At 37.7% G+C, this 71,038-nt stretch overlaps 1 protein-coding gene and 2 long non-coding RNA genes across 7 annotated transcripts in view; 2 read left to right on the forward strand and 1 right to left on the reverse strand.

Moving 5' to 3' along the window:
• The window catches only part of LOC122134376, a 23,260-nt gene extending 7,615 nt beyond the window's left edge, over positions 1-15,645 (forward strand). For both annotated transcript variants that reach the window (XR_006159564.1, XR_006159565.1), the window contains one exon: positions 15,507-15,645. This is a non-coding gene — a long non-coding RNA (uncharacterized LOC122134376). The remainder of the gene's footprint in view (positions 1-15,506) is intronic.
• A 6,566-nt stretch (positions 15,646-22,211) lies between these two features.
• On the forward strand, positions 22,212-60,534 carry LOC122144141. 3 transcript variants are annotated; one of them, XR_006159557.1, is made up of 4 exons: positions 22,212-22,462; positions 23,685-23,744; positions 23,838-24,020; positions 24,155-24,390. XR_006159557.1 is itself a non-coding variant. In XM_042754840.1 (3 exons), the coding sequence occupies exon 3, from the start codon at positions 57,939-57,941 to the stop codon at positions 58,812-58,814; it is 876 nt and encodes a 291-aa protein (XP_042610774.1). In that variant the 5' UTR covers positions 23,365-23,744; positions 23,838-24,020; positions 57,754-57,938; the 3' UTR covers positions 58,815-60,534. The 3 variants fall into 3 exon arrangements, 1 of the variants encoding a protein (XP_042610774.1); XR_006159556.1 differs by having other exon boundaries at positions 23,838-24,390; XM_042754840.1 differs by lacking the exons at positions 22,212-22,462; positions 24,155-24,390 and adding an exon at positions 57,754-60,534 and having other exon boundaries at positions 23,365-23,744.
• LOC109048584 lies at positions 42,860-47,066 on the reverse strand. 2 transcript variants are annotated; one of them, XR_006159558.1, is made up of 5 exons: positions 46,920-47,066; positions 45,992-46,071; positions 45,002-45,095; positions 43,926-44,034; positions 42,860-43,031 (listed from the first exon to the last, which is right to left on the reverse strand). It is a non-coding gene; the product is annotated as an uncharacterized LOC109048584 (long non-coding RNA). The 2 variants fall into 2 exon arrangements; XR_006159559.1 differs by having other exon boundaries at positions 45,992-46,088.
• Positions 60,535-71,038: the final 10,504 nt, after the last annotated feature.

A 71,038-nucleotide genomic window follows, 5' to 3' on the forward strand; every position in this document is an offset into this window, starting at 1 on the left:
TGGATTGTAGCGTGGTAGAAGACTAGTTAGGTACACAGGAGCTAAACCATTAAGGGCCTTATAAGTAAGTAATAATATTTTGTAACTGATACAGAAATTAATAGGTAGCCAGTGCAAAGACTGTAAGATTGGGGTAATACGATCATATTTTCTTGACCTGGTAAGGACTCTAGCTGCTGCATTTTGGACTACCTGTAGCTTGTTTATTGAAGATGCAGGACAACCACCTAGAACTGCATTACAGTAGTCCAGTCTAGAGGTCATGAATTGCATGAACTAGCTTTTCTGCATCAGAAACAGGTAACATGTTTCGTAGCTTGGCAATGTTTCTAAGATGGAAGAATGCTGTTTTTGTAACATGGGAAATATGATTTTCAAAATACAAGTTACTGTCTAATATAACACCCAGATTTTTGACTGTAGAGGAAGTAACAGTACATCAGTCTAGTTGTAATCTACTAGATTCTGTGTAATGTTTTTTGGTCCAATAAGTAATATCTCGGTCTTATCTGAATTTAATAGGAGAAAATTATTGGTCATCCAATCTTTTACGTTTTTAACACACTCTGTTAGCTTAGATAATTTAGAAGTTTAATCTGGTCTTGTTGAGATATATAGTTGAGTATCATCAGCATAACAGTGGAAACTAATCCTGTATTTTCTAATAATATTACCAAAGGGCAACATGTATATTGAAAATAGCAGAGGACCTTGGAGAGATCCTTGTGGCACTCCATATTCTACTGGTGATAAATGAGATGACTCCACATTTAGATAAACAAAGTGGTAGCGATCGGACAGGTAAGATCTAAACCATCTTAAAGGACCTCGCAGCCCAGATGAATACCTGTATAGTTTTGTCATCAATCTAGGGAGTATGTCGTGATCTATGGTGGTCGGAACGCAGCACTAAGATCAAGTAAAACTAGCAATGAGATGTAGCCTTGGTCTGATGCAAGAAGCAAGTCATTGTCATTGTTTTAACAAGTTGCAGGTTCTGTGCTATGGTGGGGCCTGAAACCAGACATGAAATTCGTTCATAGAGATAATTTTTTGCCAGGAAGGAGCACAACTGAGCAGACACAACTTTTCTAAAGTTTTAGACATAAATGGAAGATCTGAAATGGGCTGAATGTGCCAGTTCACTAGGATCTCGTTGTGGTTTCTTAATAAGAGGCTTAATAACCGCCAGCTTGAATGGTTTTGGGACGTGACCTAAAGATAACGACGAGTTAATAATATTGAGAAGCGGTTCTTCTGCTACAGGTAACAACACTTTCAGTAATTTAGTGAATTACTAAACGAGTTTCATGTGTAAACAAACCTGCGTGAGCATAGCAACACGGGATTGTCAGAGTTGGATTCATAATGTTTTAGTTTGAATTAAGAATTATTATAGCTATTTATTATAGAAATTATTCATTATTAAATTATTATATTAACCATAGGCCGTTGGGTACCGGGCTGTATGCGTTCGTCAGCATTCAAATGAAGTTTATCATGAATACATGTTACATAAAGTGCCTAATATAAAATAGGCCTACAAGAAAATATTTTATCATGGGCCCGTATATGGTGACAGAGCGGAAAAAGAAAAGAAGACCAACTATACCATGTCAACCTCCTCAAGCGATGGGTCGGGACTAGGGCCCAGCTGTCTGCTATGGCCACCACTGAACCCGTGGTTGTGGATGTTAATCCCCATCTGGCAACACCCTTCTAAGTCCCTGCCGAAAATAGGTTTTTTTTTTTTTTTGTTTTTTTTTTTTTTTTTTTCACACGTTATGTGTCTGATCGGTCAATTCTCCGATGTGTTCTCCCCTTCCACCGGGCGGACCACCCGTGCTCCAACATGACTTCTAGGGGTGTAAATCGGATGGTTTCGTCCCACGATACGATTCGATATCGATTCTCTTACCCCAGAGATATGATATTTTCCGATACCTCAAAAAACTTTTACGATACGATTACGATTCGATTCGATCAAGAGTCTATCGATCGATATAGATCAATATTTTTGATATATCTATTTTTACAACAACCATCTACATTTTTTTATTAACTCACAAAATGCAACCAAAATATATAACAAGAACATTTATCTGAAAATTTTTACTTCTGTACCTCAGTTGGGAACTTCACAACAAAAAAAATAGGCCTACACATTTTTTTTAATAATTAAAGAAAATAAAATAATTGGAAAAACAATTCTGGCTGCTACTATGGGTCAGTGATAATAATATTTTCTACGATAACCAAATTACAAGCAATAGCAGAAAAAATAACTACAATAAAAACAATACACAAGTTGAATAAACAGTTGCTTTTCAGGTTTTTCAGCTCAGTTCAAAAATAAATTTCAGGTACGCTACAGAAATGTAAGGCTAATCAAATGTCAAAATAAACTGCACCAGTCTTCACTCTATAAATTAAATATAGATGAATCATTCATTCTGATGTTATAACGGTTATTTAGTCAGGAGACAGTGAGCACTTGTATTTTTCTTTGACAGCATTAGATGTGTTATTAATGCGCATGTTGATTACATTTGTCTGTATTTATTCATCCATGCACAAAAAAGCAGAAGAGAGCGCTCGATTTAGTATTCACAACGGTTCTAGACCGGCTGTCTGTGGTGCGCGCGCTTCAGATGTGTGCTGAAAACTTCTCACACAGCAGCGGCTCGACCTGTTTCCACAACAATCACGAGCATCTTTTATGCTCACCTTGTGCCTTCGGGCAAGGGCAGGTCCTTATATCGAGTCCTGATACGTGAGTTTTGAGAGAGAATGCACGCGTTGGCGGTAATGCAATAGACTAGCGGGACATTATGTGGGGGGGGGGGGGGGGGAAAAATGGGACCAGTGCCCAAAAAGGTGCATATTACAGATATCGAGATCTTTTCCGTGTGGCATCGATGCATCGTATCGCAAGACCATCGTATCGATGTACGCTCCATATCGATGAATCGTTACACCCCTAGTGACTTCCGCACACAACCAGGAACGATCGGTCAGGCAGGGGCCCTACCCGTGTCCCGGGAGGCTCTGCGACACGCCATCGAGGAGGAAGTACAGGAGATTATCTGAGTTAGGGGTGATAGAACCATCACGCAGCCCTGGTCCAGTCCCATCGTCATGGTCCCCCCAAGCCGGGTGGCAACCATTCCGCTTTTGCAACGACTTCCGCCGCCTCAACGAGGTCTCCGAGTTTGACGGCTACCCGGAGCTGCAGCCGTGCGACGAGCTGCTGGATTGCCCAGGGAGAGCCACAGTTCATCTCCACCCTAGACCTCACTAAGGGATACTGGCAAGTGCCATGACAGAGGAGGCCATGCCGAAAAACGTGTTCTCAACCCCAGTGCCCACTGGCAAATACCAGGTTCTCCCCTGGGTTACTATCGCTGTTTCATCCCTAAAAACTTTCTCCTCCTTAGAGCTCACCTGACAGACCTGACCAGGAAGGGGCAGCCAGAGAAGACTCCCTGGGGCCCCACCGAAGACAAAGCATTCCAGCGAGTGAAGGAGGCGCTCGCCTCCAAGCTGGTCCTCTGAGCCCCAAACTTTAACAGCCCCTTCCTGTTGCAGACAGAGCCTCCAAAAACCGGGTTTGGGGAGCCGTCCTCTTCCCAGGTTTAGGATGGTGAGGAACACCCGGTGATCTACATCAGCCGAAAGCTGTCCCCCGCAGAATTCACCCACGGGGCCTTATTGAAGTCCTCTTGTTGTGTGATCTTCACCCGTACAAAGCCAATTCAGAAATTAAATTCGTTCCAAATCAGATAAATACAAACATTGATTTACTCAAGATTGAATCTAACGAGATTCTCACACACTGCATGGGGGTTTTTTCTGATAAAGAATCCCAAAGTAGGGTTTTGTCACTTCCCTTATATACTCAGACCAAAGAAATCTTTAAACTCTGTAAAACAAAAGACCTTTTGGTTGTTAAGATCCGCTGATCACGGGTCACACCTGGCTGGAAATAGATCAAAACATTCCCACAGAACCCACTCATCAGCAGAACATAATTCTACAAAGGTTTTCATGAGGAGATCAAGCCCATTGTTTTGTGGCATGGCATTTGCAATGTGACGTTCCGAGTTTTGACTTTATGAGGAGTTAAATTTCAATTCCTTGCATTTCCCTGTTATTTTAAAGTGCTATGTAATTTGAGAGGCCCTAGCATATATTCTGTTAAAAGACTAACTTTCTTTCCTTGACTTACCTATACAGTACACTTTAAATTATGGCTTACTTGTGGTTTATTCAACTGGGTAACCAAAGGAGCTGCCCTTTTCCCAAGTGTTCCACTTAACTTGCCCATTCCTTTTAAGTCACTTTTTAACCCCAAAAATAAAATTAAAACCTAATCTCTGATTTACTTAATGGAAACTTTGTACCTCGATCGTTTCTCTCTGTAAGCTTGCTTTGCTAATTTATCCCAAATTCTTCATTTCCCTCTGTATTTCCTATTGTGTTTGGGCACGCATATAAAACTGATTGATGTACATATCGTTTGCTAAGTGCATTTGTATATTTTAATAATAAAACAGCATATCTTGATGACCATGCATTTAAAAGAGTTCAAACTCTTTACGACTGAAAATGAGTCAGAACAAATTAAAAACATTCTCAGGTTTATGTTCCTAAAACACACTGCAATGCCAAGAGCATTTCTATCAATTTGTACAGTAATAACTTGCCAAATAATTTGAAGTTCACTGTTAGTCACTGGTGATCATCCTGCTATAAAAGCATGTGAAACTGACTAGACATTGTGGCCAGAGTATGCGTGACCCAACTCAGAATTTAGGGCTCTGCATTTTTTGATCCATCCAAAACTGCACACACAAACTTGTGTGAAACACATGGAGCAGCTGGCAGTCCATATTTTGCAGTGGCTCCTGGGGAGCCTTGCTCACGGCCACCTCCGTCGTGTAACTGAAGGTGGGAACGGAGGGCTGTAACGTTCACTTCCCCCCACCAAACATTCCCTGGCCGGTACGAGATTCGCACCCGCAACCTTTGGGTTATGATGCAGACTCTCTAACCATTAGGACACCAATTCCTCCCCACCGTAGCCCCAGTTATTTGGATCTTTTGAGCCATCTGTAACCACTTGTATATGTCAGGGGTATTGGACGCTGGACACTATTCTGAAAATGCAGAAGACAAGTCAGCTTCTCTTTCTGTTTTATTTTTTTTTTTTTTTTTTTTTAACCCTCCAACAAATGCAAATCTACTTGAGGCGTTACATAAAACCCATTGTTCATATTCCTGAATCAACACTGGCTTGCTCATCTTGCTGATTAGTTACATGTAGTCTTCTGCAGAGCATTTACCACTACACCCCAACTGGGTTCTACATCTTTCATTTTGGTCCCATCAGTTTCTGTAAGACCATTTTGGTAGGATGTTCATCTTTATTGCCACTGGAGGTTAGCCCAGTAATTGACCATTAATTGTTCCATTCTGATTTCTAGGGCATCTCTCCTCTAGTAAGACCTTGGAAAATCGGGAATGGCTGTAGTCTTTCTTTACTGCTCCATAACACTGTTTCATCGCTTGAGCTTGAAGTTTTACAAAGTTCTTCTAAGGCAGGTTTTTTGAGCCCCGAACCATATTCCCACAACAACCCATAATCAAACACGACCGGAGCAGTCTACATGATTGTTTTTAAATGAGAAAAAACTTGATCCCCAGTCCACTCCACTACAACCATCTCAATGATGTTTCCAACACCTTATGACCATTTCTGTAAACTATTGTATTTATATGTTCAGCCCAACTTCAGTTCAAGTTTGCATCAAAAATAAATACTAAACGCTAAAATCCTTCACCCCTTCAATCAATCCCTTTCTAACTTATTTCTTATACATCTTCAAACGCGCTTCTGGACTGAACCCTGTTCTTAGAGAAAATTACTGTTTTATTACTTTTGCTACACTGAGAATTTAAATACCCCAGTCATATGCCCCTTCTTCTAATTTACCAATTGCCTCTTGTATCCTCCGTATTAATCTATAACATAGTCTTCCCCTTTTTCAGAGAGGCCCTGTGCCTGGCAACCACGAGAACTACCTATATCTCTAGTTCTACTTGATTAAATTCACCATTTATCATTATTGAAAAAAACATAGTGGGACTTATCCACACGCCCACATTTTCTGTCCTGAATGTATTTGACACTTCAGTCCTCTATAATTACCATGGATGCTTCTGTTCACCAAAAAAAACTTTTATCCAATTGTATATTCTTCCACCTCTATTAACCTTGTCCGTTCTCAAGCCGTTCTATTATTTTAACAGACATGCGAAGTCAGAGCTATGCGTCGGTAAATTAGAGAGGTTTTGAAGGATCTTTTCCTGGCCTTTCTTAGAGGTATTATGTATTGCTTTTTTTCAAACTGTTCGGAAGTCTTCCCTTCTCCCATAATCTATTACAGGGGTTGGCAACCTACGGCAAACAACGTGTGCAACAGCAACCCAATAGGGAAAATGCAGGACTGTAATGAGGTAAAAACTTCTCATAGTCCACACAACAAGCCTGTTTGGAGCTATAGAATACTATTAACGTGTGAGAATTAACTTGCGCTAGTCTATGGATTCGCATGAGCAAAGCCCTCAGCAGTCTAATCTAGCGGCTCGTCAATGCCAAAATGACTGAGATGGCTAAACAAATCGGAAGTAATGTTGGGGTTTAACAATAACATTTTTATGATAGAAATGTGTACATTACCGACCAGCTATATCCATCTGAATGCAAAACTCACCTACTCAAAATTTGTTTTTTCCTCAAATATGGCCATTTTGATAGAGAGAGAGAGAGAGAGAGAGTAGAGAGGAGAGAGAGGTATGTGTAATTATCTGGCATCTGTCTCTCTCGACAAACAAAGAAGCTGAGTTTTAGTTAATAAAAAACCAGAGATGTTGGGGACTGCACCCACAAATGCCGGTTCCGTTGATGGTGTGTAACCACTTCAGGTACTCTGATCAGGGAGTGTGGAGTCGGAGTCATCTAAGTGGGTCTTGTCCACATTCTTTAGGTGCAAGCGGTTTCATACACACTACTATGCATGAAGGTATGCATTGAAGGTATGCACTGAGGTAGTAGTTTCTGGCAATAACAATAAACAGAAGAGTAAATAATAATTAAATATTAGCATACTGTTCAAATAAAACAGCGCATTTCAAATTAACAATATACACAACTTCTCTCTCAACATGTGTCAGGTAACTAATAATTACTGGAGTGTAAACATGATTGTAAAGGAGCATATAAACAACCTAAATACATTACTAACATTCATTCTCTTTACGATATTAAAGTATAACAAACCGTATAATGTATTGTATGGAATCCGAAACTTATTTAAACAAGATATTAAAAAACCATTAGCAAGATGACGCAGCGATGCTTGCAGCACTCCGACGTGCGTTTTCACTGATGAATTAATGATCATAAGGATCGCGAACCACCAACAACATTACACAGAGCTTAATGTAGAAACAGGATTCAGCAGTATCAAAATCCAGTATTACACAAAACTTCGTCAGTAACTTTGTCCTGGCATTAGCGATGCTGCACAGGTGGAACCCGCGTCACATTTGTGTCACGCTCTGCATGCGTAAAACAATGACGCGTCACTTGCGCCAAAACACGAATCACACTAACCGGGTTGCGTAGTGCATATTTACATAAAACAAGCTCTCACCAGCAGATATAAAAAAAGTATGATTAATAATAATAGAAATAGTATTAAAAGATATATAATATGAAGAATTCATTCAACAAGCGATTTAACTTCCCCTTTGTGGTGTTGGCACAGTAGTTAACCAGAAAAATATAAATGTCACGTCATGCCGAAAAGGTTGCCGACGCGACCCCTGCTCTATTATTCTAAAAAAATTCCCACAGCCCCATCTTTATGATGTCTTATCATTAAAAACCCCCCACTCTTTATCAATGCTTCTGTTTTTCCTCTCTTTGTTATATCTCTCCACCTCTTTCCTTCCTCACCTAAGATCCCTGACCCATGTATTTCTGCAAATGTTTTTACTAGCATTTCTGCTTTGCGCTTATCCTTTACAGCTATTTCTCTTTCTGACTCTAATACCAGATATTCCCCTCTTTTCTTTTTTTCCTTTTCTGACCTTTATCTTATCTGAAGTTCATCTCTGACTTCATCCCAGGTCAAGCCTGTCAATCAAAGATGACATATTGCTGCTATAACAACTAACCAAGTCTTCTGTGTTTTTGATTCAATCGCAGCTGTATTATTTATAACTCCTGCAATAAATGTTACTATTTTTTTCTTTTCAATCATCATAAATTCTTCCAGAACTTAATTGTTTCGTTCAACTGAAACCCCTGACTGACCTCTTTGCTCTTTAGTTTGTCCTTTTACCTGTTTTGCTGCCTCTGCATATGTTAGCTTCTTTTCCACCCTCCTTTTCTGAATCTCCATTTTCCATTTTTTGATACTACTTCAAATCCTCTGAATGCTGCACTGGGTGCCTCTCCACACTGTATAAAAAAGTAAACCATGAATCTACTTAAGAAAAAGCGAGTAAACATAACTGAGTTTTTTACAAATTTTCCCAGATCTATAAATTGAATTTAACTCATTAGTGTATTATTTTGTGAATATTGATGAACTTTTGGGCAATTTCATTTGTTTTTCCATGAAAATCTTGAGAAGGTTTTTATTAGGTTGAAACATAATCCTTTCATATTTGTGGGCAATACGCTTGAAGTCACACACAGACGTTTTAACATTCAGCACACAAATCACAACAATGGTAACATTCAGTTTCATTTAGTTTTATTATTGTCTAAAAACCATTTTAATTGCTCTTTTTGTTGTGCTACTACTGCAGCAAGGCAGCAAATAAAATTGGAAAATAAAAAACAACAAACTGTAAAACAAAGGCAATTGTATAAATTTAATTCATGCCGCAATGCACTCTGGGAAGTCAGTAATTCTGAGTAGTAATGTTCCTCAGATCACAGATTCAATTAAGTTAAGAAAACTTAAATGGCCTAAGTAAATTGAACTCAAAATAAGTAATTCAATTCAATTCAAGTTTATTTGTATAGCACTTTTTATGATACAAATCATTGCAAAGCAGCTTTACAGAAATAAAGTTTCTACAATATTTAGTAGTAGCTTATCAGTGATGACTGTCAGTTTATGTGCATATGGCGAAATGTTCGGAAAAATCATGAAAAAGACATAAACAAACGACGATTAACACTTTTAACAGCAATTATGCAATCGAACTTATAGCAAAATGTGGTAGTTTCTGTATGTTGTCTCTGGGTTTAGCATTATCTGAGGTCCTCTGAGGGGTTGGCATCAGCTCTTTTGTAAGGAATACTTTTAATATCTTAGTGGAGATTTAAATGACACTTAAACAATAAAGTTAAGATTACTTAATTGAATTAAGGCAACGAGTTTGCACAATTGAATCAAGTAAACTTTGGTTGTATGCCTTCCTCATACTTGCCCATATTCATGGTTTCCTCCAAAACAAGTATATCTACACTGTTTCCCTACATCTTGTAGCAATATGACCAAACCTTTGGCAATTTAAAAAAACTCATCTGGTCCTGGTATATACTCTCTTACAATGTAGCTCATCAAACCCATCATTAACTCTTTTTGGAATTTCTTGAAATTCTGTTACTACTGTTTCAGTGTCTCTTCTGTTTCCATATGCAGCTGATTTTATCCTTTGGCACATTACTATCTTCCCTCCCTTTAAGTTACCTTTAAACTCTTCCTACCCATATTAAGAGGAACCCAAAAATGATCCCCTTTCGGCCAACTCTGTTTGTGCTGACCAACTTTAATCTATAAACCACTAACCAGCTGTAAAAATCTATAAATATTATTGCCTATAATGCACAAGCCTGGTTTTCAAGATTATGCCTTTATTGTTTTTATATACAGTACTGAATCCATATTTTTCATGTTTTATATACTGTACCCACTTAAATTAAATTCTGACACCGTTTGAGATAAAGGTATCAAACAAACTGTAAAATATTCCTATATTATTTCCTATAATGCACAAGGCTTGGTTTTTTTTGACAGTACTGAACCCATTTATATCCAAGAAATATGAACACCATTTAAGATAAAATATATCACACCCAACTGTATATTTTCAGCTCATTATCTGATGTTTTTTTTATATAGAGTACTTAACTTTTGAATTTTTTTAGACAGTCCCTGAAACCCATTTCAATACATTTTAACCTGGAACACCATACAGACATGAATATAATGTGTGTGTGTGTGTGTATACATACATATACATACATATATGCATACTTACATGCATATTTATATGCATATACAGGTCCTTCTCAAAAAATTAGCATATTGTGAAAAAGTTCATTATTTTCCATAATGTAATGATAAAAATTAAACTTTCATATATTTTAGATTCATTGCACACCAACTGAAATATTTCAGGTCTTTTATTGTTTTAATACTGATGATTTTGGCATACAGCTCATGAAAACCCAAAATTCCTATCTCTAAAAAATTAGCATATCATGAAAAGGTTCTCTAAACGAGCTATTAACCTAATCATCTGAATCAACTAATTAACTCTAAACACCTGTAAAAGATTCCTGAGGCTTTTTAAAAAACTCCCAGCCTGGTTCATTACTCAAAACCGCAATCATGGGTAAAGGTAAGACTGCCGACCTGACTGCTGTCCAGAAGGCCATCATTGACACCCTCAAGTGAGAGGGTAAGACACAGAAAGAAATTTTCTGAACGAATAGGCTGTTCCCAGAGTGCTGTATCAAGGCACCTCAGTGGGAAGTTCTGTGGGAAGGAAAAAGTGTGGCAAAAAACGCTGCACAACGAGAAGAGGTGACCGGACCCTAAGGAAGATTGTGGAGAAGGACCGATTCCAGACCTTGGGGTACCTGCGGAAGCAGTGGGCTGAGTCTGGAGTAGAAACATCCAGAGCCACCGTGCACAGGCGTGTGCTTTTGAACCAGAAAAAACAGCGGCAGAAGCGCCTGACCTGGGCAACAGAGAAGCAGCACTGGACTGTTGCTCAGTGGTCCAAAGTACTTTTTTTTTTCGGATGAAGCAAATTTTGAATGTCATTCGGAAATCAAGGTGCCAGAGTCTGGAGGAAGACTGGGGAGAAGGAAATGGCAAAATGCCTGAAGTCCCAGTGTCAAGTACCCACAGTCAGTGAAGGTCTGGGGTGCCATGTCAGCTGCTGGTGTTGGTCCACTGTGTTTTATCAAGGGCAGGGTCAATGCAGCTAGCTATCAGGAGATTTTGGAGCACTTCATGCTTCCATCTGCTGAAAAGCTTTATGGAGATGAAGATTTTTGTTTTTCAGCACGACCTGGCACCTGCTCACAGTGCCAAAACCACTGGTAAATGGTTTACTGACCATGGTATTACTGTGCTCAAATTGGCCTGCCAACTCTCCTGACCTGAACCCCATAGAGAATCTGTGGGATATTGTGAAGAGAAAGTTGAGAGACGCAAGACCCCCAACACTCTGGATGAGCTTAAGGCCGCTATCGAAGCATCCTGGCCTCCATAACACCTCAGCAGTGCCACAGGCTGATTGCCTCCATGCCACGCCGCATTGAAGCAGTCATTTCTGCAAAAGGATTCCCGACCAAGTATTGAGTGCATAACTGAACATAATTATTTGAAGGTTGACTTTTTTTGTATTAAAAACACTTTTCTTTTATTGGTCGGATGAAATATGCTAATTTTTTGAGATAGGAATTTTGGGTTTTCATGATCTGTGTGCCAAAATCATCAGTATTAAAACAATAAAAGACCTGAAATATTTCAGTTGGTGTGCAATGAATCTAAAATATATGAAAGTTTAATTTTTATCATTACATTATGGAAAATAATGAACTTTTTCACAATATGCTAATTTCTGAGAAGGACCTGTATGTATGGTGTTCCAGATTAATGTATTGAAATGGGTTCCAGGACTGTTTAAAAATATTAAAAGTTAAGTACTCTATATAAAAAACATCAGATTAATGATCTGAAAAATAATCTGAAAAAAAAAGGGCATAATCTGAAAAACTAAGACTTGTGCATTTTAGGGAATAATATTCTGAATATTGTACAGTTGTTTTGATACCTTTATCCCAAATAGTGTCAGAGTTTAATTAAAGTGGGTTACAGTATATAAAACATATGAAAAATATGGTTTCAGTACTGTATGTAAAAACAATAAGGGAAAAAATCAAGCCTTGTGCATTATAGGGAATAATATTCTGAATATTTTACAGTTGGTTTGATAACTTTAGATCAAAATGGTGTGTTGTCGTTTAATGGATTTATATTATTGCATACATTAAAGTTGTAAAATTTTTATAAAACAGATAAAATGGTAATTCCAAAAAATGAGCTTTGTGCAATAACAGGGATGGTTTTCATTTTAGTATTGGTTTTATATTAAAATGCCACGTAGTTAAATTGTTTAATTCAGTAAATGGAAATGGAATTTTTGTTCCCCCTAGAAATTAAGCAATTGTGCAATGTAAAGGACATATATTTATGTCTGAGTTAGTTTGGTCTCAAAACATAACAGCCGCAAAGAGTTTAATTAGCAAAAAAAAAAAACTTGTCTAATGATTGTCAAACATCAAACTAAACTGTCGTCGTTTGAACTATAGTTTCGGGGGGAACACCGAATTGTTGACCATGTTGGTAACGACGGAACTTGCGTCCATAGTTGGCTAACGATGCTTTTGGGAAACACACCCCTTGTAGGTTCGGAGTTAATGAAAATGAGGAGTGAATTTGCACCCCTGAGGCAAAGCAAAATGTGGTACATCCTTTTATAAAACCTTTCATAGCGACTGTACTTACAAATTATGTAATTATTATCTTGATTACTTTTTATCATTTAAAACCAGTATGACAAAATATTCACACTGTTCTTTTCCAAAAACCTAATCCACAAAGTGACCAGGATAGTGGCTCCATAAAACACCTGAATGTATCCAAATAATAGTCCATGTAACTTATGCCTTACATTCAAATTATTCTGAAGTCACCTTACAGCTTTGTGTGATATAGTTTTTATTTGTTTATCTCAATGTTGCCACTAGGTTCACATGTTTCTGTAGTATAACTTAGAGAAAAAAGCTTCCATCAATCCCTCGTTGACAATTCTGAACAGTGATTCAGATGGGACATGTTATTTCTACACAACCCTGGAGTTTGTCTAAATAATTTCAGACTGAATGTTCTCCAGGACAAACACTGATGTTTTTGAACACCAATTACCATCCGAATAGGACCTTTGTAATCTTAAAAATGTAATAACCTCTTCCAAATGTGATAAAAATGTAATGATTCCTGCTGAAATCACAGACACTGCTTGGGCTACTCAAAAATGTAACAAACAGCTGAACTGCTATATATACTGTATATTTCATTAGCAAACTTGCATTCGGGTCTGTCTCCATTCTTGATTGGAGCATCCACCAACATCCCCCAATTAAATTCTAAAAGATAAAATGTCCTGTCTTTTTTCTCATTGAATATTATCCAAGTAGAATGTTTGCCATTTCATGTTTACTTGAATTACTGAAGATCAAGTGTTTGGGTCTTCAGGTGTCTTTTGAATATAATGTGTAATTCAGCTGGTCATGAAAGCTCAAACCATCATCCAGAGAAAGTGCTGAAAGGAGGTTTTGTGATGAGAACACAAAGCACTGCTTCACAGAGCTTCAAAGAGTGTAGATCGGAGGGTGTGGGATGCAGAACATCAGTGGCTTGAACCCGAGGAGAGCAGCTACTTTGACAGCAAGATATAAGCACCCACTTAGTTCCGTTTAATGCTACTGCTTTTTTGTCTTTAAAAGTCTATGCATGCTGGAAAGTAATGAGATGATAAAAGCCTGGGCAAGCAACTGTGCATCACGCTTAGACAGGAAATGCGAGGATGTTGTGCACTACATTACAGATGAAGTGACCTTTGCTTGAATGCTAGAACAATACTTGCAATGAAAGCAATTTTATACTCTCTGTATTTTCTCTCACACTCTGATGCTAGTCTGTAACTGTTATGTACAGTACTCATGCTCTCAGAGTTTAATGGAGAACAGCCATTCACACCTCTATGAACCTTAGCCTAGAGCTAAATAATGCAAACATAAAGCAGTGCTTGTCTGTGTTTTGACTATTAGGATCCATCCCTTACATATCTGTCTTTCATTTTATTTGAAAAGGCCTAATATATCTGTTATTCAGTTGAAAGACTATTCATTGGAGCTGTTTAAGCATGTAATAATGACTTAATAAATTTCTAATTCCTTGCCTAGATAAAATGTGAGTCATTCTACAGTTGTGATGGCATTTGTTCACAAACTGACACTCACACTAATTAAGTGCTTTTTTCAAATCAAATTTTCAATATTGTCAGTGGTCATACAAGATGTTACGCCTAATTGAACGTAACCTTGACAAGAAGGGTTTCAGATTTCATGATTAAGATGTAAATACATAAATAAATACAGAGATTAAAAACAGCTATTTTAAATTAGCTTTTTTTAAATTTAGTTTATCTTTATAAAATTTATAAAAAAAAAAAAAAAAAAAAACTTTTGCTCCTGGAGCTCAACTGGTAGAACAGTGAACTAAATGATTTCTTGATAATATTTTTTATATGAAAATAGAATAAGCTTGATAATATGGTGGTATAGAGCTGGACAATATGGCCAAAAAAGTATCATGATAAAAATGTTCATATCAGTTGATATAGATAATTATCACAATAAACTTCAAATCTTTGTTACCTTGTTTACATACTGTTTGAGTTTCATTAAAATGAACCACTGGTCTTCAATAGTAGCATACATTTAGATAATAATAACCACAGTTATAGTATCTCAATACCATGGTAAAAATGTATCTGTTCCTAGGTATTTTTATGAAATACAGTAGTCTAAATACATTTAGGCTAAATACATAAATGCACAAACAAACGCTATTGCTTAATCACAAAAAATACTGTAATAAATATTCCCTTACTCCTTTAATACATTTCTTATGATTATCCCACATTTCTGCCAAAATACCATGGTGCAGTTAGTGTTACTAAAGTAAATCCATGTTAAATGATGCTGATTGTAGATTGCGCACAGTGTTTCTCCTGTTTGTCAGCGCTGTTTCATCTGGCTGTAAACTGTTTAAGAGTCAGCAAAAATCCTATAGTTAAAAACATGTTTAAATTCATATTTTAGGACCTTTACAGTATATCAACAATAGATAAGTAGCATGGGAAAATGCACGTTCTTCCTGATTCAAACCCAAATACAACATTCTCAAGATTAAGATATCACTAAGATGTCTACAAGGAAGTTTTTCCTTATCGGTTAAAGTGCATGTTATCTGCGATGGTTCAGTAAAATGCTTTAATGAAAATGTTTTTGTTTTGTGTGGGTCTTTAACTGATTTTCTTTGACTCTGTCCTGTCAGGAAGCCCTGGGCTCAGATGAGGAAGCAGTTCTTTAGTTCTGGAGTGAACAAGCGCTCATTGGACTGCATTGAAAAAGTGGCCTTCTTTGTCACACTGGGTGATCACGAATAAGGCATGATGGGGGAAGATCCCCCATGAACTTGGGACCGCTATGCCAAATCCCTCCTTAACGGAAAATGCTATGATAGGTGGGAGAGCAGCATGATGTGTTTGCGTGTCCAGGACATTGCTTAACTTCTGTTCTCCTTCCCTCAGTTGGTTTTGATAAGTCATTTTCTGTCATGGTGTACAGGTGCTGGTCATTATAATTAGAATATCATCAAAAAGTTGATTTATTTCACTAATTACATTCAAAAAGTGAAACTTGTTTATTATATTCATTCATTTACACACAGACTGATATATTTCAAATATTTATTTCTTTTAACTTTTTATGATGATTATAAAAATCCCAAATTCAGTATCTCAGAAAATTAGAATATTGTGTAAAAGGTTCAATGTAGACACCTGGTGCCACACTCTAATCAGCTAATTAACTCAAAACACCTGCAAAGGCCTTTAAATGGTCTCTCAGTCTAGTTCTGTAGGCTACACAACTCATGGGGAAGACTGCTGACTTGACAGTTGTCCAAAAGACGACCACTGACACCTTGCACACAAGGAGGGCAAGACACAAAAGGTAATTGCAAAAGAGGCTGGCTGTTCACAGAGTGTCGAAGCACATTAATAGAGAGGCGAAGGGAAGGAAAAGATGTGGTAGAAAAAAAGTGTACAAGCAATAGGGATAACTGCACCCTAGAGAGGATTGTGAAACAAAACCAATTCAAAAATGTGGGGGAGATTCACAAAGAGTGGACTGCAGCTGGAGTCAGTGCTTCAAGAACCACTACTCACAGACGTATGCAAGACATGGGTTTTAGCTGTCACATTCCTTGTTCAACAGACAGTGTACTCTTGAACAACAGACAGCGTCAGAATGGGCTAAAGACAAAAAGGACTGGACTGCTGCTGAGTTGTCCAGAGTTATGTTCTCTAAAGAAAGTAAATTTTGCATTTCCTTTGGAAATCAGGTCCCAGAGTCTGGAGGAAGAGATGAGAGGCACACAATCCACGTTGCTTGAGGTCCAGTGTAAAGTTTCCACAGTCAGTGATGGTTTGGGGTGCCATGTCATCTGCTGGTGTTGGTCCACTGTGTTTTTCTGAGGTCCAAGGTCAATGCAGTCATATACCAGGAAGTTTTAGAGCACTTCATGCTTCCTGCTGATGACCAACTTTTTGGAGATGGCAGATTTCATTTTCCAACAGGACTTGGCACCTGCACACAGTTCCAAAGCTACCAGTACCTGGTTTAAGGACCATGGTATCCCTGTTCTTAATTGGCCAGCAAACTCGCCTGACCTTAACCCCATAGGAAATCTATGGGGTATTGTGAAGAGGAAGATGTGATATGCCAGACCCAAGAATGCAGAAGAGCTGAAGGCCACTATCAGAGCAACCTGGGATCTCATAACACCTGAGCAGTGCCACTGACTGATCGACTCCATGCCACGCTGCATTGCTGCAGTAATTCAGGCAAAAGGAGTCCCAACTAAGTATTGAGTGCTGTACATGCTCATACTTTTCATGTTCATACTTTTCTGTTGGCCAAGATTTCTAAAAATCCTTTCTTTGTATTGGTCTTAAGTAATATTCTAATTTTCTGAGATACTGAATTTGGGATTTTTCCTTAGTTGTCAGTTATAATCATCAAAATTAAAAGAAATAAACATTTGAAATATATCAGTCTGTGTGTAATGGATGAATATAATATACAAGTTTCACTTTTTGAATGGAATTAGTGAAATAAATCAACTTTTTGATGATATTCTAATTATATGACCAGCACCTGTATAAGAATGGAAAGAATGGGCTAAATGCAGAACATTCTTGAGCCGATGCTACGATAGTGGCCCACCTGTGGGAGGTAAGTGTGGGAGTCTCGGAGCAGTAATGAACTTGACATTCATCGTACATCAAATGTCAACGTTCAAGTTCCAATATTAGTCACCAACCCACTGCCTGTGTCATTTAAAACATTTACCACACTGATATTAGAATATGCAGTTAAAGTGTTCACGCCTTCACAGATACAAAGCATGTGCATCAAATGTGTGATGTTCTTTAATGAGAGTTTACAATTTTGTTTGGGTTGAATGTTTTTCAGATTGCATATTTCACTCTCTTCGTTCACTCTGGCCTTAGACACATTTCTTTTGGGTTACACAGTGGATGGAAACTGCAGGGGAGAGATTAAATACTCCTTACCGCCTACTCAGTGCTTGAGTTGGGACATACCGCTGGAGGCAAGATGAAAAGCTTTTCTCTTTTTTTGATGTATGCTTTCTGTGTTCCTCATCATACCTTGCCATGTTACTCGTGTCATGTCACACATCAGGTTCTTCATGCAATCTACAAAACATCTGATGATGATTGCAAACCATGCATGAATGCACATACACACATAAAATAACATCTTCCTTCTCCTCCCTCAACGTTCATGATGTTTTGAAGATTCATTGACAGATTCAATGCTATTCAACAGCAACATGTGTCTGGTTAAGGATGATAACATGAACATAATAACTCTAGTTCCTTATCATTATTAGTTTTAGGTGTGATTTTCTGACACTGCAAAACATGCAGTAAGTTTATGCATTACTGTTTTAATAATCATTTGCCCACTTTAGGCTCTGTTTGAACCATAAAAGCAGTGCTTTTTTCCTAAAGCAGCTATTATTTGAGAATGTCCATTCAAAATTTCCTACTAAATCTTGTCAGATAGTAGATACGTATATGGAGGCACTTATGGTGCATTGAAATTTTAAGTACAGTTGTGGTCAGGAGTTATTGGCACCTTTAGTGAATATTATCAAAGAAGGCTGTGAAAATAAATCTGTATTGTTTATCCTTTTGATCTTTCATTTTATAAAAAAAATCACAAAAATCTAATCGTTCAGCAAGTAAAACAATCAAAGTGGGGGAGGGGATCAGTTTATGAAATAAATGTTTATCTTTTATACATGATGGCAACAACTAATGGCACCCCCTAGAAACATAAAATTGAGTAAACATAAAATTTATAATCAATATATATATATATATTGTATGTATGTATATATATATATATATGTATGTGTATGTATATATATACTATATAATATATACACACACACATTTACACACACACACAGTGGTGTGTAAAAGTGTTGGCCCCCTTCCTGATTTCTCATTTTTTCTGCATGTTTGTCACACTTTAATGTTTCACATCATTAAACAAATTTAAATATTAGTCAAAGATAACACGAGTAAACACAACATGCAGTTTTTAAATGAAGGTTTTTATTATTAAGGGAAAACAAAATCCAAAACTACATGGCCCTGTGTGAAGAAGTGTTTGCCGCCCTGTTAAAACTGTGATTTATCACACCTGAGTTCAATTTCTCTAGCCAGAACCCAGGCCTGATTACTGCCACACCTGTTCACAATCAAGAAATGTCTTAATAGGACCTGTTGCCTGACAAAGTGAAGTAGACCAAAAGATCCTCAAAAGCTAGACATCATTCCGAGATCCAAAGAAATTCAGAAACAAATGAGAAAGAAAGTAATTGAGATCTGTCAGTCTGGAAAATGTCATAAAGCCATTTCTAAAGTTTTGGTCTGACAGCAAACCACAGTGAGAGCCATTATTCACAAAGGGCAAAAACATGGAACAGTGGAGAACCTTCCCAGGAGTGGCTGGCCGACCAAAATTACCCCAAGAGCACAGCGACGACTCATCCAAGAGGTCACAAAAGACCCCACAACAACATCCAAAGAACTGCAGGCCTCACTTGTCTCAGTTAAGGTCAGTGTTCATGACTCTACCATAAGAGCAAAAAGAACATAAAGGCTTGTCTCAGTTTTGCCAGAAAACATCTTGATGATCCCCAAGACTTTTGGGAAAATACTCTGTGGACTGACGAGACAAAAGGTAGAACTTTTTGGAAGGTGTGTGTCCCATTACGTCTGGCGTGAAAGTAACACCGCATTTCAGAAAAAGAAAACATCATATAAACAGTAAAATATGGTGGTGGTAGTGTGATGGTCTGGGGCTGTTTTGCTGCCTCAGGACCTGGAAGACTTGCTGTGATAAATGGAACCATGAATTCTGCTGTTTACCAAAAAATTCTGAAGGAGAATGTCCGGCCATCTGTTCGTGACCTCAAGCTGAAGCGAACTTGGGTTCTGCAGCATGACAATGATCCAAAACACACCACAAGTCCACCTCTGAATGGCTGAAGAAAAACAAAATGAAGACTTTGGAGTGGCCTAGTCAAAGTCCTGACCTGAATACTATTGAGATGCTGTGGCATGACCTTAAAAAGGCGGTTCATGCTCGAAAACCCTCCAATGTGGATGAATTACAACAATTCTGCATAGATGAGTGGACCAAAATTCCTCCACAGTGCTGTAACAGACTCATTGCAAGTTATCGCAAACGCTTGATTGCAGTTGTTGCTGCTAAGGGTGGCCCAACCAGTTATTAGGTTTAGGGGGCAAACACTTTTCACACAGGGCCATGTAGTTTTGGATTTTGCTTTCCCTTAATAATAAAAACCTTCATTTAAAAACTGCATGTTGTGTTCACTTGTGTTATCTTTTACTAATATTTTAATTTGTTTGATGATCTGAAACATTAAAGTGTGACAAACATGAAAAAAAAAAAAAAAAAAAGGAATCAGGAAGGGGGCCAACAATTTTTCACACCACTGTATATAAAGCCAACACCCTGATACTTTAGGTAATTTAGAAATCCTGGAAGGAATCAAAGGAACAGAAATGATGAAATATCAGTTGTGTTAATTAACAAATAATAATATAAATAAATTGACAAACAAATTGATTATTTATTTATGCTTAAATCTTAATTGAATACAACAAGAAAATATTGCATGAACTCATTTAAATTCTTTTAACATGCTACATTTAAATAGCATTTTTAATAAAGCATTTTCTAACTTTTTATGTCTGTTAATTAATTCATTATTATTAACTAGTAATTAATGTATTAATTTAATGTATAGTTATTAATTTAATTTTTTTATTAAAATGCAGTTAATTTTGTTTTTTTTATTTTATTTTAAAATGGTACACCTAGTGCACTTTAGAGTGATAAAGCTTTTAAAAATATTTGTTTAATGCAGTGGAGCACGTACAAGTTACACTTTTTGTACAGTTCACAGCCAGGCAATCTTATCTAAGTGTAATCTGATGTTCCCGTATTGAAGGGAAATCTTTACGAGTTTCATATCTTCAAGGTTCAGTAATGTTGCACTGGCTCATATATGTATGCAGGTTGTTTGCCTTTTTATTTAAAAATGTAATCATTAATCATTCTCTATATTTTATACAGTAATTTCTATAATAGCTATATTATGATTGCTATAGCAATATTTAACAAAACTCTGCATGTCACTGTCACTTCACTGCGGTACTTGGAAGGTCTGAAAATGTGTCCATTCAGTCAGGACTTTCATACCTTTTATGAACCTTGACAGTGTTATTTATTTGGCAGTCTATGGGACAGTCTCAAGCCTCCAGGTTTTCATCCAAAATATCTTAAATTTTTTTACAGTGTTATTTATTTGGCAGTCTATGGGACAGTCTCAAGCCTCCAGGTTTTTGTTTAATGACAAAATTTTCATTTTGGGGTGGAGTATCCCTTTAAGGCCGATTTTAAAAGTCCCCTGAAGTGCCTTGAAACATGCAGCATTATTCTATGTGGTGACGTAATTTCAACTGAAACAGGAAGAGAGGGTGGGACATATCGAGCAGCCCCGCCCCCTTTTTAGTAATTTCAACTGAACCCTTTTCACAAGACTTTGATGACACGTTTAACGGTCATCAGCATTATAAATCCTCGGAAGTTTTTCATATTTGTATTTTATTCTTTGTATTATATCTACTTTGCATCAAATTACAAAAAAAACTGTTAACGCTAATGCAAGGGTGTTTCTAATGCAGCGTCTATGGGAGGGATGGTAAATTTGACATTGTTCTCTCATCTGATTGCCCTTATCAGTCTCTGGTCAGAAGATTTGATGAGAAGATGAAGTACAATGTGACGTAAAAAAAAAAAAATCATTGAGCCATTTTAGCGGAAGTGATGAACTGCAGCTTTGAATGCTTTATATCTTCTAAATGTAAATTTTGTCACTATTTTGGAGCACACTGCCTTATAGATACCATTAAGACTAACATATTGATACTAACACCCAAAAAACTTTAATTTTGATTTCATGGGGACTTTAAGGCCGATTTGCTTTTGTTTTAGTTGGGGGTGTGTGGCCTGTTGGAACACTTGTCGCCAACGTTTTTTTGTCAAAAAAATCTCTGTATTGTGTGGTGTCATTACAATTATTTAACTGCTCCTGATTGAGACAGAGCATCGTCGGACTCAAAAATTTTAAACTCCGACTCTTGATCTGGCTGCCTCTGACGTGATACCCGCGATAGCCAATGAGAGCGAGCAAGCATCACTTACCGGATGTTGTGTGCTTCTATATCTAAAACTTGGCAGCCACAAAAATGCCAAGAAAGCAGAATACGTCGCCCATATTCTTTGTTATATTTTGTTTTTCACTGTATAACAGAACGCGTGCCGAGAGAGCCAGCTGACAAACACAGATTGTTCTCCATTTGTTTACCTTCTGTAGTCACGTTTGATGTTGCCAATCTCCATGAGATCTAGTAGGGCCTTTCGCACTGCAGGAATATTTTCATAATACCAGAACTAATTGTGGAACTACCCACTTTTTGTCATTTTCACACCGCCGGAACTGGGTACGATTTTAGTACCGGGCTGCCTTTTTCGAGAACCAAATTAGCTCCTACTCCAGAGCAGGGTCTAACGAGCACAACTGGTACTACACGTGACGTAAGTAGACATTGATTGGCCAAATGCATACAAAATGCTCTCACGCGCCATGATTTAAAAATTCTCTGTTAAACATACTGTAAACATTGTGTAAACTTATTTCGCAAGTATGGAGAACAACAATAGATGGACGGACACTGAAGTGCAGGCACTTGTAAGTTAGCAAATGTAGCACTGCCAGTTGTCGTTGGAGATTCTTAGTCCTCCTTTCCGTTCTTTCAATCGCTTTACGTATACTTCGAAATTCCATGTCCATTATTGTGAAACCTGCGAGACACAACAAAAACACAGCTCTGATCACAGAGTCGTCCATCCTCCTGGGGGCATTGCACAAAAAGTAGAATTAAGAAAGCCAGGATAACAGAAAAGGCGCGGCTTTGACCTAGTTCATCAGCACATCCTGGCTTAGTCTGTTGCACATTTGCTAAGCCAGGATGAGAGCGTGTAGCTATGTCAAGCCAAGTGTAGATAGTTGGGATAAGTGCACGGTTCACGGCATTCTTAAACAGACCACGGGATCGATCACAGAATCAATGATGCAAAAAAATGGATAAAACCCATGCGGCATACTTCTCGCCCACTGAGCAACAGCTTCTAAAGGAAACATGAAGAGGTGAAACATATAATATGTAAAAAGGGAAATACAGTTTCTTTAATAAAACAAAGACAAAGTTTTATTTCAGATGATAGATTAGATAAAATCAATTAGATAGAAAAAAACCTAAATAAAAATAGATAAAAGAGATAGATGCGATAGATTAAATAGACTGATAAAATGAGCAAAATAGATCAAATACTGTAGATGCACATAGTGTATAAGTGTTTGCAATTTATCATACATGTGCTTGCATAAGTAAGATGCATGTCCACTGGTCACATTTAAGGCAAGGTGTCCAACTGTTAATTTAGGGAAATGACAAATAACTCCTTGAATTGTAATTATGATGGCTTCAGTGGAGCACTGGTTATTTGGACTACTTATGCATTCAGTTGGTCCGCTGTTGTCTGCCAGGCTTACCCACTTATCCACTATGCGTATCTACAGTATTTGATCTATTTTGTTCATTTTATGTCTATTTAATTTATCTCATGTCTCTTTTATCTATTTTTATTTAGGTTTTTAGTTTTCTATCTAATTGATTTAATCTAATCTGATAATTTGATCTGTTTTTATCTATCTAATCGTTTATTTATCTCATTTATGTATCTATCCTTCTTAAAGAACAAGCGCTTCTGGCCAAAAAAGGACCTGGCAGCAAGTACAAGAACATTTTGCAGGCTGGTAAGTGACTTGATGTGAAAAAAAAAAAAAAAAAGAGCCAAATTAAATGAAATAGTGTCTGCTGCCATATTTTATTGTCTGTGTTGATTTTAGCATTGAAAAAAAAAAAAAAAGCTCATATATCTGGCACGGGGGGTGGCCCTCCAACCCAAGACTTGACCACAGCGGAGGAGCTGGCCCTGGAGATGAATAAAGGGAAGCCAGTGATGGAAGGGACACAGTGAGGGACAGCCACTGACTCTGGCCCAGCAAGAGAGACTGGCCTCTTCATACAAGGTACATTACTGCCGTACTACTGCACATGGAAAACAATCAAGTATTTAGATTTTGTTACGTGGACTGTCTGACTTTGCACTTCTGGAGCCACCAGACTATGATCCGCTGGTGACTTCTCTTTATTAAAATCATAGGCTTGGCACGTCCTGTCAAAACTATCAATACAAGTTCTGTTGAATATGGCAGAGGGAAGGCACATCTGCCGATGATGAGATCGTGTTACTGGACTCCGGAAGGCTTCAGGTGTCATGTCAATTTTGTGTAAAGAAGATATTTTGAAGATTGCTGGTAATCAAACAGTTGGTGGCTCCTACTGACTTCCATAGTATTTTTTTTTCCTCTTTTATGTTCAACATAAGAAAACAACTCATACAGGTTTGGATATTTAAAAATATTTATAAGATTTGGATATTAAAAATATTTATAAGGTTGTTGCCATCCTCAAGAGTAGAACCCATTTTCAAAATATATTTTATTATTCCTTTATTCGAGTTGAAAGAGACTAAACAAATGGAACATTTATTTAGAATAACCCTATATATACACTACATACTGACCTCGTCATGGGACTTAAATGAAACCACATTTCCAACTTCATCAGCCATTTCTTATAAATCTCAACAACTGCAATAATATATGCATTCATCAAACCTCTAACAGCAATATGAACAGTCTTCATAACAACACTAAAATAGGGATACTTGATGAATGACAGTATATGTCGTATTTTAATGCGTGATAATTAAAATGATGCAACATTTGCAGAAGACCATGAAGTGACTGTAAAACATTAATTTCAAGAAAGATTGACAGCAGAACTAACAGATAAATCACTAAGATTAATCTTAGCCTGGTTGTTAGCCTGCTCCGGAGCAGGCTAGCTGCAAAGTGTAAATCTCCATAGTAACATAATGTAGATTAATTTAGCCTCCCTTCATGCAACCGAGTCATGGCTAAATTCAGCCAGGATAACTGGGAAAATCCCATCTTAATCCCTTATCTTGCTTTTGTGCAATACCCCCCTGTTGTTATCGTTGTTCTTTGTTTTTATTGTTGAACGCCATGCACAAATGACGTCGCTGTCGACCGGCTTACGTCACGTCCTAGTACACATTCTGTTGGTGTGAATGCAACCCTTTAAATGGTACTGGGAAATAGTTCGTGCAAAATTGTCCCAGTACTTTAGTACTGTACATTTAGTTCTGGAACTAAAGCGGTGCGAAAGGCCCTAGTGTCACTGTGAAATCGTTCCCGCGGTCTGCTGGAATCATCTAGTGTGCGCGTTTGTAGGATTATAAGGCTAACAACCGGTTGAAACTGTTTTAATATTTGTGGTCTCCCATGGTTTTAAAATTGTTTAGGATTTCAAAAATCGTCTAGTGTGCATCCAGCCTTACTCAGATGTGCATGCTCAAACCTGTGCACTCAAATCTATAGAATTGTCTTTTCTCCTGGAATTAATGTTGCCAGAACTTCCATGACTGACTGGTGAAATAACACAGTACCTTTCAACTGTAAAAAAGTTACTGATCCACCTTTGTTAGCATTTTCAAGCTGATATTTGTCAGTGAATTCTCTTTATTTTATTATTAAGCCTAATAGTTATTTTAATTATGTGCCTATTGTCACAATGTGCTGCTACTGTGTTGGAGTGAGGAACAAGGAGCACGCAGGAAAGTTAAAATCAGGGATTTTAGGGATTAAGGGAATATCAATACATCACTTTGCAGGAAGTGGAGAGGGAAAATCACCCAACTGTCATTGCGCACAGTGGCACCAGTCAGAATTAACAATGGAGCAGAGCCGTTAGAAGAGTTTTTTAAAGGCTATTCAATGCAGGGGTTGTAATAAATGTTGTTATTATACATATATATTATGAATGGTTATGGCGATGAATGTTACATTTGCATATTGTATTGTATGAATAGGTGAAACGAAGTAAAACCAGGGAGAAAGAGCTGAGGCTCTGTAATTTTTTATTTTACTTTATTTATGTTACTTCAGGATAGTTAACTTTGAGACTGCGCTTGTGAAAGAAAGCGCATGAGATGAGACCACAACAATCTGTTAACAGTCTAAACATATACTTTTTGACTATAAGATACATAATTGTAAATGTATTTTATATGTATTTAAATTTGAAATAAAATAAATTACTATATTAATTTATGTTATATAATAATCTGCGTGACTCCATCGTTGCCTTTCTTTGATGACGTTCCAGGGCGTTCCAAATGAGCGATTATTGTCAGTGAAGTCCACTTCAACGTATATCCCATGCTTAGGGAGTAGGGAGCAGTGAACACTGCATACACTCTTAAAACGGATGTGTTAAAAACAACACAACCTGTGTTATATCTTAACACACCTGTGTGTCTAGTTAAGAAACAACACATTTTGTGTTACTTTAAACTCAACCAGTGTGTTATTCTTCTTAACACAGGGAGTGTGTTAAAATATTTAACACACTAATGTGTCATAAATCACACAATTTGTCATAGATGTGCTATTTTTGACCAGTTAAAATGAATGCAAAACAAAAAAAGCATTTTTAAAAAAATATGTTTATTTATTTTAACTGCTACATTTTCACAAAGTCAACATTCAAGACATTTTGAAACAATTTTATATCTTGGATCTACAAAAAGGTTTTCTTTGTAGGAAATCATGTGAAGAGGTTTTACATCAGCAGCATTGCTCAAATTAATCACTTTGTATTCATTTGTTCTTTGGACTGCATAAGCATACAAGTGTGGGTGAAAGTACGTTTGTGATAGAACTCTAAGAAAAACTAAAACAATTTCTTTTTCACATTGTGGAACTGTGTAAAACTTCACCAAAGAGATGCTCTTCTCTTAAGTCACAGTTTGAAGCAAGTACACAACCAGTTTGAAAAGTCTGACCGAACACCAACAGAGTGAGAAACATGAACAGTGCTACATGTCAAAATCAAAGCCAAAGTCTCTCTCATGTTTTCAACAAACAGAACACTTTTATCCAAAGATCCAACCATGACTGGAAAAACATTTGGGACAGTAATTTTTTTCTGTTAATGGACTTCCCAGTTTCCAATGAAACATAGTCTGAACCTGACTCTTGTAGGCTAATGTCTTACTTATATTTACAAAATTACATACAACTTGTGCTTGTCTTTTTAGAGGACCATGCTTTCCCTCAGATATCATGCAGCAAAATTTAGACAGAGAGCCACATTTTATCATGGTTCACCAGTAATGAGTCATAAAATCATGCTTTGGTATTAGTGATTTGTTTGCATATAGAGTCTTAAACAAATTATGGTGATCAATAACTAGCTGCTTTAAAAATACAGCTAATCCCTTGGTAACAACTTGTGCAAAAATTATACTGCAAATTTCTCTAAGGAGAAGGAACAATTTCCAGTGACTATCACCTTCACTTTATAAAATTTCCAATCAGGAAAAGGCAAAAAAAAAAATGAGAGACACCACATTTGACTGGCATTTTGCTTAATGGGGTTCTACATGATGTTCTTAACCTGTTAACTGTCAACTCCACCCCGTCCCGTATACGGGACACCTACGTTTACTTCACTAAATCTTATCTAATCATGACAAACTATATATCGTTGGAAAGTCTAAGACTCCTAAATATATATTTAACCAATGTTTTTTGTTAAAAATTATGTAGGAAAAGTAATAGATTAATTTTTTCTTTTATTTATGACAAGAGTGCACCCTCCAAAATCTACATCATAACAGGAGTTCTGACCTTGTCAAAAAAAAGTCTTCTTCGTTGCCTTTTTCTCCGTCACACTTTAGAAATAATCAGAAATGATATATCAACTGAAAACTTAAAATATCAAAATTCATCCTTTAAAACCCATTTTAAAAATCAGACATTGCATTACCACAAAAATGGTACATCAATATCATGTTATAAAATGTTTTTGGTTCATGAATTATAAAAATTTTAGTTTGGAAAGTGCACTTTCAAGTCTATGTTCAAAAATGTGATGTGTGACAGTAGGGGTTAAATTATGAATGTCCACTAGCTTTGTTTTTCTCGTTTGTCACACCATAGTCAAAGCTAATCATTCGGTCATTCAACTGGTCTAAAGTGAAAAATTTTTGCTCATAGATGAAATGTTGTAACCTTAGTTTGATCTTGAGTGGAGCCACACCCTCTAAAATGTCAAGCATAATGTCAACGCAGACATTATCGGTAATATGGAAGTACTCTAGAGAGTTTAGGCAAGAGTCTGCTTATATGCTTGTTAAACTAGGATTTTTAAGCATGGCATGTTCATTGTAATTAACTTAATTGCGCAACTCCAAACAATCGTCATCAAATATACCCTGCATCTCATGTTTGTCAGTCAGACAGAAATGACAGGATTTGTTGGCTGCAAAACTCTCCAAAATATCTTCCAAGTGAATGGCAGGCCAGATTATCAGCAGTAAATAAGCATATTGTGCCAAATAACACTGAACTTTGGCCATTTATCTGAACTTCTATCACTCTAGTTTCAAGAAATTTAATATCATCCAACAATGGCTAAAATATTTTGTTGAAACCATAAACTTCGTTGTCGATAGAATTAAAAAGCAAACATAGGTGGATGTTTTCAAGAGACGAGTTTAGCAGGGAAATTCCTCAAACAAAAATAAACTGCTCCCATTTTGTGAACTTTGGTTTTAGAGCCTAAAGGATTTGTTGTTTCAAAATCATCAAAATAAAGCTGAATTTGTAAAGCTTGAGGAAATATATTGTACAATTTGTAATTTTTAAAATGTGAGCCATCACAGTAGTCACGCAATTTACCATCACTTTCAGTTGAATCCACAAAGAGCTTTTGCATTTGTTCATTGTCAAAAAGAAACTTCAGGGTATCAATAATAGATATGTATTGACATGTATCTGCTATTAAACACTTGAGTTAATTTACCTTGCTTTCTTGCAGTGTCACCTCTGTTTCCAAGGAAGATTTCTGTTGGCTTGATAAAAGAGTGATTTTCAGCAAAATACTTGGTCATTTTATAGGGGGTATAAACTTCCTCAAACATATTTCGTCCTCTTTCAAAATCTTTCATCAAAGTTTGCAATTCATCAATGGGTATAGAGTAACGATTAAGCAGAGATGTGGTCCACTCTTGCAAACAGTCCAGGGCTTCACAAAGTAGTTCTTTTGTGCATGTGATGCTTCTTTGCACATCGGTCAGGGTACAATTTGAAGAGGAGTACATTTTTGCAACAAATGCTGCTACACAGCTTTTGTAGTCAGAAGTGCCGCAATTACTGGAGCCATCAAAATTAGTCTCTAGAATATAAACAGCAGCAGAGCAAGATGCAGCTGAGAAGTCCTCACTCATGCTGGTGTCAGAGTCTTGTTCTGAATGTACTGGATTGTAGCTTGACCATGCATTGAGACAGATATGAGTTGGACAGGATATTCTACATTGCAAACCCAATACATTTTAAACAGCTTGTCGATGGCACACGTCAGACTGTTATCCTCAAGTGGAATGGTGACTTTGTCATTCTCGGCCACAATGATGTATTGTGCTGTAGAACTTAGGGGTTCCTAAACAGACAATTTGGGGTTGATGGCTTTCCACCATTGTCTGGGAATTATCCAGGAGGCTGGAGATGCTGGTTCCAGCCTGTAAAAATAAAAGTATATTTTATAAAATCCATTATCAACACAGTTCAAGTGACTGATGTTTCTCTTAAAGGGATAGTTCACCCAAAAATGAAAATTCTGTCATTAATTACTCACCCTTATGTCGTTCCAAACCCATAAGACCTTCGTTCATCTTAGAAACACAATTTAGGAACGACATGAGTGAGAGTAATTAATGACAGAATTTACATTTTTGGGTGAACTATCCCTTTAATTCATCTGCATTAATTGAACTATAGGCCAGGGATATTTTCTTATTTTTGTTCAAAAGAAAATAGGCATGCATGATATTATTGGAATGTTATTGGAATTGGAATATTAAAAGGCTTAAGATGTAAACAATGACATCAGCTGATTTGAAAAAAAAATATGCCGATATGCCTTGCAGATAAGACGAAAAGCTCACGTGTTCAGGGTGTGCTAGTGATAAAATCACATTAGCAGTGTTGTCATTCTTGAAGCAAACTTTTGCCTGAATGATGATTAGCTTGACTGTTTTGGATCACTGCATTTAATTTGAGAATGTACATACAGAATGAAACATCCAGCATGAAAGAGTAAACAGTCACTAACAAGCAGCAACAACAGCCTCCCCTGGGTCCTAATGCCCATTCGGTAATAAATAAAATGAAAATACACAAATAACTTTAAGAGACTAGGCCAAAAGGAGTTTAAAAATATCTGCAAAAATCTAATATCATGCATACCTAAAAAAACAAAAACAAAATGAAAACATCATAGTTTTTTTGCAAATCAGAGTCATAATTTAATATCACCACAAAGTGCTTGTACAGAAAACTGACAAACAAAAATAAAAACTAACATAAAAGGACAATTAAGCTGCTTACCGGCTTAATGTCCAAGAGATAAGCAAGGGCCGACTTTGTACTGCATTTGGCCCACCCTTTGCTCCTTTCTGACACAGTCGGATGCAGCAATGTAATACGAATTTGAAGAGCTCTGTAACATGAATCTGTAGTATGATAGAAAAACATAAAATATAATGATCTTTTTCATGGCTGGTATAATGGCTGACTTTAAACTCCAACCTTGCCTTCAGAGAACTACTAAAAATAATGGTGTCCACTGAAAGAACAACAACATTTTGACAGAACGAGAAGAGTAGCCTACCTTTATTATCAGCCACTCTCATTATAAGTTGGCATGATCAGAGGATTTTTTTACTGTGGAATTTTGGAACAATATTTCCTTCCCATTTTCAAAGAAAGAGGTCAGCCTTCCCAGGAAACATTTTTCCAAACTCATTGTCAAGCTACAACACAGGATAGAATACACAATTATAACACTACTGTGTTTCCTCAGTATGTTCACAAAATATTGAGTCTTTTTGAGTCAGGTTTATGCAATCTTAACTTCAGAGAGGCATTGTGGGCCATTCCAGGTTGTGAATAACAGTAAGTGGTTAAAAGGAGTGGTTAAAAGATGTTTAAAGGATAATGTAAGAGAAGGAACAGCATTTCAGAGGGAAAGCAAAATTCCAGATTATGACTAAAGATTACAAAGACAAACACATATATATATATATTTATATATATATAAATTGCATAGATGATTTTTTCAGCATAAGACTAGTATTGTGCGCTAACAAAGTAATAAAAAACATTTTGAATTAATGTGGACTTAACATCTACCAGCCATGTCCCTTTGCTGACAAGTCTATTCATACCTTTTCATTATCCAATTGAAATAACTTAGCTGACCCTGTTGAAATAAGACTAATAATTAAATGGAATTTAAAATGAGATATTACCATTAAAAAAAAAAAAAAAAAAAAAATCCTCATTATCTTTGCACCAATTCATTCTTGTTCTCAATTCACTGCACCACAGATAAACAGAAGCAGAGCAGTTTACCAATACACACTAATGATGATCATTTTCTAACCCACTGAGATGCAAATAAACCACTGGTCTATATATGACTATATGTTATAATTATACTATAATGTTCTATATTATAGATCAGTGGAATACACACATTTGGGTTGTGTGATTACTAAAGAATCTGTTGGACTATAGAAAATAATTTGATAACTCGTAGCTGCTGAACCAAATTCATAAGACATAATGATGAGTGAAAAATTAAGCTATGAGGAAAAGCCATTCAAAACACAATTCCTTACCAAGTATGGCATGTCTACAAATCGAGGATATTGTTTAAAAATCTCTTTCACTGTTGGGGACTTGTTTGCAACCCATAACCTGTGATTACTGTATGTTTTCTCCATGCCCAATTTGATGGTTTTGAGGTTTTCTGGAGATGGTTTCATCCTTTTGATCATCCTTTTGACTCCTCCTCCCCTTCAGCAGTTATTTCCAAAGTGTGGACACTCCAGAGGAATCACTTATTCAACTATGTTTGCGCTGGTAGCGACGCTGATCATCATGATGTTTCCTCCGTAGATTTCGAAGTCTTATCTCAATAAATCCACTGCTGGAGACTGGGTCATAGAAATGTTCCTGGATGAAAGGGGGAGGATAACAATTGTAACTTTTACAAGAACCCATGAAGTGTGACGAGCAAACCAGTAGAGTGGATATACTTTTGGTGTTATTGTAACTGTAATTTAAAAATTTTAAATAAAACCAATTACAGTCACTAAATTTTCAATTGATTTGTAACCTGTTAACTAATTAACATACCACACTTACTATTCCAATTTGTATTTATTCAAAGTGGGCTTTGTTAAACTTACAAATCCTTCATTCTCTTCTCCCTTCTTGATCTTCAGAGAAGGAAACAGTGTTACCACACTTTCTGCCAACATCTACTTCATCTACTTCAATTACTCAATTGAACTCATACATAATACATAAAATAAAAATACAGGAACCAAATTCAGTCAGTTTTCTCTGCTGCTAATCAGCAGTTTGTTTTACAAGTTTATTTACGAAAATATCAAGCTAGCATAATAAACTTCCGAGATAAACCTAAAGCAATCTTTTGATCTCCGAAAACCAGTTGTCCATTTTCAGTGAAGAGTCTTCCTGAATTTCGTACTTCATACTACTTTTACTATTTCTGCCATATATTATGGTAAAAATATTAAAAGTAGTGTGCTAGTACGGGGTTCCGAATTCCGAATCTGTTTGTCTCGTATTACAATGCACTCTCAATTTTTTTAAAATCTTTTAAGTATAGTGTATACATGTACACACACACACACGCATAAGATACACATTTTATTTCAGTTTTCAGTTCTAGCTTACCCTGGGAATAGAGTGGTTTAGTTGTGATGACAAAACCTGACTAATAAAGACTAATTCTCCAATTCTCCACATCTCCCGACTCTCTCTCCCGCTGCAGACTTTGCTGAACCACGCCCCCCTTGCCACATACCCCCACCGCCTGACTCAGGCCAGGGAGCCATCCGGCCTGCGCCCCCCCCCCAGCCCCATTTCTGGAGAGGAAATCGACCACAGCCATCTGAACACCCGGCCTGTGGATCACCTTGAACTTAAAAGGCTGTAAAGCTACATACCAACGAGTGATCCGCGTGTTGGTATCCTTCATACGGTGGAGCCAATGCAGAGGGGCGTGGTCCGAACACAGAGTGAATTCCCGTCCCAGGAGATAATAGCAGAGGGTGAGGACGGCCCACCTGATGGCAAGACACTCTTTTTCAATGGTGCTGTACTTAGTCTCTCTCTTAGAGAGCTTACGACTAATGTACAGCACCGGCCGTTCCTCCTCATCTATCTCCTGGGACAGGACTGCACCCAACCCCTTGTCCGAGGTGTCTGTCTGCAACACAAAAGGGAGAGAAAAAATCAGGAGAGTGTAACAACGGCCCGCCACATAGAGCAGCCTTCACCTGGGTAAAACCCTGCTGACACGGCTCCGTCCACTGGACCATATCTGGCGCATCCTTTTTAGTAAGATCAGTCAAAGTGCTGGTGAGGTCCGAATAATTAGGTACAAACCTTCTGTAATATCCCGCCAGCCCCAGGAACTGTCTCACCTCCTTTTTGGTCTTGGGGCGCGGACAGTTCACATGGCTGCTTTCTTGTCAATTTGGGGAGGCACCTGTCCATGCCCCAAGTGGAAGCCCAGATACCTTACTTCCACACGCCCAATCACACACTTCTTCGGGTTGGCCGTGAGTCCGGCCCCCCTCAGCGATCTCAAGCCAGCCCTCAGATGCTGCATATGCCGCTGCCAATCATTACTAAATATAATGATATCATCTAAATAGGCAGCAGCATATGCAGCATGGGGCCGTAGAATCTTATCCATGAGATGCTGGAAGGTGGCCGGTGCCCCGAACAGCCCGAACGGAAGGGTAACAAATTGGTGTATTCTGAACGCTGTTGTGAATGCTGTCTTTTCTTTGGACAAATGGAGACAAGGGGATCTGCCTATATCCCTTTGTTAAGTCCAGTGTTGAAAAAAAACGAGCCGTACTGAGCCGATCAAGCAGTTCGTCAACCCATGGCATTGGATACGCGTTGAACTTCAACACAGCATTCACCTTGTGATAATCCACACAGAAACTAACTGAGCCGTCCGTTTTCTGAACTAAAACTATTGGGCTCACCCAGTTACTGTTGGATTCTTCTTTCACTCCCATTTCAAGCATCGCGCCTAATTTGGCCTGAACTACTTTTTTCTTGTGTTCAGGTAAGCGATACGGCCGGCTGCGAACCACCACACCCAGCTCTGTCTTGATGTGGTGCTGAATAAGGTTAGTACGGCCAGGTAGGGGCGAAAACACATCTGCAAACTCGGCTTGCAACTTAGCTAAATCAGTGAGCTGGGAGGGCGAGAGGTGATCTCCACCTGGGGCCAGAGTGAGAGATTGTGTTTTGACATTCGTCTCTGGCCCAAGATCCTCCTCTCCACTAATCACCATCGCCAGCATCACTGATTCTGCCTCATTCTTTTTTAAGGAGATTGAGGTGTTAAATTTGACATGCTCCGCTCCTATCAGACTGTACTACCTCCTAATCGAGCTACCCAACTTGCCGTATGACCTCAAACGGTCCCTGCCACTTTGCAAGTAATTTAGAACTTGAGGTTGGGAGTAATACAAGCACATTAACTCCCGGTGAAAATTTGCGCAACTTAGTCCCCCTGTTATATAGCCGGCTCTCTGTCTGTCCTGGGCTTGCAACAAATTCTCCATCGATAGCTGCCCCAAAGTGTGGAGTTTTGTTCTCAAGTCCAGTACACACTGAATTTCGTTTTTACTTTAAGATGGTCCGTCCTCCAAAGTTTCCCTTAGGACGTCCAACACCCCACGGGGCTGGCATCCATAGAGAAGCTGGAAGGGGGAAAACCCTGTGGAGGCTTGCGGGACCTCTCGCACAGCGAACAACAGGGGTTCTAACCATTTATCCCAATTCTTGGCGTCTACCTGGACGAATTTACGAATCATGGACTTAAGCGTGCGATTAAAACGTTCGACCAGGCTGTCGGTCTGTGGGTGATAGACGCTGGTACGAATCGATTTAATGCCCAATAATTTGTAAAGTTCGCGTAAAGTACGTGACATAAACGCTGTGCCTTGATCAGTGAGGATTTCCTTCGGAATCCCCACTCGAGAGATTAAACGAAACAGCGTGTCAGCAACACTCTTAGCGGAGATGCTTCGGGGTGTTGTGTTGCATAATCCACTATGACTAATGCAAAACGATGTCCCCTTGCTGATCGCTCTAATGGCCCAATGAGGTCCATACCAATTCTCTCGAAGGGGACCTGCATTAATGGGAGGATTTAGTGTCGTTGCCTGTCCTAAGTGCCCCGCCATTGGATTAGAATGAGCCGCTTGGAAAAGCATTTCCCTGTGGCTCCTTGGAACTAATAACTGGGTTGTATCTTCTTTTGTCTGAGAGTCTTGGGTCACTCGATAAAACCGATCCTTTATAATAGCAAAATACGGATAGGTAAGCATGCAGGCAGGCTGGAGAGGCTGACCGTCGATGGTACGGACCTGTTCAAAATCATGTTTTAATGTCTCATCCTGAGACTGCTCCAGGGGAAAGTCATCGCGCTCTGAGTGAATGAGTCTCTCGATTTCGCTCTGTTCCCCTGAAGCAGAACTCATTGGTCCCCGTTTAGTCTCTCCCACCTGCACTCGCGCGCCCCCCTTCCGGTGCATTTTCCCCCCAAGAGGCATCCATGCACAAACAACCCAATAATTCAGTAAACGCTGGCCAATTCGTTCCCAAAATTATTGGATGCCGGAGGGTGCGGATTAACTGCCACCTCAACACTATGTTTTTGTCCCTGGAATTGGATAATGACAGACACTACGGGATATTCCACCACATCCCCGTGCACACACCACACCCTAACCAAGTGGATTGTATCCAATGTCTCAGGTTAAATCAGCCTTTGGTGGATCGAGGTTTGGTTACATCCTGAATCTACCAAGGCCTGATAGGTACCCCCCTTGATACTCACAGGTATTTGGTACCAGCCAGCTTGACCGGGTGCGGCCTGTGGGACATCCAGGACCTGAATCATCATCCTCACCTCCATTACTGGACACCTATCCATGAAATGCTCTGGGTCCCCGCAACGCCAACAGGCCAGCCCCGACCTCCCTGCCCACTCTAGTGGCAGAGAGTGGGGTAAACGATTGGCGTGGAAAGAGAAGAGAAACAGGATCGGCGTCCGACCCAGCAGCAGTCAGTCCCGCCCCCCCTGGAGGGCTGGGTGGACGGGTAGAGGGATAGGTCGAGAGAGAGAAGAAGGGGGAGAGAGGGAGAGAGAGCGAGACAGATGGCAGAGGTTTACCAAACCCTGGCCAAGCCACCATGTGAAGCTGCGTAAAATTCTAAAATATTTTCTGATAAAATCTTACTAAACAAGTCTCTAGTTTTGTGTTCAGTTAACATTATCCTTCATTTTTAAAGGGTAAGTTAAGAAATGTTTAATCCATTTTGTATTGTTACAATGTTGGTAACGTAAAAGAACAATTTTTTTTCTTTTTCCAAGATACCGTTTATTTGCCAGCAAAACTTATGCAAACCAGCATTTTTTCATTTAGATCCTGCATGGTGTCATTTTGTCAAAACTCGTAATTTAATTTTGCATGATCCTGCGGAGTGCTGCTTACAAATAAAAGGGGACATGTAGGTACACAACTCAGAGAGAGTATATATTGTTAGTTTAAATATTTTTGATTTATTGATATAAGAGACGTTACAATAAAGCAGGTTGAAAATCATCAAATTTACCCTTATACATAACTCAGAGATTTGTGTGTCCAATGTTTTGTGTGTCCATGTACAGTTGCCGTCGTCTGTAGTCTTTGTGAGCACTGGGGTCATCTGAAGTCTTCACAAGTTAGTTTGGATTCAGTCTGGAGCTGGTGTAATCTTTAGGAACCTTGGGATGGGCATCCTGAGATAGAAACAGGAAATCAAAAGAAGAAAGTTTAAAATAGCTGCTGCTGTTCATATTATTTCAGACAAAAGATTATTTCATCACATATAACTGGAGTGCATGGTTATTAGATGTATTGTGTGAATACTAAAATATGTATTTTAATCTAATTTAAACTAAAAGAGCGTGTCTGAGCCCCAAATATTATTAGGAAGGCTATTTCAAAGTAAAATACAAAAAAGTTCTACTTCCTTTAGTGGACTTTGATAAATCTTTGGTATTAGAATTGTGTGACCTCACTACAGTCCAAGCACCATAGCTGCTGCTGCCCCCATTTGTGCTTATTTTGCTATATACAGTACAGACCAAAAGTTTGGAAACATTACTATTTTTAATGTTTTTGAAAGAAGTTTCTTCTGCTCATCAAGCCTGCATTTATTTGATCAAAAATACAGAAAAAAACTGTAATATTGTGAAATATTATTACAACTTAAAATAATAGTTTTCTATTTGAATATACTTTTTAAAAAAAATAATTTATTCCTGTGATGCTGTGAATATTCAGCATCATTACTCCAGCCTTCAGTGTAACATGTAACATCCAGTCTATCACATGATCATTTAGAAATCATTCTAATATTCTGATTTATTATGAGTGTTGGAAACAGTTCTGCTGTCTAATATATTTGATGAATAAAAGGTTTAAAAGAACTGCATTTATTAAAAAAAATAAATTCTAATAATATATATTCTAATAATATATTTTCTTTACTATGACTTTTTATCAATTTAACACATCCTTGCTGAATAAAAGTATTGATTTTATTTAAAAAAAGAAAGAAAAAAAATACTTACCCCAAATTACTGACCAGTAGTGTATATTGTTATTACAAAATGTTTATATTTTAAAAACATAGCTTCTTTTTTTTTTTACTTTTTATTCATCAAAGTATCCTAAGAAAGTATCACATGTCCTGAAAAAATATTAAGCAGCAGAACTGTTTCCCAACTTTGATAATGAATCATCATATTAGAATGATTTCTAAAGGATCATGTGATAATTATCCTAAAAATTCAGCTTTGCATGACAGAAATAAATGATCATTTAAAGTATAATAAATTTAAAAACAATTATTTTAAATTGTAATAATATATCACAATATTAATTTTTTTTCTGTATTTTTGATCAAATAAATGCAGGCTTGATGAGCAGAAGAAACTTCTTTCAAAAACATTAAAAATAGTAATGTTTCCAAACTTTTGGTCTGTACTGTATATCTGTTTTATTGATAAGTTGTAGGTTTAATAAAAGCACATCCAAAAACTTTAGGCAGGTGCTCAGACACATGATACACTTCACCAATCAATAAACAAAAATCGACACACTGCCACTAATGCTCTCAAAAATCAATTTATTGATGAGGTGTTTCATGTGATCCCTTAGTAAATGTATTATTTGTAGAACAGGCAGTCTCTTTACCATTTAAGTAGGTGGAACAACATATTTGTAATTTACACTACCGTTAAAGGTTTGGGGTCAGTAAGATTTTTTACGTCTTTGAGAGAAGTAAAAACAGTAATATTGTGAAATATTATTACAATTTAACACAACAGTTTTCTATGTGAATATATTGTGAAATGTAATTTATTTCTGTGATCTAAGCTAATTTTTATTACTCCAGTCTTCAGTGTCACATGATCCTTCAGAAATCATACTGATTTGCTGCTCAAGAAACATTTTTGATTATTATCAATGTCTTATCAATTATCAAATGTTAGAACAAACATTTGTTTTAAATAAACACTGTACTGTTTTAATTTACTTTATTCATCAAAGAATCCTGAAAAAAATGAAGCAGCACAACTGTTTTCCAACATTGATGATAATCAGAAATGTTTCTTCAGAAGCAAATCAGAATATTAGAATGATTTCTGAAGGATCATGTGACACTGAAGACTGGAGTAATGATGCTGAAAATCCAGCTTTACCATCAAAGGAATAAATTACTTCTCTCAATATATATTTAAATAGAAAACAGTTATTTTAAATTGTAACAAATTGTATACATTTCATTGTATCATAACCTCTGACTAATGATCAGACTGGAGAGTTTGTGATCATGGGGTACATGTACATCAGCCGGAATGATACACCCTGAGCGACATAGATTCCTAATGAACGAGTAAATATAAAGTAAAGTCAACTAGAATAATCAAATGTCAGAATAATAACAGTATTAAATCAACCAATTTGCCTTTCAACCTAAATTCGAGGTCATACTAAAATGGAGTCAGATTAGATAATAAAATGGAGTCAGATTTGAGTTTAACCTAAACTGAATAACTTTGCGTGCTGAAAAGAGCGAACATGCAAGAAACCTTCAGCCAGCACCGGATACCTTCCTTGGACAGAGTGCGTGGACCTTACATATTATATTTACAAGATGTATTCTGTACAGTATTGCACAAAAAGGACACCGATACAAACGACCAACTCTGAAGGCTTCGCCTTCTATCCATATGTAGTCATTGTTTTGTCTCACTGTAACGTGTCTGTCAACAAGAATAAACTACTGTAATTACTAAAGCTGCAAGATATAACGAAAAAGAAAATAAATTATGATCGTATTGTTACAAGCTACCGTAATATACATATTTGTGGCACATAAAGCATAGATAAACATATGATGAGTTACACCACGTTTTACCTCCGCCACCTTCTCTTGTCTTAAGGAAATTACGTACACGTATGTTTACCGCTGATTGGCCAAAACAGTAAAACTCCTTTTACCAATGAGAAACCTTTTGGCATGCCCATTGCTCCAAGCTGCAGCTACCCCTACTGAGTTGGAGCAACATCTGGGGTAATTTTGTTGGACTGAGAAGGATTTTTATGTAGTTTCAAGAAAATAGCATTTTTTAGTATTTGAGACTCAAAAGGTTTCATAAACTGGAAAATGAGTAGTTGCATTTTTTTACAGTGCACATTTAAACTAAACGATGAACACTTTAATTAAAACACTACTCCAGATTCAAGCTAGTTACTGACTTGATGCAGACACATAAAGCTGAATCTGACTGAAATCGTCCTGGGCCCGTATTCACAAAACATCTTAAGAATAAAAGTAACTCATAACTTGCCGATTTAGGAGAAAATCTTAAAAATAATGGGTGTGTCGGTCCTAAATTTTGAAAAAAAAATTTGCTCTAAGAGTATTTCACAAAGTGTTTTAGCGCTAAGTCTAAGTCTGTGAAACTCCTAAGACTCCTAAGTCACTATAAGACCAAGCCACAAACTATCCTAAAATGGCTGTTGCAGGCAATCTGCCTCAGAATATGAGCATTTTACAAACATGCTGCATTTATTAGCACACATATGTTTTCAAACGCATCTTTTTTGGTTTTGGAGGCTATCCCAATTCCAGATTTTCCTTTGATTATACCCTTGTTTTCATTAACAAATTGGGCAAGAAGTAACAGCTGTTATAACCAATCACACACGATTCTGTTGAGCTTATGAATGCAATGAACAATCAGAGGCTTTTTGACTGTTAAAGGGGTCATATGATACGATTTAAAATTTTCCTTTCTCTTTGGAGTGTTACAAGCTCTTATTGAATAAAGAAGATCTGTGAAGTTGCAAAGACTGAAGTCTCAAATCCAAAGAGATATTCTTTGTAAAAGTTCAGACTTGTCCACGCCTCCCTGAAACGGCTCGTTCTAACACGCCACAACATCTCTACGTCACTATTTGGGAAGATTTGCATAACGCCACCCAGATGTTCACGCAAAGAAAGAAGGCGTACCTTTTATTCTCGTTGTAGTATTGTTGTTGCCACCGCCATGTTGTATAGACGGTGTGTGTTTCATTGTCAAAGCGAAACAACTTTGTTTGGCCTTCCAAAAGATGACGATATCCACTTCGTCATGCCTGGAGCTGATCCGTGCTGGTCGCTGAGGAAATACATCAACTTTACACTGTGGATCGCCAAATCCAGCCCAGGGATAGTTAGTAACATGAGGTTGCTGCAAACACAAGGTACGCTCCTTTGCAGAATCCGCCTTCCGCACCGTTCTCAAGCCGCCCTCAAGCGAAACTGTTTTTGCCTTCCAAAAGAAGACATGACTAGAAATCATGTTTATATCACGTTTATAGTGGGTTTTATGTTTAGTCGTACCGGGCCGGACAAGGCATCACAATATGTTAAGAGGCATAACATTTCTGTCTCACGCTTGAGGTATTCGGGCAATCACAATGCGCTGGGTAGCTGGCCAATCACAGCACACCTCTCTTTTCAGAGAGATGAGCCTTGTGAAAATTGACACGTTTCAGAAGGCGGGGCATGGAGGAGAAACTATAATGTACAGTATGTAGTTTGTGGAAAATAATGTGTGTGGTTTTTTTTTTACCTTAAACCACATAAACATTTCATTACACCCAATACACAAAATAATGTTCTTTTTAGCAGCATCATATGACCCCTGTAAGTAGATAAATCAGGATTGTAGTTCTAAAGAGGTTCAAATGTCTCTAGCCTTCCTCTCCGTGTGTCAATCAGGACACAGGAGTGGATTAAGAGTCAGATTCGAAGGGGTTTAATGAATACTGCAGAGGTTTATTGGGTATGCGTGTTTATGGTTCTACAATAAACAGAGATAAAGAAATAATCAGTGTATCAAATCACAATTATATCAAATTATACAATCTCTCAATATGCTTAAGAATAATATATATATATATATATATATATATATATATATATATATATATATATATATATATATATATATATATATATATATATATATACACTGACAGAACTGAATAAGGTTCAGTATAGCAGCAAACTCACATAAATAAACATATGCAGTTGGGTGACAATACAAACTGAGATATTATAATGGTAAACAGGAACGTCACTAGGATTGACTCACATACAAGCCTGCGGCTGCTTCTTTCTCTCTGCTAAAATATCTTCGAATATCCATCTCATCTGCTTGAAGGATACAACGGTAATAGCATTAACACCCTGACATTTAGTTTTCAGTGACAACAACATTCTATGGGGATTGATATTGTTTTAGAATATGCCCATTACAGAGGTTATATTATTGTCAAAGAATAAAGAGTTGTGATTAGCTTGCTAAGTTAACCATTTCTTGTATTTTGCTTGTTCACTCTAGCTAGACTACAGTTGTTTTGTATGTTTTTTATTGATAAGCTTTTGTAACTTTAATAAAGATACTCACTGCTACAAACCCATCAGCAATTAACCATTAAAACCATTACCAAATGGTTTCCATTACGTAGTGTGTTTTGGGCATATTCCATTAGGATTTATTGGTTTGTATAGGTTTCCATTACAAATTTGTATTGGTCACGATTTGCACATAATGGTTTCCATCACAGTTTTGTAATGTTTCTGATGGTTCCATTACAAAGTTTGTATTGGTCTTTATTTGCACATATTTAATGGTTTCCATCACAGTTTTGTAATGGTTCTGGTGTTTCCATTACAAGTTTGTATTGGTCTTTATTTGCACATATTTAATGGTTTCCATCACAGTTTTGTATTGGTTCTGATGGTTCCATTACAAGATTCTATTGGTCTTTATTTGCACATATTTATTGGTTTCCGTTGCAGTTTTGTATTGGTTCTGATTTTAATGTTTACCTGATAACTGGTAATTAGGCCATTGATTAATTAAATAATTTAAATTATTAATACAACTATACACAGGTTTTGTCAAGAATATCATTTTTATTTTATTTAAACTACATACCAACCTTTCAATAGCAAACAGTTCTGGTTGTTTTGCAAAGAATTAAGAATATGCACCTAAAATCTAAATTATTCACAGAATACTCAACATAGCTGGAATTAACACAAAACCTTGACATTAAATTTTTTTTTAATTACTGTTATTCATTAATGCATTATAGAAATACAGGAACTATGAACTGCATTTGTGGCTTCATTGTAGCTGTCTTAGACCTGCAAAAGAGAAGGAAAATTTGTTAGGACAATGTACCACTTAAACCACATTACCAGTATGTGAGATTATCCATACATATATTTATATGGCAATCTCAAAAAAGTTGCAAAAACTTAGTTGTTGACAAAACATCATCATGTTTAAATTCGTCCAACACTTTGGGGCACTTTGAGCAGATTCAAATTCTTGACAGATATGAACTTTTGTCCATGGACACATTTTTTAAAGCAGATAATTTTTATTTTATCTTATACGCTGCTTTAATAGATGCATATTGTCATTAATTATTGTCTGCTGTGTTGAATATCTCAATGGTTTAGGTGTAGTTCAGTGTTTGTTTGTTGTTATGAGTGAGTGAATAAATGTGTCCCTGGAGCACAAAAGCAGTTTTAAGTCGCTGGGGTTTATTTATAGCAATAGGCAACAAAACATTGTATGGGACAAAATTATCGATTTTTCTTTCATGCCAAAAATCATTAGGATTTTAAGTAAAGATCATGTTCCATGAATATATTTTGTAAATTTCCTACCATAAATGTATCAAAACTTAATTTTTGATTAAAAAAATGCTTTGCTTTGGACTTCAAATATTTTTTCGCAATATTTAGATTTTTTTGCACCCTCAGATTCCAGATTTTCAAATAGTTGTATCTCAGACAAATATTGTCCTCCTAACAAACCATACATCAATGGAAAATTAATTCTTAATATTATTGATATAAAAATCTACATTTTTAAAAAATTACCCTTATAACTGGTTTTGTGGTCCAGGGTCACAAATAGTCTTGAATAATTACATTGTCTACTTTTTTATGGTACATAGTCTCTATTTACTTCAAATCATATAAGAGGTTGTAGTAATTACATTCGGATATGGATATGTAAATACTTACCACTGAGAAGTTTTATCTGGTTTGTCACTGATCTTATTTCTGTACACTTAGGTGGCGCTTATTTCCTCTGAGGTGTGGCCTCTTTTCTTCAGCTTCTGAGACAGACACTCTTGTTTCAAACACACACACACACACACACATATATATACAAATTGAAATTCAAGAACTGATGGACTAATCTCAGACTTTAAATCTGACCACTCTCAAGTGGAAATTAAGTAGCATGTGTGACCTGTGCTGGCAAAATAATTCACAATGAGCAAAAATGCGTTTTTTTTTATTATTATTATTATTCTCATTAATAGTCCTTCAAAATGATGTATAATTTGTTGAAATCTGACAAAAAATTACTGAGCTACACCAGTTTGAAGTTGAAAGAGTTGGCAAAGTCAATTTTGAGAAAAATCAGGTTAAAGTTTTCTAAAGGTTCCAAAGCAAAATCACAGAGCAACATTGCATCTTTTCCTGCAGTTCTTTTCTTAATAATAATTCAATTTTTATTTTACATCTGAACAAAAGCATTCAAGTAAAAAAAACAAATAATCCATTGTAAAATCCCTTTATTGTGTTCATTACAAATAAAGTAATTATTAAAACTATAAAAGCAGTTCAATAAAGATCAGTGATTGACTGTCATTCTGTGTATGTTTATCAGGATATATATAATTGTGTATATATATCCTGATAAACATTTGAATGTCGGATTGAAATGAACGCTGTTTTGTTAGTTAATTGTTAGTATAAGTGTTAATTGTTAGTATAAGTGCAGCTAATAATAATAATAATAATAATAAAAAATTAATTAGTATGTTTTTGTGTTTTGCTTTGGTACTGAAATTGGTACCGAGTACAATGGATTTTCACTGGTATTGGTACCGAATACTGAAATTTTGGTACCGTGACAACACTAATAGTAAGTAAAACTGAAGACCTTGATTAATGTGTTCAGGTGCAATGCAGGTTGGAGCAAAACTCTGAATGTGAGTGGACCTTAAGAGACAATGAGAGATCTCCTGTAATATATTCTGAACATGACACTTCAAAGAGGCAGGATAACTTCTAGATTGATGACTTACAACACTGGTGTCCAGTCCTGGGCTGGAGGACCAATGTTCTGCAGAGTTTCTGGTGATCCTTGATCAGCTGCTTAACTGGGGTTGGAGCTAAACTCTGACAAAAGAGAAGACAACCAATATTATGATGTTAAAAAGTTAAAAAAGATTTGATTCAGAAATATGCACAACGTCTGAAAATGCACAGAGATGAGAATAAAGCTATGTGTTTAATAAGAACTTTCAACCCACTGAAAAATAAGAAGCAATATTACAGTAAGTCACAGATGCATTTTTATTTATTCTTATTAATATTGTTTAAATATGTTACAGTTACCTTGTGGTTTATCGATGAAATAGAAAAAGATCTATCAGTGATGAATGGCATCATACATGCGTCATATGTAATGATATTTAATAAGAGTTCTAACACTGTGTCTACACTGGACGGCACAACAAAATACAACAGAGCCTATTTTAATCAGTAATGCTCTCTACACTGGATGTGGCACGGCACGACACAACAAATCACAGACGGTAAACTGATGCCTCTTTCTATTTATGATGTACTGACAAAGTTCAAATGATTTTTCAACAGTCACTTTGGTGCGTCCAGTGTAGACACGGTGTGAGAGTGTGTAGCTTGGAGTTAGAGAATGGGAATCTACTTCATTGTGCATTGCATTCTGGGTATACAATACAAATCACCAAAGGAAAAAAAATACTATTTACATTAATATTTGTAAGAGCTTCTTGCACTTTATAAGAATTGACTAATATTTGAAGGATTATGTGACACTGGAGACTGGAGTAATGATGCTGAAAATTCAGCTTTGATCACTTTTTAAAACATACTGAAATAGAAAATAGTTATAAAATGGTAATTTCACAATATTACTATTTTACTGTATTTTAATCAAATAAATGCAGCAGTGGTGAGCATAAAATATTTATTTTTACAAATCTGACCCTTACATTTTTGAATGGTAGTGGTATGTTTGAGGAATTACTTACTTTTCATGGTTCATAATGTCTAAAAAATGTTCTTCGACAGGAGATATGACTCTAGAGCACAGCCATCAGCATGGAAGAACCTGGGAACATAAGCATACTGTCACAGAGACAACAATATTCATTATACAATGACATGTTTATTATAAATAAACTATAGCAGAGGTGAAATGCAGAAAAGAAAAATAATAATTGACAGAATATATACAAAAAAAAAAGACGGAAACATTTTAGTTTTACTAATTTAGTAATGCTCCTACAGCGTGGACATCAAAATAACTAACAAGCAAACAAACACAGACACACACACACACACACACACACATTTTAGTTTATATATATATATATATATATATATATATATATGTGTGTGTGTGTGTGTGTGTGTCTGTGTTTTCATTATCTCCCTTCAGAAATTTTAAAATCAGGAACATCTCCTGTGTCATAGAGGTTTTTTTTTCTTTTCTGGCACTTCTGAAATAACAGAACAAGTGGTATTTATGTGTTTAACGTTACTATGAAAGATCAAAACCTGAAGTTTTCAGCCCATTGTAAGTGATGTAACGTTAACTGTACAGTGCATACTTTTAGGTTAAATTAATTAGCTTACTTCCATTCATCCGTTGAGATATATATATAGAGAGAGAGAGAGAGAGAGAGAGAGAGAGAGAGAGAGAGAGAGAGCGAGAGCGAGAGAGCGCTCATCCACACATAAGATGACATATAAAGCCCAAACTTAATAAATAAGAGCTCAAGTTTATCGTTACCTCTTGTAGTTAGCCTTACAGTGTAGATGCTAACGGACTTTTTCTGACGACACTAAACCATTTCTATAAAGTAAATATTAAACGGAAGCGTATCATTTACATGAAATAAAGTGTCAGAAACACTTTAATGTACTATTTGTGTAATTATATAGACGAAAACTTACCTAAAAAACAATAGTGAAAACCACATTGAGAGTCAGCGTTCAGCTGCTTGACGGTTGGGCTGCCGCCTCGTTTCCATGGTGACGTCCTCCGCTCCAGTTCAGCGCGCGCGCCCATTACAGCACGTAGAAGTCACGCAGAATTTCACTGTTATTTTCAACATTTATTTTGGCCTAAATTTGGACCAAATCAGATGGACCAAACAAAACCTAATATTAAACATAGATTTTGGGGCTATATTGGAACCAAATCATAAAGACAAAACAAAGACCATTGCTGAGTTTAGGGCAAAAGTTGGACCAAATCCGACGAAACAAGCAAAAAAACAACTTTCAACGTCAATTTTTGATCTAAAAGAAGGCCATGACGGGCCGAGATTTAGCAAAAAAAAAAAAAAAACGATGTCCGAATGACGTCTGGTGCTGGGTGGGTACCAGCATAAGTTTCCAAAGGTGTTCTATTGGTCCTTAACGGTATCCAATAGACAATACATGCCACAAATAAAAGAAAGCAAATTATAAATAGAGACCTATAGGGACCATTACAATGTCCATTAAAACCAACAGAATTCCAATTAGAACCATTAAAACCATTACAAATTCTGTAATGGTTTCTATTGTTTGTGTGTTCATTTATTTTTTTTACATTTTTTTTGTAGTCAGCAGTCTAGCCTACCCACTAAGGACCATTACAGTTTTCCAAAGAAACCACTTAATTTATTGGAGTCATAATGGTTTCTACTGGTGTCCAGTAGATACCACCGTAAGCTTCCAAAGGTGTTCTGTTGGTCCTTAATGGTATCTAATAGACAATACACGCCACCAATAGAAGAAGCAAATTACCAATAGAGACCCACAGGGACCATTACAGTGTCCATTAAAACCAACAGCATTCCCATTATAACCATTAAAATCACTATAAATTCTGTAATGGTTTCTATTGTTTTTTTCAGCAGGGTTATTGATGACCAACCAAAATATCCCCTTTCCTTTACCTCAAGAAGGTAATCAGGTAATTAAAAACAACGTACAGTTTCACTCTGTATCACGACACTTATCAATCTTCCTTTCACCATTAGCGTGTGTATCGGTCGGTGTGTGGGCGGGAGGGTGCATAGCGAGTTCAGACCAAACTAGAGTTACGACGAGACGAGAGGAATCCTCCAGTTACTTGCAGCGCTCCGGTCTGCAACGCGCTGAAAGCTGCCAGTTCACACCAATGCAACGAGACGGTGCGGTGCATCCAGGGGTGCATCATCATCATCCTCTTCTTCTTAGTTTTATGGCGGATTGCAACCATGGCTTATCAGGTGCATACCGCCACCTACTGCATCGGAGTATGCATCATGGATATGAATCTACTTTACATTAAAAAAAAAAATTACATTTAAAAATATTCTATCTAAATCCTATAATACATCCCTGTATCCTTCAAATATTCCACGACAGCATCCTGCATTTTTTTTTAACCCCTTCTCCTGTTGTTCCCAAAACACCTTCAAGGTTCCATTTCCTTCCAATCTGAATTATCTTTTGCTTTAATCTATTCCTCTCTTCCCTATATTTTCTACAATGTAACAGTATATGTTCTGCATTTTCTGCGATTTTATATTATATACACTCATCTGATTTACATTTACCCAACAAAAACAATGTTTTATTAGGTGCATCATCTTGATAGCACAGCTACTCTTTGTACTTCTGTCCAACTTCCGACATTTCGGCTATTTTTTGTAGCTGGATATATATCATTTGTTGCGTCTAAATATGAACGAGGATACGGTTGTTGATAAATCGAATTATTTTTGTTGTTCTTATTATCATTTTAGGGGGGCTTAGGAACATTTTGGGGTGGCTTCAGCCCCCCTAAAATAGGCCTAATGACGTCCCTGAACAGAGCATGAGAATGCACTGAATGCGCTAGCTTAGCCTTAATACTGTGAGATAAAACTAACTCCGCAACAGCGGCATAACATCGAATTAGCAATGAAACATGATACTATGACCAAGGAGGGTTTGGCTATGATTAAAACGGGTACTCACAATCAGTCATAGACGCACACTTACCCATACAAATCGACGTTATATCTCCTGGAATAAGTGGGTTGTGTCTGAGGGGAATGTTCGTCAATATTATACCGGATTACAGAGCATCGCTACCTGATTGCCTAATCCTAACCCCACCCCTAATCCTAACCCCTCCCCCAAACCTACTTCTAAACCTCCCAATACTAGGGGGGTAATAATCTAGCAGGGGGTCAGAATTGGGCACAACACCTGCCATGTCTGTTGTTCGTCTCATTCTGCTGATTCAGCGCAATGATTGACAGGTGCGTTAAGCCCCGCCCTTCTAAGGCAGATGATGCAGATGTGCGAACGATGTAAGAGGTTAATTTCAAAGTGATTAAAATGTGAGTTTTTGTGCTTGAACTCTGGCTAGACTGAAGTCAGTGAAAATGTTCTTTGATAATAATGCACTGTAAAACATCATAGCCCAAATAAGTTATATGAACTTACTTTTCCTCTTTAACTTAATTTGTCATTTTGTCAAGTTTTGGATATTGAACTTAAGTTTATACGTTATTGAAAAGTAAACATAAAGTAATATGTTTGTCTTGACTACTTCTGAGTTTTGTCTGGCTTGTAAAAGTTCATTTAACTCATGTCTTTAAGTGATACTGTATGTTGGGGGAGGGGCAATACACGGAGACCGCGAAATACTGAGAGAAGTCATCACCATTTTGAGTCAATGCAGCCGCCTGGAGACCTTACATGAATTTGTGTCAAGAAACACAAAGAATGTGAGGAAGGTGAGATTTTGTTTTTTTATTTGTAATGCTAAATTAATAGTTGCGATTTATTGCGTGAAAAAAGTTTTTCCCTCGTTAATTCACTGTTTTGCAGTAAAGATAGTTTGCGGTTTGATATTCAGAATTCTTTTGGCTATAAATACGCAGTGCACTGTCATAGACATGCAAATAATACCGAATATTATTCTCGCTGATTTGTGAATTAAGGTGACGCTGTCCTTTGGGCCAAAATAATTTTTTTTTGGGGGGGGGGGGGGGGGGCACCGTCCGAAATAATTTTTTTTTTTTCGTAGCTCCAAAAGTTGGACACTTAGAGGAATGAAACCTGTGTCATCTTCACCAGTTTGATCTGTGGATATTTTCACAGCAAAGCTCTTGCCAGTAAACCCCTTGGTAAGTCCGCCAGTAAGGAATGTGAAACAAAGGCATTCTTCATGTTTAACGTCTATTACCAATAAACACGCAGACTGCTGGAATAAAAGAACATTGTTTTAGGTCGAGCTTGTTTCGTGAAAACTTTCACAATAGCATTTTATCGCGTGGCCGTGTTTCTCTTTGCTCTGCCCCCCGTTTTTTTTGTATAATATGGTCATACGGTTGCTGTTTCAATAAATAACTGTTTCCAATCCATTAGGTAAATGACCTTATATATATATATATATCTATATATATATATATATATATATATATATATATATATATATATATATATATATATATATATATAAGGTAGCTAATATCACTATTTTGATCTGTGAAAACTTTCACAACTCAGTAGTCAGTACGGGTCAGCTGACCCATCCCAGGGTCACTAATGCCGCGTTTCCAATGAATTTAAAGGGAACTATTTTAAGTGTGACAGTTTTTCCACAGGAATTACTTTGAACAATTGTACTGTTGATTTTTTTGTTTAGACCGCAGTCTAAAGTACCGTGAAGATTAGGCAAATAGTTTCTCAATACAAAGTACGCAAATTTTGGACTTGCATCCTCGGTAGTTCGGACTTTGCGCATTCGACTCGGGAGTGTGATGTCCGCGACGACGCAAATCCGGTAATTCTGCAAACAGCAGCGTACTTGATAACATTAGTCAGCTCGCCTTGGCCTCACTGTACAGATGCTGGTCATATAATTAGAATATCATCAAAAAGTTAATTTATTTCACTAATTCCATTCAAAAATTGAAACTTGTATATTATATTTATTCATTACACATAGGACTGATATATTTCAAATGTTTATTTCTTTTAATTTTGATGATTATAACTGACAACTAAGTAAAATCCCTAATTCAGTATCTCAGAAAATTAGAATATTGTGAAAAGGTTCAATATTGAAGACACCTGGTGCCACACTCAGTTAATTAACTCAAAACACCTGCAAAGCCTTTAAATGGTCTCTCAGTCTAGTTCTGTAGGCTACACAATCATGGGGAAGACTGCTGAATTGACAGTTGTCCAAAAGACAACCGTTTGACACCTTGCCCAAGGCGTTGACACAAAAGGTCATTGCAAAAGAGGCTGGCTGTTCACAGACCTCTGTGTCCAAGCACATTAATAGAGAGGCGAAGGGAAGGAAAAGATGTAATAGAAAAAAGTGTACAAACAATAGGGTTAACCGCACCCTGGAGAGGATTGTGAAACAAAACCCATTCAAAAATGTGGGGGAGATTCACAAAGAGTGGATTGCAGCTGGAGTCAGTGCTTCAAGAACCACTACACAAAGACGTATGCAAGACATGGGTTTCAGCTGTCGCATTCCTTGTGTCAAGCCACTCTTGAACAACAGACAGCGTCAGAAGCGTCTCGCTTCAAAAAGGACTGGACTGCTGCTGAGTGGTCCAAAGTTATGTTCTCTGATGAAAGTAAATTTTGGATTTCCTTTGGATATCAGGGTCCCAGAGTCTGGAGGAAGAGAGGAGAGGCACACAATCCACATTTCTTGAGGTCCAGTGTAAAGTTTCCACAGTCAGTGATGGTTTGCGGTGCCATGTCATCCGCTGGTGTTGGTCCACTGTGTTTTCTGAGGTCCAAGGTCAACACAGCCTTATACCAGGATGTTTTAGAGCACTTCATGCTTCCTGCTGCTGACCAACTTTATGGAGATGCAGATTTAATTTTCCAACAGGACTTGGCACCTGCACACAGTGCCAAAGCTACCAAGTACCTGGTTCAAGGACCATGGTATCCCTGTTCTTAATTGGCCAGCAAACTTGGCCTGACCTTAACCGCATAGAAAATCTATGGGGTATTGTGAAGAGGAAGATGCGATATGCCAGACCCAACAGAAGAGCTGAAGGCCACTATCAGAGCAACCTGGGCTCTCATAACACCTGAGCAGTGCCACAGACTGATCGACTCCATGCCACGCTGCATTGCTGCAGTAATTCAGGCTAAAGGAGCCCCAACTAAGTATTGAGTGCTGTACATGCTCATACTTTTCATGTTCATGCTTTTTAGTTGGCCAAGATTTCTAAAATTCCTTTCTTTGTATTGGTCTTTAAGTTATATTCTAATTTTCTGAGATACTGAATTTGGGATTTTCCTTAGTTGTCAGTTATAATCATCAAAATTAAAGAAATAAACATTTGAAATATATCAGTCTGTGTGTAATGAATGAATATAATATACAAGTTTCACTTTTTGAATGGAATTAGTGAAATAAATCAACTTTTTGATGATATTCTAATTATATGACCAGCACCTGTATATTTACAATAAAACGAAATATGATATGAAATACCACTGCCTCCTTTCAGTTTCATTTAAACATAATAATAGCTGCAGAAAAGTACTTAGTTCAGGGAAATGTTTATATATACAGCCATTAAAATGAAACGATATAAAAACATATAGATAAATTGAATACAGACCAAAGATTACCTGTCAGATTTACCCAAAACGAATGATATTTTATGTTTAACCACTAAAGAGACATCAGAGCCAGCGGCACATATCAGAAGGACTAGCCGAGGTGGGTCTGCTCTCCGGGGATACATGATCACTGAGCTCCCGCTGATCGCGTGAAGCTGATCGTCTCCGAAATCTGCGGAACACATTTTTAAATAGGCGCTGTCTTTATAAATAAACTGCAGATTTGAATTTTAAACAACTACATTCTCGCCTAAAATACTTTTAAAATTACATTTCATGACACAATAACAGTAATATTTTGAAAATGATCCGAATAAATTGTGGTTGAAATCACAATGCTGTGTGAACTCAACCAATCAGCATGTTTAGCGCCCAAGTCCCGTCCCCAAAAGTTCTGGAACTTTGAAAAAGTACTACCTCCCCAGCAGGGACTTTCTGAGGGGCATTTTTTTACCCGCAACTTTATTTAGTTCCTGGTTCCTGTGGTGGAAACACACCAAGTACCAGCCCAAAGTCCCTAGTTCCTGGGTAAAGTTCCAGCGGTGGAAACGCGGCTTAACATCGCTATTCTGATCTGTGAACTTTCACAGTTAAGTATGGGTCAGCTGACCCATCCCAGGGGCACTAAACAGCCGCTATTCTTATCTGTGAAAACTTTCACAGTTAAGTACAGGTCAGCTGACCCTTCCCTGGGTCACTAAAGTTGGTATTATGATTTGTTGGGTCTTTCACAGTTAAGTACAGGTCAGCTGACCCTTCCCTGGGTCACTGACATCGGTATTCTGATCTGTGAAAACTTTCACAGTTCAGTACGGGTCAGCTGACCCATCCCAGGGTCACTAACATCGGTATTCTGATCTGTGAAAACTTTCACAGTTCAGTACGGGTCAGATGACCCATCCCAGGGTCAGTAACATCACTACTATTCTGATCTGAGAAAATTTTCACAGTTCAGTTCGGGTCAGCTAACGGTTCCCTGGGTGACTAACTTTGCTATTCTAATCTGTGAAAACTTTTCAAAGGTCAGTTTTGGTTAGCTGACCCTTCCCAGGGTCATTTACATCACTATTCTGATCTGTGAAAACTTTCACAGTTCAGTACGGGTCAGCTGACCCATCCCAGGGTCACTAACATCGTTATTCTGATCTGTGAAAACTTTCAAAGGTCAGTTTTGGTTAGCTGACCCTTCCCAGGGTCACTTACATCACTATTTTGATCTGAGAAAACTTTCACAGTTCAGTGTGTGTGTGTGTGTGTTTGTGTGTGTATATATTATATTTATTTATTTATTTATTTATTAATAGGTAATAGGATCAAATTAATTTATGCATATATTTTCAGTCATAACTTATGATTTGTGTGTTCAGTCATAACTTATGATTTTCAATGCACTGGCAATTGATCTTCTTCTACATTTTGATCTTTGCACATTTTTCTGATTTATCATGGCCATAAAGAGTCGCTATCCTATCTGTGAAGTGTCAAAGTTCTGCCGGCGTGAATTTATGTCATTATGTTTTGTAAATATTTTTCTAAGCTTCTGTAATACAGAATGTAATACGGTGACCGTATACACACACACACACACACACACACACACACACACACACATATATATATATATATATATATAATTTTAATACATTCACATTTTGTTGCTTTGCAGCCTGAAATGAAGATTGACAGTTTTTGTTTTGTTTATTCACTGCAACTTATAACATCCAAGATAATTGTGGATGTAAGATATAAAACCAACATCTCAGAGGAAAAAAAAATAAAAAAATCACAAATTTGTAAAAAGGATCAACCCCTTGGGTGTTTTTTCTTCTCTTTAATTACAGCTTTTAGTTTGTTAGGATACATCTCTACATCTACTTTAATATTTGTCCACTCTTCTTTGCAGAATTGCTCGAGTTCAGTTAAATTTCATGGTGACCATTTGTGAACTTCAGTCTTAAACCCTCTGAAGTCGATTAACGCGTATACGCGTTTTGAGGCATTTTTGTTTGATAACCCCGAAAAGAACTTAAATTACACTTTCAGTTTTGATCGTACAGATAAGAGCAATACATCAATCGAATCTGTAAAGGGTCTACTTTTTTTGTATACAGACATAATAACAACAAAAACTTTGTGCATTTATAAAATAAAGATAACAAACAAGGAGTGCTGTCTGCAGCCTTTGTCTGCGCTGATCTTCATTTACAAATGCGTCATTAAAATGAACTGTAACTCAGTGAATACTCAACACAGAGACATGAGAGAGATATCTATAGAAAGCCTGACATGTCTTCTTTTAAACTAAACAAGTGCTGCAAAAACAATATTCTGTGATAAAGTAATCCATATGAAAACAACGCGATGTCCGTGTTCACGTCTCCTTCATTATCTTCTAATGCGACCACGCCCCGCGCCGAGCGCGCTCAAATGTTTCACTGAAGCGCGCGGCTTTTGAATACGCCTACACAACAGAAGACAACGCAGCGAGATTGTTCTTCAAGTTTTTTTTTATTTTACTGTTTGCTTCGCGATGAGAGGAATAAGACATAATTCCCCCCAAAAAGATGTGATGTGGTTTGAGGTTTGAGATTTGGATTTTCTCAGAAAAAAAGAATGAAGCACTTTATTCAGCAGAGAAACATGAGTAAGTCTCTTTTTATTTATTTATATACTTGTACTAGTTTTCACATAACGTGTAAACATTTTACTAGTTTAGACTTTTTCCAAAGACTTTTTCCAAAATATTATTCCTGACTACTAAATGTATAATCAAGTGAAATATTATGAAGTTTCAATAAACAATATACACTACCTATACCATTCAAAAAGCTTGATGTAAATAATATAATGTAACAAAAATAAAATGTAACTGTAACAAATGTAACAAATTTATCCCCCTAAAAAACCTGAAAAAAAAATATGCTCAGCTCTTTTCAACATTAATAATAATAATAATAATAATAATAATAACAATAAATGTTTTTTTTTTTTTTGTAGAAAATAAGATTGTTAAAAGGATTTCTGAAGGATTGTGTGACTGGGAGTAATGATGCAAAAAATTCAGTTTGAAAGTCAGCTTTGATTTTTCCTAATAAACTGTTTAACTGCACTCACAAGGTGAATATTAAATTATGTTGTGGGATAATTAAATATATTCTAAATAAACTACAAACATAAAATTATATACATTTATTTTGTCCTCACATTCTTTCTTGTAACTCTTCCCCTCTCAGTTGACACAGCTGACTGAATGGCTCTTTATGCAGCTCATTATGCAGGCCTTTGTCTTCTCAGGTGTGAATTCATGCTAGTTGACGCCTACTCGCCTATGACTTTTACCAACAAAAAAGTGTCTTAGAAAATTAAATCAATATATTGTTTTCTGTAAGTGAGTAAACAAGATGATTTTCACATCATTTAGAAAAAAAAAATTATAGGCTACAAGCTCCAGTTCTCAAAAGTCCTAGGAACCAATTTTTTCTGTATGTGTTTATTGCCTTTTTCAAGTGATTTAACATTTTTAGTTTTTCACTAACCACGCATAACATTTTTTTTCTCAAAAACACAATCATGTACATACATGTGCTCACATATTATTATAGCCCAGTTTGTGCTGATTACAGTGAGATTAGACTTTAGCCATTTAGATATTTTATAAGAAACTGAAAAAAGCACAAAATGTCAGGGCATGACAAAACTTCTCCAGGCCCCAAAAATACCTTAGACTCCAGAGGGTTTTTAAAGTCATTCCACAAATTTTCAATGGGATTTCAGTCATCCAAACACTGTGTAATAACTTTTTGCTGTGTGTTTTGGGTCATTGTCATGTTGGAAGGTAAACCTTCTTCCCGTTGACAGCTTTCTGGCAGAGGCAGCAGAGATTTTCCTCAAGAATTTGACCGTATTTTTCCCCATCCGCTTTTCTTCTATCCTGATAAGTGCTCCAGTTCCTGCTACAAAGAAACACTAAATAACACGAAATTATCACCTCAGCTGACCCGTACTTAACTGTGAAAGTATTCACAGATCAGAATATTGATGTCAGTGACCCAGGGAACCATTAGCTGACCCGTACTGAACTGTGAAAGTTTTCACAGATCAGAATAGCGATGTTAGTGACCCTGGGATGGGTCAGCTGACCCGTACTGAACTGTGAAAGTTTTCACAGATCAGAATAGTGATGTTGGTATAGTGATATGGATTCAAGTAGTCATGTATGTGTTGTTTCTCATTAGTATTATTAGTTATCATTTGTTAAATATGGTTCTTGCGTTAAATGTATATGCAAATATATTTGTATATAGTACTGTGCAATGATGCTAACTTGAACATCACTTAGACCACTGGCGGGTGACGCTAGAGGGTGATCGTGAGCCGCAGGACATAGAGCTTCATTTATATACGAAGAAGCCACTCTGGCAGTCACTGAATACACAGTTGAAAGATAACTAATTTCTATCTTTGTTTATTTGTATTTACAGGTAAGATGAGTGATGTGGCATCACAGTTTGGGTTCATAAAATATTTATGCGTTAGTTATATGTGTTAGTTTGATGAATGTGTATATTAAATCGATACATTGAGCGGTTGAAGTACGGCCGGCTGCACCCGCGCGATGGATTGCGCAATCGCGGCTGGGAGGCGGCCGACGCCGCTGCGCTGGTGGAGGCCGCGTGATGCATTACGACATAAGTGCCTAATGTCGTCAGAAAATATAATTAAAATCACTCGAAAGAGTTGATATTTGTTTATTGTTACGTTTATGTTCTGTATATCTGTCATGGGAAAGGGACAACTAAATGCTGATACAGATTGTTTACAACAGATCACATAGAGAGAAATAGCCTACTAAAAAGGAAACAAAGTGCTTATACACAGTTTGTGTATGGTTATTGAGTATTACTGTCTGTCTGATGTCATGAAAATGTTAATCTGTTACAGACAGTATTCAGCAATATATTCTCATTTTCTTTTGATAAACAAAGTGTGTGATATATTATGTCATAACTATATGTATATATATATATATATGTGTGTGGTATATATATATATATATATATATATATACATTGATATATGAAGAAGCCACTCTGGCAGTCACTAATACACAGTTGAAAGATAACTAATTTCTATCTTTGTTTATGTGTATTTACAGCAATAAAACAATATATGTGCCACCAGAAGTCTCCGCCTCTTCTGTGTGTGCAACATCATGGCGAGCCAGCCAGGAGGGGACTGCTGATTGGATGTGAGAGAGACAGTTCCTCCCTGAGACGAACCTAGAAATAACAGAAGATTCATCAATACAGAGAATTATATAAAGTACATTAAAGAGACTGAATGCAAACCAAGAAAAAAATGGAACAACTTCAAGACTGCGTTAGTTCCAAGTTTCTGATGCTAGAGAAGCCTGAACTGATAAAAGTCTGCCTCTATCTAAAGTGCAACGAGCCATCGGGTGAAGGTTTCGCAGGTCAAACGAGGCGGGCGCTGATAAGGCTGGCAGAGGGAACGTTGGATGAAATTGAGGAAAGTTTAGAAGAGGAACAATATGCAGAGAGCCTTAATGAACTTCTGTGTTTCATCGAGTCCCTTAAGAAATCAGCCGAGCTCAAAGTGTCACCAGTAACCCAGTCTGAGATAGAGAAGCTAAGAGAAGAGTATGCAGAACTACAGCAGACACATGCAAATGCTCGTCGTGCATTAGAGGAACAGATTGGGCTACTTGAAGAAAAACATCAGAGAGGAAAAGATAAAATGAGTGTGAAAGAACAAGTCACAAGACACGAAACGATTCCTGAAGTTACTCTGAGGAGGGAATTCCGAGTCTTCGGACAGATTGGAGAGGCTGGCCAAAAGGAAAAATTGTCATACACTAGCCTCAACAACCAGATCGAATCAGGAGTGAGAAAGGGGTACGCAGAGGCGGAAATCATTGAAGCAGTTATCAGAGCAGTGAGTCCTGGCCTTCCCCTCAGGGAACTCCTTGAAATTAAGCGAGATCTCACACTTTCCACATTAAAGACCATCCTCAGAGGACATTATAAAATAGACTCTTCATCTGATCTACTGCACAGGCTCATGAACATCTCTCAGGAACCCAAAGAGTCTGCTCAAAGTTTTCTGTTCCGAGCCATTGAACTGAGGGAGAAACTACTGTGGACATCTGGAGATGAGCAGGATGGAGAACAGTTTAGCCCTGAGCTCATCCAATGAAAGTTTCTTCGCTCTGTGGAGACAGGCCTTTTACATGATGCAGTTAAGTTCCAAGTCAAACCATACCTCAGTGATCCTAAAGTAGCAGATGAAGTGTTGATTGAGAAAATAGGTGAAGCTGCTAATCTGGAATTGGAGAGACAAACTAAGTTAAAGAAAGCAGTGACTCCAAAGCCTCTTAGACTAAGTGAAGTTCAAACAGTAGAACATGTCTGCAACACTGAGCGACATTCGAGTAGCGAGATGGAGACTCAAGGACAGAGGAAAGAGACATTAATGAAAGACATTATCACTGGCAAAGACAAGAAGAAACAGATACAAAACAAAGAGACTGACAATGACACTGCTAAAGCAATTGAAGACCTCAGAGCAAACGTCATGGAAATGACCAAAATGTTCAGAGAGACAATGGAAGCGACCAGATCACAGTTTCACCCACCCATGACTCCACTTCGAACTGAGAGGAGACCCAAAGGCTGCCGTTCATGCCAGGAGGCCCAAAGAGGTGAAGAGTGCAGGCACTGTTATCGCTGTGGACAAGATGGACATCTGTCACGGGGTTGTCGACAACGGAGGCCGGCATCGGGAAACGGGAGGGGACTGCTGAGCTGGACCCCCCAGTAGTCCATTCTGCCATCGGGTCCCAGACGAGTTCAGAAGCGTGACAGACATCCAGACCTGGTCAAAGCAAGCAAGACAGTAAAGAAAATAACATTCAACCTGTTACTCACCCAGATGTGACCACTTCTGTTGATAAGTTTCTGTCCCTTGCCACGCCTAAACTTTTGAACATTATTGGAAAAAGGTGCCTGGTCCACTGCCAGCTCAATGATGTCGCAGTTGAAGCCTTATGGGACACAGTAGCCCAAGCCAGTATTATCAACGCAGACTGGAGAGAACGACATTTACCACATACCACTGTCAGACCGATTGAGGAGCTCCTGGGTCCAGGGACACTGACCGGATTGGCCGCCAATCGCACAGAGATCCCTTTTGATGGCTGGGTGGAAGTGAGCTTCCAATTAAGTGATGATCCAGGTACAGAAGGGACCCTGCAGGTACCTATGCTCGTGGCAAGTGATATTAGCGTGGCTGAAAACCCTATCATCGGTTGCAATATCATTGAGGAGATAATTAGCAGGTGGGAGAAACAGAGACCACGGTCCAATACTGTCTGTAGGGTAAGCAAAGCTTTCTCTATTTCAATAAATAAGGCTAGATCCATGCTTAAGCTGTTGAAGACTGTAAATTCAAATGTGACAGTTGGAATGGTGCGAGTTGGTAAACAAAGGATCCAGCTCAACGCAGGGCAAATAACCACTGTCTATGCACAAGCACACATTGGGGGGCAATTTCAAGAACAAAGTCTGTTATTCGCTCCAAGTGAACCATCACCACTACCAGAGGGCTTAGTAATGCAGGAAGGCATAGTCAAAGTTGGTAATGGGAAGACACCAAAAGTGCCGATTGCCATCGCTAATACAGCCAGTCACCCAGTCATACTTACGCCACGACTCATCCTTGGCCACCTGGAAGTGGTAAAGACAACTTACCCAATAACAACAGACTCTTTCCAGAGAAATGATACTCAGATGGAGCAGGTGATAGAACAGCCAACATCCACGGTGCAGAAATGTGGGGTGAGTGTTACACCACATCAATCAAAGAGACCCAGTCAGTGGGATCCACCAATAAAACTTGAACACTTAACAGAGTCACAGCAACAGATTGTACGACAAACTGTTAAAGGAAGAGTGCAATGCTTTTGCTTTTGATGATAATGATGTTGGGTTGCATCCCCTCACTCAACATGCATATTACACTCCATGACAAATCACCTGTGCAAAAGACGTATATTTCTGTGCCCAAGCCACTTTTACAGGAGGTGAAGGAGTACCTTCAAGATCTTCTGAACCGAGGGTGGATAAGCAAATCAAGATCTCATTACTCCTCGCCAGTCGTTTGTGTGAGGAAAAAAGACGGGAGCCTGAGACTTTGTTGTGACTATCGTGAATTAAATCGCAAGTCTGTACCTGACAGGCACCCCATTCCCAGGATCCAGGATATGCTGGACTCCCTGAGCGGCAGTTCTTGGTTTTCGGTCTTGGACCAAGGGAAGGCCTATCACCAAGGATTCCTTGATGTCGAGAGCCGACCCCTAACAGCCTTTATAACACCCTGGGGACTATTTCAGTGGAACAGGATTCCATTTGGCCTTAGTTCAGCTCCAGCCGAGTTTCCAGAGGAACATGGAAGCCTGCCTTGAAGATCTGAGAGATGTTATCTGTCAGCCTTACCTGGATGATAACCTTGTACATAGTACCTCTTTCGATGATCATGTGGCTCATGTTCGCACAGTCCTCCAAAGATACCAGAAACATGGAGTCAAACTCAGCCCACACAAATGTGAACTATTCCAAAGGAAAGTGCGGTTCTTGGGCCGTATTGTGTCTGAGGATGGATATTCCATGGACCCAGCTGAAATAGCCCCCGGTACAGGCCCTGAAGCTCCGAAAACCAGCTACAGTGGGAGATCTGAGGAAAATGATGGGATTCCTCTCCTATTATAGGACCTACATACCCAATTTCTCTCGCCTGGCAAGACCTCTCTATCAGCTGATAGCAGCGCCACCTCAAAGCACATTACCTACTGAGCCTAAGGGAAAGAAAAGAAGAGTCAGTACTAAGTCAAAAGGGCAGGCATCTCCCTACACATCCATAACTTGGACACAGACTCATTAAGATGTGTTTAACACACTGATCGACCACTTAATAGAGCCAACAATTCTTGCTTATCCTGATCTGACTCTGCTGTTTGTCCTCCATTGCGATGCGTCACAGGATGGTTTGGGTGCAGTCCTGTATCAAAAACAAAATGGGAAGATGTCAGTGATTGCATATGGGTCAAGGACTCTCACACCACCAGAGAAAAACTACCACATGCACTCAGGAAAACTAGAATTCCTTGCTCTTAAGTGGGCCATTTGTGAACGCTTTAGGGATTATTTGTTCCATTCTCCACATTTCGAAGTGTACACAGATAATAATCCCTTAACGTACATTTTGACAACAGCCAAACTCAATGCAACAGGGCACCGTTGGGTCGCAGAGCTGACCGATTTTAATTTCACCATCAAATACTGGCCTGGGAGATGCAATGCAGATGCAGATGGCTTGTCGAGGATGGCCGCTTGACATTGACCAGTACATGAAACTGTGCACAGAGGAGATAAACCAAGATGTGATAAGTGCCGCAGTGCAGGGGTGTGGTTTTATCTTTCAAGGATGCTCCTCTGTGGACAAGTGGGATCCACTTACAAGCTGTACATCTGGTGGAAGACAACATCTCACTGCCCACTAATCTGTGTCTGTCGCAGGAGCAGATCAAACAATCCCAAGAGAAAGACCCAGTTATCAGCCGTGTCCTGGAGTACAAAAAGAATAATAGTCGTCCATTCGGCCGCACTCTCAAAAAAGAATGTCAGGAGACCAGATTCCTTTTGAAACAGTGGACACGACTGCACTTGAGCGAATGAAGGAGTTCCTGTACAGAAAAGCAGGAAAGAGAAACCAGCTTATTCTACCGAAAGAACATCATCCAACGGTTTACAGAGAGTTGCATCAAGAGATGGGGCATCTTGGAACAGAGAGGACTCTAAGTCTAATTCGTGAAAGATTCTATTGGCCCCATATGCAAAAAGAGACAGAACACTTTGTGACGCGTGTATGTGAGTGCCTGAAAAGGAAAAAACCTCATAAGACTACAAAAGCCCCATTGGTCACAATTCAAACCACCTACCCTTTCCAGCTTGTGTCCATTGACTTTCTTCATCTTGAGAGGTGCAAAAATGGTTATGAGTACATACTTGTAGTGATGGACCATTTCACACGTTTTGCCCAGGCTTACGCCACAAGAAATAAGTCGGCAAAAACAGTGGTACAGCACGTCTTTGGTGATTTTGCCCTCAAGTTTGGCTTCCCTGAAAAAATCCACCACGACATGGGAAGAGAATTTGAGAATCACCTGATGGATCAGTTGCAAGAGGTTTGCGGTGTGCGTAGGTCTCACACAACCCCATATCACCCAATGGGCAATGGGCAAGTTGAAAGGTTCAACAGGACGCTCTTGTCCATGCTCAGGACACTGAGTGATACTAAGAAGGCTGACTGGAAGAACTCGCTGTCCCAAAGTGGTCCATGCATACAACTGCACCGTTCTGAAGCAACTGGCTCTCTCCATATTACCTGCTATTCGGACGTTCACCCCGGCTTCCCATTGATCTCATGTTCAACCTGCAGGCGAATGAGAAACAGCAGAGTTATACAGAGTATGTTGCAAACTGGCAAACACGGATACAGGAAGCCTATGATATCGCATCAAAGACTGCAAGAAAAGAGGCCTTGAGAGGAAAACAATATTATGACAAGAAAATTCATGGTATTGAGCTTTTGCCTGGCAACAGAGTCCTACTCAGAAACCTAAGTGAAAGAGGAGGACCAGGTAAACTGCGCTCGCACTGGGAAGATTGTGTGTATACGGTGATAAGTCGGAAAAGCCCTGATAGTCCAGTGTACGAGATCAGACCAGAGAAAGGAGGACACAGTCGTGTGGTACACACAGAAACCTCCCTGCTGCCCTGTGACAGTTTACCTGTAGAAAAGCCAGACACAAAAGACAGCCAAACACAAAAAAGAAAGCACAGTGTTAAGAGCAGGAAACGTGCCAGAACAACAACACGACCTAGACTCAGGCAGTGATGATGATGAAAGATATGAACTATGCTGTAAATTTCTACCCCGTACTGAACACAGTGCAAAGCTCACCACTCTGAATCCTGAAGCTGAACCATTTGAACCGGCTATGATGGATGAGTACTTACCTGAATTCCAACCTGATGCTGGAGGAGGAGAGAATGCAGAAGTCACAGGAACGGAGGTGAAGAATGTTCCACAGGAGGACAGCGAGTCTGAAGAGGGGAATCAAGATTCTGTGAGTGAACTGGAGGTACCACAGTCATGTACTTATCCACAAAGACAGAGACATCAGCCAAAGATGTTGACTTATAATGAACTAGGAGAACCGACAGTGGTACGGAGAAATGTAGTTCTAAAGGATATCAACTTCCAGCCTGCCTGTGGTCAGAATCTATGGAGGCCGTGGACTTTAATAAACAACAGGATGGTAAACTAAAGACAATCAAATATCACAGAAAAAAAAAGAGGATAGAAAGAGGAATTAAAAAGGATACATACCTGTGACTTGAGACCTGTGACTGGTGACCTGTAAAGTAAACAGAAAAAAAGAGGTAACAAGATTAAGTGAATAAGTGGCCGAATATTATGGAATCTGATTACATGGTAAGACTCGTCTAATTAGGATGTAACTGTTTACATATATGGTAACATTGCTGGTAGGAATATTCAGATAAATTGTACAGTGCAATAGTTAAAAAATGTAGCACAATAGTGACTGAACCCCTTTTCTAGAAAATAAGCCATGGCAAGGAGGGAATAACTGATTTCATGCACAGAGTTAAAACAAACTGAAAACCTACCTTTTGTCTTGCAGCAATGAATGGGTCAGCCTGAAAACAACTGTTGTAAAGTTGTGGTAAAATGTCGAAGAACATTTTTAAAAGTGGGGGAGGGTGTAGTGATATGGATTCAAGAAGTCATGTATGTGTTGTTTCTCATTAGTATTATTAGTTATCATTTGTTAAATATGGTTCTTGCGTTAAATGTATATGCAAATATATTTGTATATAGTACTGTGCAATGATGCCAACTTGAACATCACTTAGACCTGTAGACGCTGGCGGGTGACGCTAGAGGGTGATCGTGAGCCTCAGGACATAGAGCTTCATTGATATATGAAGAAGCCACTCTGGCAGTCACTAATACACAGTTGAAAGATAACTAATTTCTATCTTTGTTTATGTGTATTTACAGGTAAGATGAGTGATGTGGCATCACAGTTTGGGTTCATAAAATATTTATGCGTTAGTTATATGTGTTAGTTTGATGAATGTGTATATTAAATCGATACATTGAGCGGTTTGAAGTACGGCCGGCTGCACCCGCGCGATGGCCGGGGAAACTAGTGGGGGTTGCTGGGGGGCTGCAGCACCCCCTAGTGACGAGAGGGAGATTTTAAAAAAAAAAAGTAGGCCTATTAACATATTTTGCAACAATTTATAAATTCCTTATGAACATTTTAGAAAATGATTTTGCACACACGTGGGAATATACGTATACTTTTGAGATTTTAATTTCCGATTTTGAGTGGGCCTAATCACACACGGTTCGGAAGTTACGTTGTTCAACGTCAGGCAGGCAGGTTTGGTCGCCGAAGTAAAGTAAGAGTTTCCCGTCGTTACCATGCAGAATCATCCATCCATCTTTGGCAGCAAGCCTGATATACCGTAAATTTTACATTAGTTTAAATGACTCAGAATCAGAAACCGAAGGACGACCCAATGTCACAGGTCACCAGAAAACACGGGCTGATTTGATTTTTTTTGGAAGTAACCCACCAGCCGAAGAGAAATCTAACATAAACTAGAAACCAGGACAACGGGCGTCTGTACCGCCTGGCCTCTGCCTGCACAGTTGAACCGGGCAGGACCACAGCCCCAAGACCGCAACCAACCCAAACTATAGCACCGCCTTGAACTCCAGCTCACAACGCATTAGGGCGCAAGCATTGCCAAAGCAGCCTTGAACGATGTCATCACAACGACAGTGACGGGATTCTGTGTGTCACAATGTTCCAAGATGTAGCCTCATGGTTGATTTAAGCTCCAGGCCACTAAATACACGAGCTCATTGTTTTCAGCCCAGATACGAACAAACTGATGAATTTAGGGTTCCTGTGCCAAACAATCTCCCGTGGACATCAATACGATAAGCACATTCTCCGACCTTGACCGTATTTGTTGAAGACATGGGTACGCAGCACCATGACCCAGAAAGACATCAAACACATTTCGATGATGCGTACCAAACACGACATTCTGAAAACTCCCTGGAACATTCCGTCCCCTCATGAGAGGACTTTATCTCCACGACCCCAGACGCGCAACTCGACATTTGGACACTGTAACCATCGGCACCCCCGCTGCATGTAGCATCAGGTAAGAGCATAGGTGCTGCAGCGCTGCGCACACCATTGATTTTTTTGGCAAACAAGTGCTGAAATCAGCTTTGACTTAGCCAAGCAATTGTACGTCGTACACTATAGTATTTTGTAGGTGGTGGGGATGGAGATGGGAGCGGGATTTTATGTTCGTCGTGAGTTCTTGAGTACTGGTGTGTGGACGAATGTGAAATAATGTTTAAAGAGATTATTCCTTGTGGTGGGCGTGGTAAACGATTTTGTGAGTTAATGCGTGGAGTGTGTGACTAAACGTGCAGTGACTCAAGCAGCGACAAAATCGATTGCTTGTTGTTAGCGTTATTGTGAAGTTGATGTTAAAAATTATATTTGTTTGTACTATTATTGTTTGTATCTAAATAAGTTGCATGTATTATCGGCTCATCTGAAATTGTCAATGAAAGTATGATTTAGTTTTCTTAGATATTAAACTATTATTTTGATTCGCTTCTGTCTTCAGATTAATAGGTTAATATAAAAAGCTATATCATTTATATATTTTATTCTATTGTAGTATTGATATATAAAGATATTTAATAATACACAAACTATTCTTTCTTAAATATATACATGCCAGTGTGTGTATTTATATATACATACCTAATCGATTACACAGATCACCCATATATGATGTAAACAAAACGTTTTATTTGGGATTGTGATTCCGATGATTAATCATTGCCGCCAATATATATAGATAATATAATATATATATAATATAATACTACACACACACACACACACACAACACACACATATCATACAGTACAGGGACCAAAAAGTTTGGAAACATTACTATTTTTTAATGTTTTTGAAAGAAGTTTCTCGATCATCAAGGCCTGCATTTATTGATCAAAAATACAGAAAAAAAACAGATATTGTGAACTTCTTACAACTTAAAAAAAATAGGTTTTCTATTTGAATAACTTTTAAAAAAATAATTTATCTCGTGATGCCAAAGTTGAATGTTCAGCATCATTACTCCAGCCTGCAGTGTCACATGTAACATTCCAGTCTATCACAAGCTCATTTAGACAATCATTCTAATAGTCTGATTTATTATTGAGTGGTGGAATACAGTTCTCTTCTGTCTAATATATTTGATGAATCAAAATGTTAAAAAGAATAACTGGATTTAGTTCAAAATTAAAAAAAAAAAAATTTCATAATATATATTCCAATCATAGATTTTCTTTACTATCACTTTTATCAATTTAACACATCATGGCTGAATACAAGTATTGCTTTTATTTAAAAAAAAAGAAAGAAAAAAAATTACTGACCCGAACTTAGGGACCAGTGTGTTATTGTTATACAAAAATCATTAATTTTAAAATATAGTCCATTGTTTTTTTTCTTTTTTTTTACTTTTTATTCATCAAAGTATCCTAAAAAAGACCACATGTTCTGAAAAAATATAAGCAGCAGAACGTTTCCAACTCTGATAATGAATCATCATATTAGAATGATTTCTAATGGATCATGTGATAATGATCCGTAAAAATTCAGCTTTGCATCACACAGAAGTATAAATGTATAATTTAAAGTATAATAACATTTATTATATTTGTTTTCTGTATTTTTGATCAAATAAACTTTCCAAACTCTTTGGTAAAAAGTAAATGTTTCCATACTTTTGGTCTGGTACTTTATTGGTATAGATGTTAAAACATGAAGATCGCCTTTCTTTCACATTCCAATTTATTTCAATAAAATTTTTACATTTTTGAGCAGACCAGTCAAGTCTATTTACTATGAGCTGATTTGAGTTTTCTTGAACTGATCATGTAACATAGTAAGTTGTTTTAACTCAGAGCATCAAGTTGAAACAACAAATGACCATTAGTTTAATAAATTGTAAAACGTAACTTCTTGAGTTGAAACAAAGAGTATCTTTAAGTTGAGTTAACACATTTTTTAAGGCAGCAAGGGTGAACGTTCGTTTTTAAGTTTAACCAACGTGAAAATGTTTTACAGTATGTGAATGTTCTGTGATAGGCGTCGGTTCTGAACAATGAAGTGTTATAATTAGTACTTAAAAGGGTTTTATTACATTCCACATTAAATTGACTACACAATATAAATCATATTTTGTGGCTGACACCCATATTTGTTTTGAAACATTTTGTTATTGGAGAATAAAATTATGTAAATATAATAATACAGCAGGAAAATTGAATCAAGATCTCTTATTTGCATATTGACTAATACTAAATGAATGAAACAGCAACTAACACAATAAAGAGAGAGAATATTAATAAACAGAAAAGGAAAGAAAGAAAAGAAAAAAGAGGAACCCAGGTCAGTTTAAAAACACTACACAATTTGGGAGAATTTGGGAGTACTAGTCAGACTACGTACCTGGATACAAATAGAAAGAAAAATAAAATGGGGTTATTTGGGGCGTCATGGGTCATTTGGCTGATTTGCCTTAATACTAAATTGTGATAAAAAGAATCAAGGAATTTGATCTCTTTCTACCCTCCTTTAGATTCAGAAACTCTGAGCTTTGAACTAAAGAATATAAATGGTTTCCCAAAATACATCAAAAGTTGTACAACTTTTACCTTTCGAATCTATGTAATCCTTTTCCATTGACTAAAACAAAAATAACAATTCTCTATGTTAAATTTCTAAACGGACCCTCTGAAGTCACATGGACTACTTTGATAATGTGTTTTATTACCTTTCTGAGAGGGGACAGTCTACGTACATAAATTTTTTCAATGGAGGGACTGAAAGCTCTCGGGACTAATCTAACATATCTTAACACTGATGTTTCGAAGATGAACGGAGGTCTTACGGGTTTTTGGAACGACATGAGTCCGTGAGTATTAAGGACATAATTTTCATTTGTTGGCTGAACTAACCCGTGAACATGTTTGGGACTCTTGTCAACTAAAAAGGAACACATTAATAAAATAAGCCTGTATCAGTTAATGCAGTGCTAATCTGTGGGAATCTGTGCGTGTCACGACAAGCGATTATCAGTATTTTGTGATTTCCAGCACTGATATCACCATTCAGCACAGTTGTTATCTCAGAGACAACCCAAAGGAATGTAAAACCAGTAACACTAATTCTGATCTTCTCTCTCTGGCAGCTGTCCAAGTCTCGCGCTGTTTGCGCAACGCACTGGCTGATGATGTGGACTGTTATGTATTTCCTTCAGAGACTTTTGGATATGCCAGCTCAAGGAAAATGAAAATGAGACCAATATTCCTTTGTGCAGGCGGGCCCTACTACAAGTGTACGTCATATCTTCATCCTCCCGACAAAGCGAATAGCATTGATGTAAATAATACTATGCGTGAGAAATGTCCCACAAATTGAAGGTCACAACATTCTTAATGAGAGCCAAAATTTTGAGCCCTGTGAAAAGGGACAGTAACTTATTTGTCTCAGTGTGTGTGTGTTTCAGGTTAGCTCTCATTCATCTTGCATTACAGTTCCAAGTAATATATTGTAAATAACCGGACGTGTGTGTTCTATTCATCATTGTCGACTTTTTAGGACAGAGGCACTTCTGTTTCCTATTGTTAAAAAAAAACATGCCATGAAATTCTAAAGCAAACATGGTCCCATTTGACAAACGATGAATGGAACAGAATCATTGCTGGGGTAGCTTATTGTCAAATTAGTTATTATGATGAAAATCCACGGAATTACACCCTTCATACGACACTGCAGCAACTATATATACAAAAAATTTTTAAGCCGTCCAACAGGGAACTGTCCCAACACGGTCCGAAACAAAATCATTTTTATGAATAATAAGTCTGGCAATTGATACACATGACTAACCTTTCATCGGGACCGTCATAAGTATATCTACGGACTGAGTGGCCCAAAAGTATTTTTGGCACAATCTCTTTGATGCTTAAAAAACATTTTCTTATTTATATTGTCTGTCACTACTCCAGCTTTTCCACCAGCACATGAAGTTTAAAATTCATTATCAAAATAGCCATTTTCAAAGCCAAAGCAAGGTGTTTTTTGTCCCACCCTTGGCGAATAAAAAAATCTCTCCCAAGACTGAGCTCGGAATTCAGAGTTTGACTGACAACCTCATAATTTCTTGGTTTGGTGTGATCTGTATGCATTTCCCCAAACACAAATGCACCATATCAGTCCTTCCGTGGAGAGCCCGGGTTTGACACCCTATTATCAACACAGAGAGAGAGATTGGGGACAAACATTTCCACAGTTAGTTGTACAATTTATTTTGATACACCTCAATTTTTCACAACCTTTTAAAAGAAAAACCACCTTTCTTCTGCTCAACATTAAGAATTATTCCCTGTAAGTACACGAAGCTTGGTCAATAACAGTGATACAAACAATATTCACTGACCTTTAAACTAAATATAGGCCGATTTTAATGTAAGACTTTACATATCCGAACTTCTGATCCAAGAAGACTGGTGAGAGCTACAAAGAGCGAAAGCCAGTCCCAATGTGAGGATTTTAGCACCTTCAGCTGGTCTGCAGGGAAAGGGCTAAGCTGTTGGAGACGAACACAACACACTGATAACAAAACAACAACGTGAAGCCCACACAAGACGACCTGAAAGCAATCACTAGTGGATAATAATGTTATTTTTTTGGTCATTCTATATAAAGGGTCCAGTTAACCCATCCTCGTGCTCTGACTATTAGTAGGTACCTTACTGGTTTACAATAAGCGGAGATAGCAGGTGCATGATAGTAAGAGGTCGGTTTGCCAGTAATAAAAGACTACAATCATGCTTAAATATAAACTAAAGAATGTCTGATTTGGTATGAATAAAATGATTTACGTGTGAAGTATGAGAAAGATGCACTGTGACTTACCTGCAATGGTGAACAAGACAAATGGGTCCATCTGCTTGATCTGATTGATTCATTTGCTGTGTAATAAACAATGTTAGACTTCACGTATTTTATGTAATGTTAGCAGGTTTAGATTGTAAGTTAACGTTACCTGGTCTGCACCAGTGGCCCAGCACTTATAACATATTGCTAATCATTTCAGCAAACTTGTAAATACTTTAGACATAATAAATAAATTTATTGCATTGCTAGCACCATT

Source organism: Cyprinus carpio, unplaced genomic scaffold (genome assembly GCF_018340385.1).
Source record: "Cyprinus carpio isolate SPL01 unplaced genomic scaffold, ASM1834038v1 S000006603, whole genome shotgun sequence".
NCBI classification, from domain to species: Eukaryota; Metazoa; Chordata; class Actinopteri; order Cypriniformes; family Cyprinidae; genus Cyprinus; species Cyprinus carpio.

Coding starts and splice junctions, on each gene's coding strand:
- LOC122144141 (XM_042754840.1), top strand. CDS start 57,939: ATGCAAACCAAGAAAAAAATGGAACAACTTCAAGACTGCGTTAGTTCC.